We start from the raw sequence: 66,644 nt of genomic DNA on the forward strand, positions 1-66,644 counted from the left end.
GATAAGAGATGTGACTCAATTTGTCATTGATCTAAATGTTAAATCTGAGGTATAAATGAAAGTATGCATCTCTTTCATGTGCAGCATAAAGAATCTGCCCTCAAGAAGCCCCTCTCTTTCTGCAGTTTGGATTACATTTCCTTTGAGTGGAAATGCTGTGCATGCACTCCTCACTCTAAACATTTTTTCCACTGATGCAGAGAAACACTTTCTCATGCTGTGGCACTCCAGATTCCTCAGCCGTTCGGTGACTCTTGGCATTTGCTTATTATCAGAATATTCTTAATCATAGTGGAGACAGTGCCAGTGGAGAGAGCGAGCCGAGAGAGACACGTCAAAACATCTTCAACCGTAAAGGACCAGACAGCAAGCGTGATGGGCAAATTAGTCAGAGGCGCTGCCTAAATGGATGGTGAGGGCACAGGGGGAGAGATAGGGAGTATACGAGTGTGTGTGGAAATCAGCGAGGGAGCAGAAAACAGAAAGAGAGAAAGAGAGGAACCTTCTCCATTTCACCATTCAGCGGTGCCTCCTATTCCCGAAGCACTTCGCCAGATCACAACCCACTAACTGATAGAGAAATAAATTAAGGAAAGGCTGCTCAAATAGATACGATTCTGAAGGAGATTTAAGGAGTGGAACTGATTGTGCATGTCTGATTCCTGCGCTTCAGAGTCCTCACCCGGGGGGCTTGGCTTTCAAAGCTGAGTGACTTGCATGGAGAAACACTCCATTAACAAAGTTCAGCTCTCCTCTGAGCCCCCCCCCCATAAAAAAAAATCTTCCCCCTCTCCTATCCCCCCCTCTCCCACCACAGACGACCTCTCCCAGGCAGCAAAGCTTTTTGCTGAAACTGTTTCAGGGTGCAGTGCCTTCATAAACAGGAAGATTGTAGTATGTTTAGAGAGCAAACAGTTGACAGAAGGAGCTCCAGGCCCGGTTAGAGTATTAAGGGATAATTCTAATTAATACAACTTGGATCCTGTTTTTGTGGTTTCGGCTATCATTTCTATCAGTTAGGATAACATTGTACTCAACCAAAGAGTCTGCTGAGCTCACACCACATATTAACAGCGACATAAAATGAAGACAATGTGGCAAGACTAACAGATGATCAGAAACATGGCAACAAAACAATAAAACCAATGACTTTATATACATTTAAAAAAAAAAAAAAAAAACGCGTATGTTTTTATATTTGTGCATCTGTAACCAGTCACGAACACGTTTTTCCTCACCTGAAAATAAGTCAGATTCATTTAGAGACACGGGATTTGGGATAAAGTGAGAATCGGCACACAGTACCCATAGTTACAATGATGCATCACTTAAAAAAGCCATTCTATATCATGAGCAAGGAAATTAATGGGACACTCAAAACTGTCCCATCAAAGCTTTAACTTCCCGTCTTTAAATATGGTTGTATTTTACCTTAAATTATAATTTTTCATCTTTGTCTGCTTCTCTTGTTCCCAATAGAGGCATCCAAGCTTTGTTGTGCTTTTCTTTTTATCCTAATTAAAGGCCATTTGGGGACATTTCCTGTATACAATTATGTTGTTCGAATTGTTGTTGGAGTTCTGTGATTTGAGGATATGTCAATAAAACTAACATGTCTTAAGTAGTAAGTATTGTACAGTATCCAAAATTTGAACAAGAGTTTTGGTACGTTTTTCATAGTTTCTGATAAGTTCAGATATAATGTAATGCTATATATAATTTGTGAGCAGGTGCTTCCGCCTTTCAGTCCTAGCTTTGTATTTACAGATATCAGAGTGCCTGACTTTGGACTTTCTTCTTATTAACTGAAGACCAAAACTACGATTCCGTTATAACTTTATTCGTCCTGTAAATGTTTCTGCTACACAACTTGCTTTAGCCCTGTCAGACTTGTTGGTGCTAAACTATTCATGCATTCCTAAATCGTATTAAAGGGTTAACCTGAGCTCAGGCAGTTTAGAAAGACAGAGGGCCATTGAGCAGGCAGCATGGAGGAGCGCAGTAGCTCAGGTCCAGAGTCCCAGGATTAGAGTCATGGGACTAGTCAGAGGCAGGACCATTACCCCTCAGTGGAAAGCCTCAAACCCAGTGACTCCTTCTCACATCAGATGGAAAGGAATATACTCAGAAAGAGAATAAGTAGAGAGAGAGATGTAGGCGTAGATGGAGAGGAGTGGGTTATGTGTCCAAAAAGAGGCTCGCAGTAGTGCAGAGCAATTAGGCGCGGTGGGATGGGGAAGCTGTGTTTTTATGGTCGGAGAAGAGACTTGTGATCACTTTGAAGGAGGGTGTTTGTAATCTCTGTGAGGTGGTTACCACAGTAGAAATGATTGTGGTAATGGAGGTCAGCCTTTGAAAGAGGCGCTTTGATGCGCCATCACCACTGAACTTCATTTAACTTAGCCCATCTAATCATCTGACACCAGTACTCCAAAACCCATTCACAAATCCCTCTATTATGCTAGTGGGGCTGCTATCACCTGAATATGTTGCAACTTTATCACACAGCTCATGTCTACAACTGAGCTCTTGACCATTAACCCCATTAACTTGTCAAAATGCTGTTTGAAATATTTGACTTTTTTTTTCTCGATTTCTTTGCATGGGTAGAGAAGAGCAAGTAGTATAGAAGCTAGGTGAGTGTGGATAATTGAGCAGTCTGCAGGCGTGGAGCCCAGAGATAAGTGAAAGAGTCAGAAATTGAGTGTGATGCTGAGGCGAGGGCCTGGCCCTTTATTTGATGGAGAAAAGAAGAAACGGGGAAAAAGGGGAGAAGAGGATGTCTCTGAGGAGGAGAGATAGACAGCAGCAGAGCGAGGGACTCGGAGACAGACAAGGGGAAAGATATGGATGGCAGGCAGCAATTACTGAGACTGAGGCTCCATGCGAACGCAGCCAAATGTGTGTGTGACAGTATGCGAGGAAAAGAGAAGCACAGAGCGAGTAGAGGAGTGGAGGCGAGGAGGAGAAGGAGGAGGAGGGGGCAACAGAGGGAGGATTGAGATCTCTGCCTGCCTGGGCCCCTGCTGACTCTCATACAGGCAGATCACAGGCTCATCATGTCAGCTCTGTTTGTGGAAATCCTCCCTCATCAAATGACAAATTTGCTACACGTTTACCTTTATCAGATCTGAGAAGAGAGGCCGAGGAGACGAGCGAGGGAAAAGGGTGTGTGTGTGTGTGTGCCTGTGTGCGTGTGGGGGGCCTGTGTATGTGTGTGTGCGTAAGTGCCTCTTTCTGTCGCTGCTACCATCGAGGGGCCAATTACCTGCTCCTCCGAGAGCAACTCTGCCATCTCAGGCCTTTCATTCAGCCGCCCGTTTCTCCTCCTCCTCTCGCTCGTCCTCGGAAACATCTGTCTCTGAATATGCAATGAGTGTGTCAAAGAGAATACACCCACGATCTGCACAGAGCTAATATTTGCTAACATCAAACCTGTCTGTTCTGCCTCTAGTGCCGCGTTCGCTGCTGGAGCAGGATGCCTCCGGTGCTGCTGGGATCCTCTCCCCCTCCTGCTGTAAGATTACTGGCCTTGTTACTGACACCATGCCTCGCCGGCCTCCTCCCTCTCCTCCCTGCCTCTGCTTTACCCATCCTCTTCTTATCATCCTGCCCCTTCTCTTTTTTTTTCTCCCCTCCTCGATTAAGTCTTAATTAACTGGACTTGAGTCTCATCAGCCTTTTACAGCCCTCTTGAATAAACATCAGTATTGACCATAGTTTTACATGTCAGTCTGGGCTATCAGGATTTTTATGGATCATAGATAATGAATGCATTTAGCCCGTCGTTAACCTGTCTTTACCTGTTTGTCTTTTCAAGAAATGTTCAGATTCTTGTGCAGGAGAATCCGAACATCAATAAAGGGAGGATTTGATTATGCGTCGCTGTGTAGATTTTCTACTTTTGTGGGTTCATAGAAGTAATAGTTTAATCTTTACATGTTTTTGAGCACAGTAACCCTGTGGTTATTTAATTTGTTAGTTATTAAGGAGTGCTGAAATACACTTTCAGAATGATCTGTGGAGTCGATTTTGATTAATTAGTTGAACTGCTTAATTTTTGCTTTTAGCAAAGCAAGTTGTCACTTTGGTTCTTTTTAAAGCAAAGAGCTACGCTAAGAATAACATCTTCACTAGTTCACACTGCTGTTAAATACTTGCTGAAGTAAAGAATGAAACTATAGATTTGTCATTTCACGTCTCTTGTTAGATCACAAAGTTTGATGTGCTGTAGATGAATTAAAAGTTGCAGATTTGATGTCTCAAAACGAAAGTGCTTACCAAGTTTTTCCATTAATCATGAAACATGCAACATATATACATGTGCACTAAAACCTAAATGATAGATAAGACTGAATTCTTTCCACTCCTTCATTGTCTCAGCGTTCCTCAGTGCATCCAGCTTCCACCCTACTCCTCCTGCAATGCCCAGCTACGCCCAGCAGGAAAGACTTTACCATTAACTCCACCAAATGTTTGACTAATACTTTAACTGTTTTACACTATCAGCATCCCAGCCTCCATTATTAATCAGGACAACGTGCACAACTCACTTCATTCTAACTCCACAGTCAAACTTCTTTCATTGTTAAACTTGAATAATAGAGGACCAAAGTCTTCATTCAGTCTTTTTATTTTTCTGACACTTCAGGTAATTTATGCAGTTTTGTGCAGCTCCTGCTAAAGAAAAAGTCTTAAGTCAAAGTCTTAAACAACATTTTTTCATGTGCAATAGTACACCCCCATACCTGTAAATATTTAACATATGTAATGGTTCCTTTTTAATTAGACACTCAATATTATATAGGATGTGCCCCATATGCCAAAAGTCCACCCCAGACCATTATCTGCATGTTTTTCCTGTCCACTCTCTGCTCAATACTATCAATAAAACTAAGTGCTGTTGTGTGATGCTTCACATGCTGACATGTTCTTGGGCAACACACTGAATCCCAAGATGTTCCTAATGTCAGGCTGAGGGTGTGTTAATAGGTGAATAAGAAATAATATGAAGCCTTTTGTTTCACCAGTGCAGGTGATTAATAACTCCACTCTCTTTACTTGCTCCTCATCTTTAATAAAGGATTTGATTGGGTCTTCCAGCCTCTTTAAAATATGGATTTTCGATTATATAGTCTGACTGTCCAGGATCCCTCTAATGTTACTTTTTGAGATTTTTGGAAACCAGCACTTTAGCACATGAGAGAAAACAAGGAAAGAGGAGCTGTTTCAACAGGAGCCGCTCTCCTCTGTGTCTGCCTCTGCTGAGTGATGAAGATTAAAGAGAGACAGAGAGAGAGGGAGGGCAAGATTAAAAGGGGACCATAGCTTGAGTGCAAGAGAGAGAAAAAGAGAGAGAAAGGGTGAAAGAAGGGAGGGAGGAAGAGCGCACGGAAGATAGCAAGCTATAACAGAGTGAGGGAGGGAGAGCATTTGCATAATGTCCTCCACCACAGTAAGTCCCTGAGGCTAGCCATGCTGGATAACAGAGGACCAATACTCTTAATTCAATCTCTTTATTTTTCTAATACTTCAGAAATTAATAATTCGTCCCCATTCCACCTCCAGCCACCCCCTCTCGTCCACAAAAACCACCGTGAGCGTCAGGCTGAGCTGCCTAAGTTTGTAACTTTAACCCAAGAAATTGATGTGAGCAGGCCTTGAGGCAGACCTGCTAATGAATGGATAGAGAGAGAAAGAAGAAAGTTAAAAGATGGTCTTTTATAAAGTAATTTAAGAAAATCCTGTTAGCTGGATCAAGTACAAGAGTACAATTTCTTAAAATGGGAAAAAGAGGAGCTTTCGCGCCTCTCCCGCACACTTAATAACAAAATTAAGGAGGTAAAAAGATAAAGAGACAGAATCAATTAGGGCAGGCCTGGTAAACAGTGCTAAATGTACAGAGGGTGGGATGGTCCGTGGAGGTGGGATGATGGGTGTGATGCTTAGGTGCTAATAACCCTCAGGCTGCTTTATGCCACACCACCTCTGACATGTCCCGGATGAGAACTGGGCTGGGTGAGATGAGAGGGGGAGGACACAAATGCAGCTGCCCTCACTGCCATTTTAGATATGTTTTTTTATAAAGGGAAAGTATTCGAGCAGTGCATGATATCCCGAACAATTCATTTTGGTAGTTTCAAACAAAAACGTCTTTTTGCAAGAAAATTAAACGACCACAGTCTTTTTTTTTCTACTTAATTTCAGTTTCATTGGCTCCTCTGCTGTAGCTTTCCTTCCCCACCAAGTCAATAGGACACCCTTTTTTCTGTTTCCCGATGACACGATCATTCTCCTATGGCAGAGGCGTAGAGAGACACCCATCAAGTTGACAGCCTGTTAACCAGGCACTAAACACACTAGAGATAAGAGGAGATTATCAGACTGTTATTGTTCCAAAGGGGAGTCCTCTGTCACAGAGACCTGGCCAGGCTCAGTCAGTCAGGGAGCTGGGTTGATGGTACAGTGCCGGTGGTGATTATTTTTTGGGAAGAAGAGGATCCTTTGCCATTAGTTCCCTCTGTTGTAAGAAAACTGGAGTTTTTCCTCAGTGTGTCAAAATCAGATCAATCACACGAACAAAATTGTTTTGAAAATTATTCGTCACTTAACTAAAGTCATTGTTTATCGAGTATATGAACTCAGCATGGTTGTGTGCATGCTGAAAGTGGAAAGCAAGTGTAATGCAATATTTAAGCAATTAAATCATTTTCTGCTTTAATAACACCAAAAATACCTTTGTTTTTTATCAAGTTGCACTTTGTTATTCCTGTGCACCATTTTTAGCATTTATAGTTTTTCTCTTTGTAAGCTTGTACATCATGTGTGCTGATTATCATGAGTGGATTGGCTCACTTATTGTTAAAAAAACGTGTATCTTTTGTTAGTTATTATTGAATTACTCCTGGCGTCTGTGTATTTTTTCATTATGCAGAAAAAAAGGAAATTTCTCGTAGTATTGGAAACACTGTGAAGATATATATATATATATTTAGTTATGATGTGATTTTTTTCAATAACTGCATTATATATAATACTAATATATAAATGATAGCGGCACATAAATTTTAGGGAATTTATTGTTGAAAATGGCAAAGAATTAATTATAATGAAATTAAAAGTAACCAAATTAAATTTCCAGTGTGTTATCTTAGGGATCTTTATAATTTGTATCTTTACCTTTGCACAGAAATGTGACTCTTTTGACCTTTTATCCAGCGCTTCACTTGTGTTCCACTTCCTCAGTAGATAAAAGCAAGGATGAATGCTCTCTGTGGGCATACCAAACACTGAGCATTATTTGATTCACATTCCCCTGGGTGTTATGACTGGGAAATAATTGTACGTATTTGTATTTGTTTCTTTTAACTGTGGTGTGCTCTGGGAAATTCTTAATACCTTCTAGAGATTATACGGTAACTCCCAAACTCCCATGATTATAATTAAGCCTGACTTGGTTATAAAATGAGCAAATAGCAATTTAGTTTTGCATCGTGTGAGGGAGCATCTCTGTGTGTTCCCTGCGTCTCCGCACATCTTTACATTTCTAAATATACTTGTGATGGTGCTTGTGAGTTTGAATATATACATGCATTGTGCATGTATGTGTGTGTGTGTCAGGGGGAAGTGCTGCAGAGGAAATGCACATATTGAGAGTGTTTGTTTGGGCATGGAGACTGCTATCATCTTTCTTCTTGCAAAGAAAAAGAAGAAGACAAAAAAACCACACGCACAAACATTCTCCCATCCATTCTTTCTCTATCTCGCACTCACTCTCTTCAGCTCTCTCCCTCTCTCTTTCTGTATCACTTACAAAGGCAGCCGTTTCCTCCAAAATGAGGCCACGTACGGAAGGTATGCAAATGAAATCATTGCTCGTGGATTAGAATGGGACACCATATACCCTAAATCATGATTGTCAATCATGGCTGGGGATTAAGGGATATGGGCTCACAGACCTAAAAAAGCAACATTTCCCCCCTCAGGCAGATCCCCATTGTGAGAAGCTCTGAGGAGGAGAGGGCTCCACAGGGGAGGAGAGCAACACTGGAGCACTAGTGCCCCCTTCTGTCTCATGTTCACCGCACCGTTTCATCATCAAACACAGCCAGTCTCAACAGAAATAAGAGGCTGGCACACACAAGCCTATTCATTTACATTCGATGTAGCCGCGGGCAAAAACTTGATTAGACAAACGCACATGCTTTGGTGATGCAGTGTTTCATCTTCAGTGGAGGAGAGAGAGACCTCATTTGTTTCTCTGGCAAGTGTGCAGGCTTGGTTCAACATCAGTGGGTTAGGAGGGCCAAAGGCCTTACAAACGTAACAGATGTTTGTTTGCCCTGTGAGTGAATGTGTTTAACACCAAAGTCCCTTAAACATCACAATCAATTTGGTTTTTATACCGTGATTTTAAAATGCTTCTGCAGTATTTTTCTTAGTCCTGCATGCACCAACATGCCAATAATGGTGTACACAGTATGGAATTTAAGCATGTATTGTACACTATAATAGCAAGACTGGACCAGCTGCTATAATTCCTAATAATTACCCATAATGCACAGTAATATTAAATTATATATTATGACGTTAAATATATTTACATAAAATAATTAAGAGGAAATGTGCTTAATGCTGCTACAACTCGAGATTCCTCCTTCATATTTAGGAAGTAGTGCAGCTCCTCACACAGAGACATGTTTAGTGGATTGTGTGCGCAGACCCCGGAGCCCTCAGCTAGAGTGCCAGTCTGTTCCTGTGGAGCAGTCAACCAGACAAACCCAGCCAAGAGAGAGCAAGGCACAGGCACCGGGCCAGGAAATAGCACTGGAAGACACTCCACTACGGCAGAGAATTAATAGTGTTTTTAGGAGATGGGGAGGGTGGAGGAAGAAGGGTAAAAAAAAAAAAAAGCAGAACAAACAAACTACTTTATGACATCTTCAAGAAACTGGTTGTGTATGATTGCAAGAATCAAGGGATTATTAAACCCCACTAGATAATAGAAGCGAGCAAAGGAGGAGAGTTGGCACCGTTCACATCCTGCACAGTGCAGCCCTCAGCTGCCCAAGACTGAAGGTGGCGTGGCACCTGTGCCTTTTTGGCCCTGGCATCGTATGGGCAGGAGGTCAAGGCCAGGGCAACATCTGCATCGCATCAGAGGGCCTGGATGTGTGCCCACACCACCAACGTCTCTCACAGAGGAATTCTGAAGAATAGATTTGAAAAAGACCACAAAAGCCTTTCTTTGAATATCCACCATAGATGTATAAATATAAAGATTCCACTGTTTTAACAGCTTTTACTCCAAATCAGCTCACATGTAAACTAGTTAATCAGGACACAGTGATCCCATCTGTTGCGTGATGTCTAAACGTCGCTCATTGTTTGCTTCGAAAATGCTAAGAACGGAGGACATTTAATCAGACAAGATGTTCTCCATGAGGCCAAAACACTCATGGATCTAGTCACAATTACTGCCTAATTTTAACAGGGGGGATCCTTAATCCCAGACTGTCTTCCACAGCGAGTCCACCTGAGTCATCTTTTCACTGGTGGGTAAAATAAACCAGAAAAATTGATATGAGCCACAAGCACACTAAAGAGCAAATCATTATGCATCATTAGGTGAAGATTTAGTTTAAACGTGTTTAGCAGGAATTAAGCAAAGCTGTTGTTGACATGGATTGACTGCTGTAATGCTTTATTGTCAGGGCTCCAGGAGGCAGAGAGAGGGACGGCCTAGTTGGGGAAGCAGCAATGCGCCGAAAGCAAGGATTTATGGGATATTGGGAGAACTAGCCGGGTGAGTGGACAAATAAGAAGCTACGGTCGATGATTTGGCAGAGGAGACAAAGGAGGGAGGGAGATGCATAAAGAAAGCAAACAAATATGGGTGTTAGTGTCAAAGAGGATTCAGCTGTAGAATAAAATTAGAAGAATTGGTTAAAAATTGCATGCTTGAAATGTGCATGTAGAGAGGTACTACTGTACTACAGACAGAATATAATTTTCTCACCTTCAAGAGACTTGGATTTGTGTGGATTAAAACCCCTTAGATTACAAAACAACCATTTTCAACGAGAGCCTCTATCACTGACACCTGGCTAAACAAAGCTTGATCTAATAGCACGGTTTAAAGATTTTATTGCACAATGGAAAGGTCAAAACGATCGATATTGTAGGTATGTTGATGAAGATCACAGTCCCGGTATAAATTCAAAGCTAACTGCACACATCTTGGTATGGTTTCCTTGCATTGGAGCAGATATTCTGTTATCTGAATACAAAAGTGGCGGACGGCACTAAAACAGGAAACGGCTTTAACAGAAAGTAAAAATCAAAAGTAGAACGACACGTTCACGGTCAGTTCAACCAGTCTTTCTGCTGTCCTGACACCAGCGTATGTTTGTATGTGTTGGAGTCTTTATGTTTCTGAATGTGTATGCAAGAGCTGCTCAAACTGACGAGTAAGAGAGGACAGTCTTATCCAGCTCTCCAGTGTTGACAGTTTTACTAATCCCCTCCACCTGCTCAAACACCCACCCCAAAAAATACATCCCTCCCCCTTTTCCATGTGCCTGTGTTGGGAGTCCCTGGGGCCAGGCTGCGCCTCTGCCTTCGTCTCCACACCAGTTATCGTCTCTGGCCTGGCTCCGCTCCCCTAACCCCTTCCCGCGCCACACACATTAATCGGCGCAAAAACAAATAGTTTTCAAATGTTTGGAAAAGACCCACTGTTTGCATCAGGGCCTAACAAAATAATTTTTACAAGCTATCCAGTTGTGATTAGGGCTGAGAGAATTGAATTTATGTGGCATTGATAATATTAATATTAGCCTAATTAATTATGTTGTTTGAACTTGCACAGCACCGTGTGTACCCTCTACACAACACTAACCAGCCGGCGCTGGAACTGAGCTCTCAGCCATCTCTATCTCCCCAGCTCTCCCCCAGTCCATGACTACTGCACACAATTCATCAACTCGTAGATATCTAATCCCCTCTGGCTCTGCTCACTTCCTGAAGTCTAAGAAAGAACTTTACTCTGGTGGCAAGAATTCCTATGAATACTTGATGACTTCTATAGACAGACTGTTTCATCTCACTTTGAAAGTGACATTTGAAGAGAACTCAGCAAACTTTCTATTCACAGCTCCCCAATTTATGAAGGATATTCATAGACAGACAGTAATAAAATGCAACAGATTTTTATTGGGTCACTAATTAAGGTAAACAGCAGTACAATGAGAGCGACTTTGTATAAGAGACAGTTTTGGGCATTAGGTACACGACCCTTCGTCTTTCTCAGTGTAGAAGCTCCCTAATAAGCCCTGTGTGAAGAAGTCCCTTCTAGCTTGTTTCCTTAATCATTAGAGGTCAACACTGTAGTGTCTCCTGACCCAGAAACACTGCAGATCAGACTGACAATGTCTTTGGACCGCGTGCCCCACTGGATGAGTAAGTGTTGATCTGTGCAATTACAGTGACACATACTCAGTGACCCATCACACCAATCATCTAAGCCATAAAGAGACCACCCAAACCTACAGAGAGGTTCTCAGACCTGTTTACAGCTCGGATCACACTTCTCTGAGATGGCCTCTTGACCTGCAATTTGTGGTCAAGGGTCAAAGGTTATAGAGGTGGTCATGTGTCTCTCTTAGCCAGACAGAGCTCAGATCTCATGCTTAGTCAGGCTGTCTCTGTCTGGTTTCCTACAGTTCATTACAAGGGTAGCTGTCTGCAATGCACAGAGCGACTACAGCCTTGACTTTACAGCGTGATTGTTGACAGATTCCCTTTAAAGCAGCTTTTGGGTCCACTTCTGTGCACACGTGCAGCCACAGAATTTATATTTTTGGCACAATAAAAAAAAGTGTTTCTTTTTAGATAACCACAGAAATTAGTAATGTCCATTTACTTAGATTTCAGATATCTTTGCCATAAGGATTGGTGATAGATTAGTATTTAAAAACAATTGAAATGAAGTCAATAGACATTTAAATTTCTTCAGCTTGGAGAAATAAACAATGGAAAAAAAGGTAAAATGCACACATTCAAGGAGCACTGGCCCTTGTCTCCATGACGCACAAAGCGATCCCAGTACAGTCTGTATGCTAGGGCCAGACTGATGCATTCACTGAAGCAGTAATGGGTATCTTCAAGATGCATCATCTCATCAAAGCATAATTTACTGGACGGAGCTCAGGGAGGTGTTGAAACAGTCATTAACTGAAGTGTCTACCGAGTCGAGCTGAACGGTAATCCACTCTGAGCTGGACGAAGGCGTGCAGGAGGTTTCGGTCCAGATTGGTTAGCTGCTCACCCGAACAGACCTGCTTCAGGTTATCAGGGGCAACCACCAGGAGGTTACAAAGGGCATGGAGTGTGTCAAAGAGCTGCAGCACCAGAGGGACCTGAAAGACAGTGAAGCACAAAACTATTTACATAGTTTAGGTTTTTATGTTATTATTTAGATTAAATAAAAATGTCTAATATTTAGAGACTCTCTGTGAGAATTGCCCGTTTTTTCATATAATATAGTTAATTGTAAATAGATTTATTTAATTTATTTATTTGCTACATAACATGATACACAGGTCAAGTTTTTAAACCTCTACATCAGTGTTTTTCCCCTCCAACCTTAACCCTAGTCCCCTTATGTTTTTGTTTGAGGTAAACAAACTGCGAGCAATAGTCTACAAAAATGCCAGATTTAGTAAAAATGACACAAATTACTATAAAATGCATACATGCAAATTTATATTTATAAATGCATATTCTTTTTTTAGTCATCATAAGGTTAAAAAAAATAAAATTTTCTGAAAATGTTTTAATGGTTCATGCTTTACAGGGTTAAATAATTAAAATGAATTGTCTTGTGGACTTTTAACAGCTGTTCTGACAAAATAAGCAAATGTACACGTTAAACACTGAAAATGTACAATGCTGTTGGTCCATGTATATTTAGACTGAATGTTTAACAAAGGAAAATAAGCAATCAAATAATCAATGATGGAAATAATTCTTATTTGCCACCCTTCTTGTTTGTACTGAAAGATTAACAAAGGATGCCAGAGCCTTTATTTTGGATTGGCCTGACCAGTTTATTTAATAAAACATCCCAGGTAGAGCCTTTGTAGGCAAAGCCATGTTTGCCCTGTGACCAGTGCATTCTGGACCTATGCTCCACCCCCCACCCCACCCCACACTCACCCTGAAGTCCTTGGCGCATCGTCGGTATTCAGCCACGTCGCAGATGGCCAGCATCCCTCCCATTGAGCTGTAGCTGTATTGCTGTAGATGCTCATGGATGAGCCGGTGGAAACGAATGCCCAACTCCGTCAGCACTGTGTCCACATTTTTCCCATCCATGGACTTCCGCACGTGCTCCACCTGCCGACTGACGTAGGCACATACCTTGGAGCAGGCCTGTCAGGTGGGGGGTACACGCGGAGAAACACGGAAAACACGTTCAGTCCGACACACTATCTGTATTCAGTCAAAGAAAAACTAGGTGTGGATTTGATTTGCAAGTTTCCTTTGCTAATTTGTTTAGTTTTGAATGTGAGCTCCTTAAAGCAAGCTGAAGATTTTTCTCTCTTACTGTAGTGTACTGGATCATGACATTGTTTTCATCCTCAGGCCTGAAATCTGTCTTCTTCTGCTCTGTTGCCAAGATGTGCTTCATCTGGCCCACCATGCAGTTTAGTGTTCTGTGTGCAGCAGGGAAAAAAAACAAAAAACAAAACACCCATAAATGTCTTTTAAAACTACTTGCTATTTCATTACAGGTTTCCATCTGCACATACAAAGTATTAGAAATGCACTGACCTGTCGATTCCAGTGTCCAGTTTTACTTCCATCTGCTCTATCACCTCTTTTTTCTTGTGCAAACACTCTGCCAACTTTGGAGATGAGCTAAAAACAGATTAGGAAAGGTAAATTCGGAAAATCTTTTTACTAAGTGAATAAAAGTTTCATCATCTTTAACCCTTAACTGACCTTATCAGAGGCATGAGCTGGTCATTAAACTGTTTGTCAAACAAATGGAAGATAGAGTTCGCCTGCTGAACCACATCCAGGAAGTACAGGTTGGCATTCTTTGCATCAGGTGAGGGAATTGCTGTAGAAGAGAAAGAGAGAAAGCCAGAAAATAGGAAAAAAAGGTGGGTAAAAGCATGAATCAACATGATTCACAAAGAGCAGAAAACCACTACTGCCTGATGTCTACTTCTTGGCATTAGAGAAATATAATGCATGAAGCAGAAATTCTCAGTAACGCTCTATTTCAGTGTCAGACAGTGAGGAGAAAGTAATCAAACCACAGGGACATCAATGATCCATTTCCTTAATGCAGAATGTACCTAACGAATTGAGCACTGGGATGTACCAAATGCATGTTTAGTTCCACTGTAGCTGGCTGAAAATGATAAGCTGCTCCCTTATTATACAGTCCCATAGAAAATGTAAAGAAGTGCCAAAAGCGCAGCCTGCATGGCATCAAGGTAACTTGGATTTTTCACTTTTTCGTATGGAACAGACATTAATGGGCACATGTAACCAACCGCAGTAAGTGATGTCAGAGCAGGTGTTTTCCTCTAGGTGTCGAATCAAAAACTGAGGAGGATGTGGCGTGCCAGGTAACATACTTGATGGTTTCAACTCATGTGGAGCAAATAAGTCACAGGAGAATGATGATGGATCTTCCACATGCGGCTAACAAACTGGGATTTATTTTGCCTTTGATAAAATGATTTGTGTCTGTCACTATGTGTTAGTTCTGTAATAGACTGGTGACTTGTCCAGGGTGTAGCCTGACTCTCACCGAATGACAGCTGGGTTAGGCTCCACGTCAACACTGAATTCGATGTGTTTCCAGCTTCCTTTGTTAGTGTTTTGTTATAAATAAATGTAAGACAGAAATATTGTATTCATCTGGTTTTCCACACCTAATCTGCTCTGGTTCAACAGTTTGAGAACCACTGGACTAGACCATTATCAAAGTTTCACCGGGATGGCTGCTATTATTTAACAGTCTGCTGGCTGTTTGATTGAAAAGCTTTTCTTACAAGATGGCAAGGATGACCTGGATCATCCTTGCCAGTGTATTATAAGTTTTAGTTTTAGGACACAGCTATAGTGAACACTGCAGACAAACATTATGGTTTTAATGAGCTAAATTGGGTTTACCTGAGAGGCCAATCTCTAAGGCGTAATCAATGTGTTCTACACAAAGGTGGTCAACTAGTAGCAGGAAGATGGAGAAGGCATTCTTGGGCAGGTCAGACGGGTCTGAAAGCTGTGCAACATCAAAGAAAAATACGCATTTAAACTTTTTCAAAAAACACAAATGCAGTACAGTTAGGGCAGAAAAGCCTCACCCTGTGGCATCTCTCAAAGGCATGGCGTGTCTCCTGCAACAAATTGACAACCAGCTCCGGAGAGAGAAAAGTCTCTCCGTGGGTGTCAATGCTAGGGCCCAGTGGAAGATTGGTGCGTTGTCTGATCCGTTCCTTCAGATCTTGAATACTGTTACAAAAAACAAAACTTAAATTGTGTTTTTTTTATGTTTTTTTTTTTTTTTTTTACCAGTTAATCTTTTCTTTGTGTAAAATCAAACGTGCAAAAGTCTGACCTGCCAGCGCCCACTGGCCGTTTCTGGTGATTCTTGGAGTCGTAGTATCGCTGCAGAATCATGGCACCTCGAGTGCGAAGGTATTCTCTCTCCATGTCAATGTAACTTTCCAAGTACGAAGAAAAAATGCTCTTAATCAGCTTGGAGAGGAACGTATGCTTGTCTGAGCCCAGGTTGAACTCTGTGAGCTTTGTGGCTAATCCTGTGGTCCTTCAAAAGGGAAATAATCAGAGTCATAAACAAGAACAATGGTTTCTGGGTATCCATGAAGTGAACTGAATTAAAAGTCAGCAAGTTAATTACCTGGTGTAAAGGTCATAGAGATTCTTGAGGTATTGTTCTACATCTGAATGTCGAGTTTCGTCCAGTTTTTCTTTAACATGTGCCTGCAGACACAAAGCCAGTTAAATATAACCAAAGACAGAGTAACACATCAAACTTTTAATTTCAGTAGAAATACCTGTAACTTGTTCTCAAAGATGTTCTGGATGAGTTTGGCCATGACAGTCTCAGGACTACTGAAGACCTCGCCCACCTGCTTATTGACCCTCTGGCAGAGGACTGCCGTGTCCTCAAACACGTCATTCCTCATGTAGGCACCCTTACAAAGACAGATGACACCAGCAACATGTAAATGTCTGCAGATATTACTTGAAGCAATACTACCAAGTGTAAGAGGAACTTTACACACTCACCTCCTGACACTGCTTGATGTAGACGTCCACACAGTGTGCATAGCCCTTTAACGAAAAGACACATGCGTTACGTCACTGTGCAACAGTTCAAGGAAGTGCAAAAAATTTAAATCATACATGATTAATATGAACAGAATGGGAATCACAATTATTCTATTAATTTGACCAAAGATTAGGTCAAATGTGGACACCGAACCTATTTTCTAGGTTACCTTGAAATGTAATAGAACCGCTGCAACCTCTCGCATACGTCCAATCTCGCCCCTGCGCTGAGCTGCAGTGAACTCCTGGATTAACTGCCGCTCCAGGTCATGGTATTTACCTGGTTAGAAAACCAAACAAGCACCAATAAATTATTAGATTTTACATTATATTATTACAAAGGATTACCAGGATTTCTGATTTGACTGCTCATAAAATGTGACCTAATATTCATCTAAGTCACAGACACCAACAAACACAAGCTGACTAAATTAATGATACACAAACAGTTGTACTTCATGTAATTTAAAAAAAAAAAATCAACACAGTGCAGGCTGGAAAAAGGAATTAAACTCTTAAATTTAGTTATGCATCATAATGGCAAAAACCTTCATCAGATGAGGATGGTGTGCATCAGCATCAGCACACATCAGCACGCCCCAATTCGGAAGCCAAAAAAAGTTTACAGGTCACATCCTACATAAACATAAGTCAACTTTTACGTCCCATTTTCCTCAGTTTTCCCACACTCTGCAGTTTCATATAGAGACACCTTTATTGTGAAATTTCATTGTTTCCCCCTGGATTGGGAGACATCCAGGCCCTGAGATAGAAAAGCAACATAAAGTTCAAACAGAGTAAACTGATGATCTAAGGGTTGAGTGCTAATGTACTTTTCTCTTTGCACAGGATTTTGTGTTTATTATTCAAAAAAACAAAAACAAAAAAACAACTTCTTTCTCATTAGTCCAGGAAACACTGATCAACAAGTGTTCTGGAATACCCAAATGGACTTCAGTAACATTGACATATTGCACTAAGTTGTTTTTGGAAGACAGTGGTTTCATTTGTCCTTCCACCAGCACACTGTCATTTACTGTTTTTCTAAGATTGGAAATAAAGTTACAGAACAAACATTTTTGCAAAGTTTTTATATTTCTGCAGGTGTTTTCTGTAAGCCTTGTTTTGTTTTGTTTTTCATTCTTTATGTACACACAATTTTGCTCCTGGTCTGAACTCTGTAGTAGATTCACTACTCATGACAGTAGCATCGAGCCTGGACTGGTGACCACCCAGGTCTTCAGAAATACTTTTAAAGGCTTTTTAATGTTCGGACCCATGAAAGTTGTTGAGACTGAGGGATGGTTAAAACAAACTGTGTTTGTTTAACTTTAATCACGTTTTCTTCATTGGAGCAGTGACTCAAATTCAAACAAACCGAACACTTTTTTTCAGCCTGCACTGTGAGATTGCTTCAAGTGTTCAATAAAGGTGCCTTGGTTTTTGTAACTGTATCTCAGATGAAGATCAGATCATACATTATTAATAATTAATGAAGAAAACTTGGTCATTCCAAGTGGTTTATAATAGAAACACTAAATGCAGCCAACAGTGGATGACTGTCAAAAACGTACTTGCAATTTTTGCCTTGACATCTGCAAACCTGGCAGAGAAAAACAGTAAATCAATATCAATGACATTTTACTCTATATACTAGTAAAATAAAAAAGTAGAGGATTATATTTTTAGAAATCACATGATGCTGTAAAGATTTAGTGTTGCGATTATGCTGAGAGGAACAAAAGTAATGCTGTGTTCCTCTTGTATGTGACTGCTTTTGTCTAAAGCTGCCTTCAGGATGCCTGACTCACCTGTCGAATGGCAGCTCCTGGGCAATGAGATGCAGCTTCTGAATGATATCAGCAGCTTCCTTAATCTGAGGAACAGAGAAAAAGTGAGAGTGGGTATGTATGTGTGTGTATGTGTGTGTGAGAGAGAGATATCAGGTGATGGAAAAAGAGTGAGAGCACAGCGGGACCATGTGAGGTGGACATCCAGAGAAAAAGTGGGCAGGCCGCCGGCAGTGTCTCCCCTTGGGGGATCATCATCTTAAAGCAGCCCTCCTCCACCTTCCCGTGTTGAACAGGGAGCTGATAACAGACAGGCTGCGCTCACCTGGGCATCGGCAGCAGCAGCAGCAGCGGAAGTCCTGACTTAGCAGCACATCCAACTCTTTATTGGCATGCCTTTTCTGAATAGCCTGTAATCCCACAGGAGTTTAAATCGCCTTCAATAATCTGTCCGTCCAGGGATATCTGTCTAAAAAAAGGGGGCCCTGTCGAGAGCCGCCCCACACCCCCCTACACACCCCCCACCCCTCCTGACATACACGCTGGCTGAAAAAAAAGCCCCAGACCTACGAAAGGCCCGCCGTCCGCAACTCCTCTGTTCCCGCAGATGCCTGCCTCAGCTAACATCATTACTCTGCTCCCGTGAGGAGGATCCAGCCTTTCTGCTCGGCGAAGGTTTTCTAAGTATCTGTCCCCCAGCTAAGATTAGCTAAATCCCATGTAAGTAATGTAGCCGTCTCCCTGCAGTCAGGGTTTAGCAGCACTTGTCTCCACGCTGGCGGCCCAGCCCTCCCTTTCAGAAGGATTAGCAAAGCCATCCCCCTTCAGCTATTCACTTGCAGCTTTCCTCTTTTCCCCCTCATATGGAGGTATGCTCAGGAAAAAGGAATCTGGACAGATATTTCTGCATGCCTTTCCAGAAAACCCGCTCCATCTCCAGCTTTCGTCTCTGGGATTGACCCCCAGACACACTTCTCAGCATCCGCTAATGACATTCCTACTAACAAGAATAAATCTAAAGCATCTCAGTCTCTCTGCTGTCACTACAAAACTGCAAAATCAAACTTTTGGCCACTTGTCTAACATCGAAAAGGCCTCTGTGTAGACTGAAACTGGGTAAAAGTGTGCATATCTTTTCCCAGGATGTATGTCACCAGTGCCCTTGCGTGCACCACCTTGCTACAAGCTCTCTCCTGCTGTAACGTGACACAAAGCTGAGGGCCATCCAAATTCTCTCTCCCAGACAACCTACTGTAAGTGCAATTAGTTTTGACGTGAGCATGTTGACATCCATGCTAGTCAATCAGCCGGCTATTGTCAGACAGCAAATGACAGTTTATTAATCCAAATTAGTCGAGGGATCCAACTAAAGGGATAAACTTAACAAATTAATATGGATGGTTTACCTCGTAATCCTGTTCATTCTCACCTCCAGCAATATCACAGCAGGGGGCCCCCGACAATGGTCACGCATACACACCTCCACTGATGTGAAGGGAAAGAACATGTGCAGCATACTTACCTTCTCTGGGTTGTTAAATACATCGCTGCGTAGGTCTCCATCCAAGAACTCGTTGAAGTAGGTCATCAGACGCTGAGCTTCCACAGCTCTCTGGCGAGGCGTGTTCACCCCCTCCAGCTGGTCCCCCAGGTGACAAACCTTAGTGGCCACATAGCTGATGTGCTCGTCGAGCTCTTGGAAATGCTGAAAGGCCACCTGATATCATGCAAAACAAAGAGGATGTGAAATAAAAACACACAAAAAAAAAGTTTTTGGAATGACAGATAATATAATCGTTGACAGCTCAAGGGTTTTGCAGTGGGTGTGATTGGGCTCCGTTCACAACACACCTGGTTGCTTCTCTGCAAGTCTTGAACTTTGTGGGCAAATTCCTTGGCTTCACGATGACACTGATGCTCAAGCTTCTCCACCTTCCGCTGGATCTTCTCATCCAACTGCTTCAACTCCTCAATGTGGTTCTGAAACTCCTCCAACAGCCTTTAATGGGGGAAAGAATGCATGTGCAAATGCAAGTTTCCACTTGGTAGTTCTTCAAAAAATAACAGGTAAAAGATGCAGAAAATGCCCTTAGTTTAGAATAGTAATTTGGTACCAGAAGGTTAAATCTGTCCCACTGACCTCACAGTTACAGTTAATAGTTAAAGAATAGTGCCAGATGCTTAATTCCTGGGTCCCCAGGCTTAAGAAGCTCTGAAAACTAGCAGCTTCGTCAGCTGCATTTTAAGTGCCACCAGGACTGCAGAGCAAATGTTCTAAGTCAGCACCACATTTCACAGAGTAGGAAACATCCCAAAATGATGAGTGTATAATCTTCTGACTAATTCCCTCAGCACTGGCTATAGCTTAAAGACATCTCCCATCCTTTCCCAACAGACACTCATTCCCTGGCTGGTGACTCACAGTATGGTGGCCTCCACAGATATGTTGTCTCTGACTTGTAGCTAAGAGTATCCGAGGAGGTGGTGGCAACAGTTTGTGTAGTGAGAAGATAAGCAGGATGCATCTGTGGTACAGTTAAACTGTTGTGGCATTTCTGCTTACGAGATGCAGGCCTGTCCCCAAATATAAACATCATAACAAATATGGGGAAAAAAGATGCAAAAGACTTTAATATTTATTTCTTGTTTTTCCAACCCGAAACTCTAAATGAGTGGAGAGGAGATCCAGGTGAGCTTTGTGAAGCAAGGAAGGACAGCTTCTTTAGAAAGTCAGTCTGTTAACTGTTATAAAATAATACAATGACATAATGTAATTTAAACACTAAGATATATCGAATTATCTCTAAGTATTTTAACAGGAAGCTTACCCTAAATTATTATTAAAATATGTTTACTGAGAAAGAAGAAGAATGTTTATGTGTATTTAATGGCTACAGAGAGAAAACGGTCTTGATTACAGAGTCTAATTAACTGTTCAAAAAATGAGTGGCACTATGGTTAGAAAGACAGTATGCATGGTTAATGGAAAATCTTTATACAGCCAGGTGAGTCAAAAGGCTGTGTTTTCCCATTTGTAAAAGTTGAAATATTAATTCATGAATAAGGCATCCTTTTGAGAACATATTTATTATTATAATAACTAAAAATAATCAATTAAACTTTACTTCCTTTCCAATAAAGCTTAATGGATGGAAGGAGATCTTATACGCTATACAATCTAAAACTTTGAGCTAAAATGTGGTGCATGTAATTCTTATAAACTACGACCTTATATTAAGGATAAGAGAGAGATGCTCCTGCATATGTAATGACAAGTATCTAGAGTACCTTTTGGGGTCAAACGCCTCGGCTCCTCCTTTGGAGCCTCCCCCAGGAGTCCTCCATGCCAGCCTTTCAATGTACTCATCTGCATCAAAGGGCTCCTAAACGGGAGAAAAAGCAATGGAAGAAGCGTCAATTGGGCCAAAATAGGACAGTCGTCTACAAAAGGATGGTAAAAAATGACAAGATCGGGTAAATTGTAAAAGGTTACTAAAGTTACCTGTGCTGATTTTATTGCACAGAAACAGCCAACCACATTGCTATTTCCCTCGGATAAGCGAACTCATACAATTAAACAATACGTGTCCTCTTTTCTCTCACTTTTCTCTCACAACAACAAGAAACCAACGTTTCTCCTCAATGCTTGAGTTATTATTAATTCTTAATTACGCACTCAATTGATAAATACGGTCGGCACCGTTAGGGTACCGTTAATTGTAGTTAGCCCCTTAGCTAGCCTGACAGCTAACACAGCTACCCGTTGTCATTTTACCTCGAACAGATGAGCGGTCGTCGCCATGTTAAAGATTCAGCTGGCGGCGCGGTGAAATAAAACCTAGGAGATGGAACTCAAAGCCGGCAATAAAGCCGACTTCTGCATTGATTTGGTGGTTTCGTACAGTTTTGCCCTTTGTTGACAGCTAGCTGGTTGGTAATCCAGCTTCCTGTATGGGAGAGAAGGGTGGGGACAGCCGCTTGGAAGTGCGCAAGCGCATTTGTCAGCTGATTGGACGTAGTTGTCACATGAAACAACAAAAGCAGGAAGTAAGTAGCAAGCATCAGCGATGTTCATACAGCAAGGCAAAAAATGAATTTAACACATGCACAGGGAGATTTAAATGTGAGATTTTGACGCTTTTGGGTTCTTTTTTCCATAAAGTCGGGAGTTTACTGTAGCCGGAGAAATGACTGTACGTGGATTGTGGATTATTTCTCACGAGAATGGAGGAAATCTGTCAATACGCTTTTCTAGGTTTGTGACTTCTAATTATTGTCACATATATGCTAACATAACATATTTTTTTCGGATTGCTTGTAGATCGCTGTGTTTTGTCATGTCTTGTGTCTCCTTCATCAGGAGGTTTTCAACCGTGGAGCACCGTGCAAAGAGCCTGGCAGGTTCCTCATATGTAGCAGTCCCAGAGGAGAGTACTTTCCTGCAGCTCCTGCTCACTGAGCTGGGGCTTTCAGACTCAGGCAAGAATTATGTTGCCCTCAGAGATGACTGTCTTTACCGTCCACGGTCACCAGCCCTGGAGCTGCATGTGGATGGACCTGGAAAAGGAATACTTTGGCCTGTGTTGACTGTCTCGCAAGGGCCTCTCATTCTGGCTTGCCTGCCTTTAGTGGATGTCCCTCCTGATCCGCGGCCACCTCTGGCCAGTTTGCTGTCAGTCTCACAGGGTCTCACACTTCTGGCAGGCCTACAGACTTTTCTCCTCGGCTCAGGGAGTAAGCCTGATAGTGAAGGGCTTGGCTCTCGTCTGGCAATGTTGCCTTCGGTCCTCCTGCAGGTTTGTCCACTTGGCACACCCCTTGATGTCCCCCTACCTGGGACACCTGCTACACCCACAGCGCCCACTTCTGCTGGAACTCAGAAACAGCCAGCCTGGAAGACAGGACTACACCGAGGTCGAGCTGTGGTTAACGTTGGACTGATAGAAACTGTGCGGTCCATGCAGTATGGTAATCGAAGCAGACAGGACCTCTGGGATGTTTATGGCACTGTGACATGCAAAGTAAGTCCACAATGTAAATAAAAGTGATTAATGTTATAACTTCTGGAAATAATTTATTTAGGATTATTCTACATTTCTACCCTTCTTTCAACAGTGTGAAGTGGAGGGGGTGCTCCCAAATGTGACAGTGACTCTATCACTGCCACCAAATGGTTCTCCACTGCAGGACATCCTGGTCCATCCCTGTGTGACATCTCTGGATTCTAGTATCCTGACTGCCAGCAGTGTGGATAATTATGATGGCTCAGCTTTCTCCGGGCCATACAAGTTTCCCTTTTCCCCTCCTCTAGAGCCCTTCAGACTATGCAGCTATACTTCTGAGGTATGCATAGAAATTCCTTGCAGATATGTTTTCATTTTGTAAATTTCTGCTAAAGTCTTAATTTCTCACCAGGTTCCTGTTCCACCCATACTTGGTTCATACCAACTAAAGGAAGAGGAGAACCAGCTTCGCGTGTCAGTAACCCTCAAACTTCATGAGAGTATAAAGAACAGTTTTGAGTTCTGTAATGCTCACCTGCCATTCTTTAACAGGTAAACTGCACAAAGTTCAAAATCATTATTTCCTCGTGCATTTTTGTTTATAGAAAACTCTTCTAAATGTTTTTAAATCTAATTTAGGAGAGTTATAGTCTCTTGCCTGTGTGTGAGAGACTATTAAACAAACTGCATTGTAATTCATTGCACTGTGTTCTGTAACCAAGGTTACAAAAAAAAAAAAAAGGCTTCAACAGCAAGTCTCAGACTTGAAATTATTGTGCCTGCCAAGTTTTTGTGGAACTCTAATGTCTTTGATCCGATTTGATTGATTGTCTGCATACTGCCTCTGTGTGCACTGTGCAGGGATCAAATGGGTGTTGTAGATATGAAGTTGAGCTCTGGACAGTTGGATGTTTCAAAAGAGAAAAACCTGCTTGTCTGGATCCTGGGTAAGCGTTATGCTTCAGACTGTCCCTATAAGAAACAAAATCACTTTCACTGCATCTGCATACTTAAAAAGAAATGGATGACTATTTTATTCTCAATGATATGTAGGGCAAAAGTTCCCAAAGTCTCGTGAGGTTACGATGGAGGGTAAGATCAGCTTTTCTGGACCAACACCAGGACCTTCTGACCCACTCTGCACAAAACTTACTGCTTACGTCAAAGTAAGTTATTATGTTTTATAATTACCAGTAGCCAAGGATCGTCACACATACTTTACATTATGGTCTTCATGTACTACTCACATTAATGTGAGACGAGATAAAAAGATTTATTACTCATCATCCAGTGGCTTTTTTCTTCACAGTTGCATTTCAAAGTGCCTGACATGACGTTGTCTGGGTGTTATGTTGACCAGCATTCGGTGCAGGTTTATTCTTCTGCCAAGCCACGGATTGTAACATGTAAGCTTACAGTAAAATTTTTTTTGTCAAAATATTTGTTGCCTGTCTCTTGGGTGACCCTGACAACTGTGTCTGTCCTGTCCTCAGCCCGAGAACTTCAGTCCAAGGAGTACTACATATGGAATTCAACAGGTACAGCTCCAGTATCCTCTGGACAGATGATGATGTAGCATGGATTCACAAAGAGGGGCTTTGTGGACACTGCACTGTGTATTAATGAGACTGAAAATACTGTAATGCACACACAGTGACGTATGATCCTGGGTCCTGGGTCAGCTGAAAGTAAATAATTTTGACCCAGTTAAATTATTTTTGTGGTGCCCTGTTTTACAGGAGAATTATTATCTATTATCTACTCACATGTGCAAAGGTACTTCACAATATGCAAAATTCAACTGGATTATTGCTTTTAAAGAACTACCTGCACCTGCAGTTCAACTTCTTTTATCCCCCAGTCTTCAGTCTGCCTCAGATATATCCCATTGCAGACACAAGGGCCACCCCTTGCTCTGACAGTCGCACTTCAGTGACTCTCCATCAGCCGGATAATTAGCAGCTGGGGCCTTGTCATCAGCTGTTGTAGGCCTGGAGTAGAGGGGCGGCTGGACTGTGAAAGGGAAGCCTGATTCGGCCAGTGTCTTGGCGACAAAAGCTTCTCTTTTGAGCTGGCAGGAGTCCACACCCATACCAATCACTGGCCCCCACCTCTTTTGACCTCAGCTTTGCCCTGTCAACTAGTAGCTAGCTGAAACACACAAACTCTCCAGCCTGACTGTGATTGAGCGCTGACCCTCGGGCCCTTCGAGACTTGAAAGCTGTCGGTCTCATTCTGTGAGCAGGACCTGTCTAATTGGTGAAAAAGTCACAAGGATGGTAACTGTTGGGTTGCCTCTCGAGGTTGCAGAGGAGGTGTTTTAACTAATTTATTGTACAGCCTACAGTAAAGAATTTTGATCTTTTATTGATGTAACACAATCATCAGAGTAGCCCTCTATTTATGCTTCGATGCACAGATAAAACGGCTCAAATCTGCGTTTGCTTCCAAATGCTTCCCTCAGTTTATCAGCACATTACCTGAACTATGCATGTAACATTCTACTACACAAGCTCCACCTCTGTGCATTAAGTTGAATGAATAACTAGCCGATGAAGGGTTAAACCAGAGGAGATTGTGTCCCAACTATTCCGCAGCAGCCAGACTCCTCTGAGTGGCCTCATTGTCTGCCATTGGCCTCTTGTGCCCCTTGCTGGTCCAAATGCTACATTCTCACGTGGATTTCCACTCAGAAGGCTGACCATGACCAATCCTCTGTCAATTGGAACCAATTGCTCACACGGCATCCTTCACCTTCTTTTTATGTAGCAGTATGGAGTGGCAGACACCGAGACCTCTCGGCTCTCCCCCTCCACGATGATTTGGCTTTAAGGCCCAGTGTGTGTGGTTAGCGAACTGGAAAAGGAGAAGGTTTTTTTTTTTTTGAAGAGTTGGGCCACTCTAAATCTCCTCAGTGTCGCAATATGTGGTCAGTCTGGCTCCTCAAGTCTGCAGTTAGTGGCCTCTCACTGGCAGACTTTGCTTTGTTGATTGAATAGCTTGCTAAGTAGATGGACTCATTTAATGTGTTGCTCTGCTCCAGTGCCTTCTGTCCATACCTCTGGGCATTCAGCTGAATTGTTTCTCATTGTTCACTTATTTAATATGTGTTTACTCTTGCATACATGCATACAAGATTTACACTTTTGTCCTGTAATAATCAAAATAAAAATCATGTGGGCCAAACGCAGCATTTTGGATTGTTACAAATCATTTAAAACATCATGAAGTTTGGATACTAAAATGTTTTTGCACACCCACAAAAGAATTTGCAATTAAATGCCAAAAAATGTTTTCCACTTCTCTGTGGATGTTTGAATTACTGTGTGTCCCTCAGCCCAATAATGACACCCAGTGGCAGATTACAATAAAAGTCACATTAGCATGTATTTATGCCTTTAATACATTTAATAAAGTACATTTCTTCTGTTTAAATAGTTCTACTCCACCACTGCAAGATTATCACTGCTGATTAAATTCCTCCTGCTGTGTAGTGTTCATTTAACATGCTGTGCTTGAGGACCAAGCAATTGAAAGCTTCTGTTGCTCCAGGTGTTTGGTAGGAGTCCAGTTCCTCTCAGCCAGTCTAAGTCTGCTTAGAGTTGGCCTCAGAGAAGCCACTTCATAAATAATGGTAGAATTACCAGTTTCCTGTTTTCAGTCTGAGTGTGCAGTTGCTTTTAAATAACAGAATATATTTGCAGACTGAAAGTTTTGGGGGGGGTTGCGCTAATTTTTATCCCAAATGTCTAATAATGGACCAGAAGCCTCAAAGCAAGTTGATTTGAATCTCTTTGAGCTAAATAGTTCATTTTTGGATGTTTGTTGTCAGTATTGCAGGGAGGCTAAATGAGCGTCAATGTTTTTCTCACATCATCGCATTTCTTTCACCAATAGAGGGCGCCATAAACTCAGTCATGAAAGCCAGAACATGCAGTAGCTTCCAAACATCAAAACTTTCATCATATTGTTAATAAAAGTTGGTTCCAGAACACACATGGCAACTTTGTTATCATTTCTGAAAACTGAAATTTGGTATGATAGCTTAAAGATCCTGCTTCTTCTTCTTCTCCTGCCTATCTGACCGTTTCATCCTGTGACCTCTGTGCACTTCAGCTCTCTGCACCAGTTTCTCTTCAGTTGTCCACAGTTTTCTATTTTGTTTTGCTGTTTTCAAAAACATCTCCCATGTCCAGTTTGTTGTGTGGTTCTTTCCTTTAGTCTGTGCTACATCATGAACTCTGTCTTCTTTGACTGTATGGTCTAACTTGCGTTGTAGCTGTTTTTCTGGACAAGTTACACTTCAAAACCAAAGGAAGGGAGAGATATTGGCTCCAGAAGTCAGCCGGGGTTCCCATTTCTTGTGGTCTCATTCCAAAAGATGTCCCTCTCAGTGGGTCTTCTCACGAGTTTCAGCTTCTGGATGCCTTCTGCATTTGGATCTCCATCGAAAAGGACAAATAAAAGAAGGCAAGTTAGGTTGGAATACACCACATTCAAACAGAGTATGTATTAGATCAACAATTTCCAAGCCTACCGTTAAATGTGTAGACTGTATCTTATGTCTTCTCTGCTGCCTGACAATTTAGAGGTGAGCTTGAGAGGCAGCTCTCTGAACCTCCAGAAACCTGCCCTAGAAAGGGTTAAATAAACTGGATATTGAAATCAACTAAGGTCATTTACTCCAGCACTGTAGTGAATTATAATAATGAGTTATTTGTACTTTACTGAAATATTTCTAGTTTGTTCTGCTGCATACTTCTGCTTCACTGCCAGGAAAATTCCTATAATGTCTCTAATACTTATGTGGTATTAAATGCTCAGTATTTTCATATTGAGGTAAAGATATTTCTAATTAAAGGAACTGACCCATCAGTTTTTGTTGTAATTGGTGATTTGTAGGTGATGGAAGAGTGGATGCTGGGTTTAAAGCCAAACACTCTAAAAAAAAAAAGAGTCACACAATTGTGGAGTTTATGCTGTTATTTGTTTCTGCAAGTTTGCATCTCCTGGTGGGAGCTTTTCTGTTCTCTGTAGCCTGAAAATAGATCCCGTTGAGGGCCAGTCATGGCTGTAGACCACCCCACTTTCCACTCTACTGGCACTTTAATCAGATCCACTGGGAGACAAGAGGAAAGGCTAAGACTCACAGCTACCGCTCTCTCCCTGCTTTCCCATCCACCCCATTTTTCTCCCCTCTCCAACTCGCACTTAAGCACCGTTGCACACTGTTAGTAAAAATGTATGATTTGAATTATTGATGCTAAAGATGCACTTCACCTCTTCCATACTTTGTCAAGATGCTTTACCTAAATTACTTTGCTCGTGCCTTCTTGGCCGGTTGTAAAAAAACGGTGGACATCCCCATCTGTGAGGTCCCTGTCCTATAAAAAAACATCAAAATTCCTTATTGGAATTGTTTGACATAGCATGAAGGTGACAGTGGGTTAGCAGTGATATTTTTATTTTTTTTTATTTTTTTTTATTACAGTGGCAATTTGATTGGCAGTGCTTGTGGCCAATTTGAAGGGCCAGCAGTTGCAGTGCCTGAGGAGAGATAATGACGGGATGTCTGGGTAATAATCACAACCAGTCAGAAACAATAATGCAGAATGATGTCTCCCAGAGTCCCAGCGCAGATGTGAAATGTTTTAAAAATGAACCAGGCAGCACGACTAGTCTGTTTTAGTTAAATATATTAGGCAGCTAATTTTGCCAAGCTAACCCAAGGTCTTCTGGGTGGAGGAGAATGAATGATGCTTAAATTGTCACTTTATTTTGATGGAAAGTTCCTGAAAGCGTGGGTCTTACAGCACACAGACACAAAATCAGTATCACACAGTAACACATAGTGATGAGTAACAAAACAAATAAATCATAACTGGGAATGAAATTTGGTGCAGACTGACCTGAAAGCAAAGAAAGAGTTATTTCCTGCTTCAGTGGAGGAAAGGTTGTTCTTTTCTCTCCCACAGATCCTGGTGGCAGCTCCACAGCGTGTGGCAGAACAGGGACTGTCCATTGTGGTTTTGGCTTCTGAGTCTTTTCTTGCAAAATATTACATGGGCCCACTTTATGCAATCCTGGTCTGGAGTGTGTAGAGCCCATTGTCCTGCTGTCTGTCCAAGAAGCTGACACTTGCAAAATACTTCTTGGTCCAAGCTATATATGTAAAGTTTAATAGTTACAATATCTGTCTTAAAGTTGGCTGTTACTAATGACCTCAGTCACATGATGGCTCTGTGAGCGTAGATCCACTTGTGTTAATATTTCTGTTCCTTTTTGCCCTGTCCTATAAAAATGTCAGTAACTTCACTTTTAAAGGAGTCTTTTCAATTTGCATCATTTGCTTCAGCTGCTTCCAAGCAAACCCAGTGGTCTTCACATCTTCAGCGCCTTTCAAACTTATGATTTGTCCTGGAGCGTTGTTGTGTGGCGCCCAAGTAAAAATGCAATAACACTTTTGGAAGAAGTGGTTAAAAGAGTAGGTGTACACTCCATCCCAACCTGACTTTCACATTATAATGAGCTAGGTTTCTATGGCAACTCTCCCTACAGGTTACTTTGTAACTCATAAGTTAATGCTTGAAAGACTCTGTTATTTTCCTGCACCCCCTTTGCTATCTGAAAGCCCAGAGGGGAGCAGAGAGGGAGCCAGGTTTGTTGGGAAATTGTTTTCTGACTGAAAAATATGACTCCAGTAGAGCTCATAAAAGCACCGGGGTAGGAAAAAACTGTTACAGTCGTGGTTCTTATTACACTGCATACAGGAGTTGTTGTGCATTTTTTTCTGTGCTTGGTAATATTTGGTATTTTTTTAAAGACTGGTATTGTTTTTGTTATCATGCTAGCAGCATGGATCTAGGGATGGCAGTCCCAGTCTAACAGTGTGTTGGTATACTGCTTTCACCTGACTGAAATATTGTGTCAAACAACTACCCAGTGTGATTTTGCAAAGCCACTTGTGGTACCCAATTTCATGATTATAGCGCCACCTTGAGATGGATAGATGTTTAAATAAAAGGTATTGCTAAAATATCTTAGCAATCAATGACAGCAGGTGCCCGTGTCCAGTGGCTGCTAAACAAGCCCAAATCATCACCCCTCTACCACCGTGCTTGACAGCTGGTATGAGGTGTTTGAGCTGATATGCTGCGTTTCTTTTTTGCCACATGTGGCGCTGTCCATTATCACCGAACTCCTCCACTTTGGTCTGGTCTGTCCAAATTGTCCAGTTGTTCCAGAAGTCTTGTGGTTTGTTCAGATGTAACCTAAGCCATGTGACCAGGATTTCTCCTGGCAAACCTTCTAAACAAGCCATACTTGTTCATTGTTTTTCTAATTGTACTGCAATGAACCTTAATATTTAACATGCTAATCGAGGCCTGTAAACTCTTAGATGTAGCTCTTGTATCCTCGGACGATTGTCGAATTGTATTGATGCACACCTGAATGCTCCATACCAGCAAAACTGCCAAAACTTGTGCTTTGATAGAGGTGCTCACACTTGCTGATGATCAAACAACCAAGTGCATGTGAATAGCAGCACTGCTACTTACCCTCTTAATTTCTATAGAAGCATTACGGGTGTTTTCACAGGACAGCATATAGTCGTACTTTTTTAAACATGACTGTATGTATTTTACAAAATACTCTTTCTGCAGCTAGAGATTATAAAAGATCCCTCTGATTAATGTGTTTTATCAGTTTCTAGCTAGATACCAGTGACCATTATGAAAATACGATTTGAACATTGCCTTTTTTCCTTTTGCTTCTTCGACATCATTTATTTTAATATGTTAAAATGCCACCACAGTTGTTTAGCTGAAACCGTCATCTCAGCAAATGCTTCATTAGAGGTTTCGACTCACTGACTGTGCTCCAACATAACAGCACTGTAGTGTGACTCTTGGGATTGTCTGTTTTCCAGATAGTGCTACTGATGATCTCAGTAGCACTGTTTGGAAAAAAAATGTTTCTCACCATGTTATGAGATATTTAAAAAATCACAGTGACAAGATCATAGCATATGCTGTGTGGGAAACCATGTCCCCTGAGCTTTGACCATTGTTAGACATTTTCACCATTAATTGTGTGTATCTGTGAAAAAGGAAAAATTACAGTTGACTGTCAGTTTTCTGTGTATTGTGTATTTGTGTGTGAGAAAGCGAAGAACAGCACTGAAAAGCATCGTAATTCTCAAAGAGAAGAATCATCACTGCTGAATCAGAGCAACACACAGAATACTAATACTGAATGAATCACACCACTTAATTTTGCTAAAAATACTTGTCCATGAGCAGTTAATGGTCAAAGGGACAACAGTCTGCTTTAGTTCATTCTAATAGGCTTGTTTCCATCTTTATAGACTAGCTTGACTAATATTATATATTCAGTAAATAATTTGTAATGGCAGAGGAGATTCGGTTAAATAAAAAATGTTTTAATATTATTCTACTGATAATGTGATTCAGGGTGCTGAGTCCTTTAATGTTTTTACATTTATTTGTCTCAAATACTTAAATATACAGTCAGTTTGTCAGTTCTAAAATATTAGTCTAATATTAATACCAAAAATGTGTCCTCATGTCAGAGCTTTGCTTAGAAACAGTGGAGCCGTTGCTTTGCTCTTTGGGATGTGAAGCTTTTCCAGCAGCATTATCTGTATATAAATGTATATGAATGTTTTTCGGTAATTCAGGCAATAAAGTTCTAAAGCTAGAAGTTTTTACAAAATATTAGAAATACATACATGTGATCCTCAGTTAGATGAGGAATATGCAGCTTTTTGTGGGTTTTAAGCCTTTTATTACAAAATCAAAAGATCCTGTACATTAAGCATAGTATAATTGTCATTCTTCTATATAACGCTATTCAGTAAGATTTAAAATTATTACTCTTGTTGATACAGATCTAAATAAATATCATAAATATGTGTAAGATTGAGCCAAACTGGCCCTGCTGATAGTTATATTCACAGAATACAGTCTGCAGAGCATCTCAAGGGGGAGCCAGTCAGCTCTTGGTTTGGGTGCGTGCGAGGGATGGAGCGCGGGAAGTATTTCAAGAAAGTAAATAACACTTTCAGCTCAAGTTGCATGATCCATAAATGTTTTCAGTTTCCCCTGTTGTTGTGAAGTGATAGAAACAGTACGTCTCCAGAGTGAAGTCTGAAGTTCAAGACGTTACTGCCTCACTTCCTGATAGATGAGTCCACATGGACTGAGCGTCCCACAACACCTCCAGTGTGGGCTCTGGAGAAATTTGGGGTTTCCAGACTGGTTAACGGAGGTCACTATCAGAGCACGTCATGCCAAGGGAATGGAGACAGTGCCGTTTGCGCGACTGCGGCTTCGAGTGTGGGTGCTGGAGTCTGTGAGCTCCTCGCCGTGGTCCTCTGACTTTTTGTCTGCAATGGTGGCCAAGAAACGCAGAGTGACTGAATCCCATTCCTCTGGCAGCAGCATGAGCAGGAAACCCAGGCAGATGATGCAAGTGGCAGCCAGTCGCACCACACTGAAGATCACCTCATGTTTCAAAAGATCTACAGCTAGAGTGAGAGGGGAATAAATATGGGTGGGAACAAAAGAGGGAGCCAGAGAGCAGGATGGGGATAGAGAGTGTGAAGGATGGGGGAGAAACACAATCAAATCGAGATTAATTACATAAAGTAAGATAAACCACAGGACAGTGCGGCTGTAGGGGGATTAGTGTAACAAATGCAGCTTATAATCAGCACAAGCAATCCACTTTATCCTCTGTGTCTTTGCGGTCTGAAGCCCTGGGACAGGTTCCCGTAACCCACTGACCTTCATACAGACCGTTAAGGAAAAGAACTTGTCTGCAGGCATTTGTGTTGCCTTGGGAATCTGATCCTCCCTTAGCAGGAGGATGGTTGCAGGATCTGTCGAGGCACACTGATGATTGGGTTTCCAGGACAAAAGAGGCAGACTTGCTGTGTAATCTCTTTGCTACAGTGGCCCTAAATGCTGACCTCTCAATATAACGCCACAGTATGTGTGGCCGTTTACTCCATTTTTTACAATCATATTATTTTACATTGAAATGATCAGTGAATGACAGATAATAGAAACCTCACCTGCATTTCCCGGCACACTGAGCAGTGTCCCTATAGAGATCAGAATGGGGTAAGTCAGTACCACACCAACATGGACCAGGATGTTGAACACTACAAAAGAAACAGAAGACATTTAAGGTAAACATGAGGATGAGTGACAATTTTGAGGGCATTAGGTAAAATCTTGATAATCTTGGTTCTGCTGAAAAAATAAAGCACAAATATTTCAGACTGCTGATCACACAATAATTAATAATAAGACATTTTTTGTTATTGTTTGACATGTTATAGTTCAAACAATCTGGGAACCCATTAGCTTAGTTATCTGACCTAGCCACTGGGGATGGCGGGCAATATTTTGTAGCTTCTGGTCTTGCCAGGTTATCTGGAAAGTGGATAATGGAGGTCCATTTAACACTTCCTCCCACTCACCATTATCTATGAATGCACATATATTTCAAAAAGCTAATAAAAAGCTAAATTGTTGTCAGTCGATAGCTAAGGTTCCATTACTGGGGCTAAAAGCAGACAACAAACGGAAACCGGAAAATTTCCGATACTTAAAATAATGCCCTTTGCCTACAGATCCTACATCCATATTCAGACAATATAAACATCATATCCACCGAGTGACTGATGGTAACTATAAGAAATGAATCCTTAAAGTTATACTAAAAGCCTTAAAATGATCCAAAATGGTTTGTACATGTGGATGAAACCATCCGGTGTATATGCACTCTCACCCAGCCACAGTCCTGCCAGTCCACACATGTATCCCCACGGCAGTGAGGAGAGTGAGCCCCAGTGCTCTACCCTGGTGAAATACAGGATGAGGGGCACACAGGAGATGAAGATGAGGTTGAAAAAGCCCATGGTGGAAAGAAAATGAGCCACTTCTCCAAGGTTGGCGCTGCCTAGGAACATCTTGAACAGCACCTGGATGGTGAGGAAACAAAGCTAGAGTTGACATGATGCAATCAAAAATCAAGTATAGCTCAGACTGGAACGGGCTTATAAGGAAGTCTGACCTTATAAAGAGCTGAAGTTGAGGCTGAGCCCACAGCCAATGCCACACCCACAAAGGAATCACCATGGAAACCGTCAGCATAAGCCATCATGACAATACCTGTGATGGCCATTATGGCAGCCACAATCTGCACATAAAGACATAGATGACACATTTTGAAGTAGTAAAAGCTTGTGTTAAACTGGTAATAAACAATCTCCTTCTTGTTTTCATACAGACCCGAACACCCATGAACCGGTCCTTGAGGACAATCCATGAGAGGAGAAAAACAAAGGCCTTGTGGCAACAGTAGAGGGCAGAGACATCAGTGGCGGTCAGTTTCTTCAAGGCTAAGAGGTACAGGTAGTTGGTCAGTGTCCACAGGATTGAGAAGGGTGCTGTCCTCTTTACAAAAAGCTTAAGAGTCATTCCATCCTCCCCAAAGAGCTTGCTGCACTCCCTGTTAGAGAAAATCACCAGTAAAGTCTTCTGAATGGAAATGCTTCATTGTTTGGAAGACTGTGTTTATAGAATGAACATGATGGTTGTTTGGCTCTCACAGGCTTGAGGGTGGTTTAATACTGGTTCCAACTCACCAACAAACAAAGCCTCCTGGGGCTGCTATTGAAGCTCTTGAGGTAAAATGATAATAGATAGGAACGTCCTTAGATATCACATTCAGCTAACTGTGTTTTTAAGTCTTTTTAAAGGAGGTTTACCTGAATTTCTGGATGGGGGTCTGCTTCTCCCGTGTGGTGACTACATGTCCCGAGTAGTAGATGGGGAAGATGAGGATGTTCCAGTTGCTGCTGAACCAGGAGATGAAGAAGGGACAGGAGAATGACTGGAAGGTCAGCTTCACCACCTGAGTGGTACCCACCCAGGAGGAGGAAACACACAGCACCATCAGCAAACCACCCAGCACCTTCAGAGCCGTGTTGGTGCACGTATGGAAGGACTGGCTCTCCATACTGGTTTCACTTCCTGGTGTCTCTGCGTGAGACTCCGAGCCATCCTCTCCTGATGAGAGTCAAGAAGGGAGGAGAAAAATGAAAGGAAATCCACAGCTAGCATCAGATTTCATCTGAATAATTTTGATTAGTATAATGTCACAGAGTTTAATCTTAGCAACTTTTGTATTTTTTGCACCACTATATATAGACTTCAGTGCTGCCTGCATTGTGGCTTCCTGACTGGGTTCCAGCACATGGGCTTCATTGATCAGTTGCCCTTAGTGATCACTACCTCAGTTTGCCTTTCTTGCTGTGGTGGCACAATTGAGGCTCCCTTTAAAATGCATTGGGTTAGCATGGTGCCTGCTGTGCATGCCATAAATAGCTTGGTTGCCTCATGATGCAGCATGTACTGTACTCCCTTTGCAGCCAGATGTGCACAGAAACCGGATGCCGAGAGAGCAAAAGTAAACCTAACCACATGACAGTCAACATGAAAGTCAGGCCAACCTTGGTGCTCATGGGACACTGTTCATGTGTCACTGCTATGAAAAGGAATTTACTGGAACTTTACTGGAACATCCAAATTGCAAAGGTTAAATGATACGTATGGCCCAGTGCCTTTATGGATGATCAGAGAAAGCAAAGTGGGATGTGTGCGAGCTCAGATCCGTTCTTTACCTCTCAACAGTGTGATCAATTTACACCAGGGCAGGAATAAAAGATGACATGTGCTGGCTGTTTGCTGCCTGTGCTGTTTGCTAGATCAGCACCTAAAGCTCTGCCATTTCCACCACAGACACCAGAGCCCTGCAGACACACTAGAACTTGTAGCAGTAGTAGCTCTCCTCTACACAACATCTCAGGGGTGCTCATTATTGCATGCGATAGTCTTCTGTTTGTTATCTGCAAAGAGACCTCAGCAGGATGTCAAGCAATGGGAGCACAAGTCTGTGACGTGTACTGGAAGTGGATTGTACCAACAAGTGCAGTAAATAATCCTTTCTTACATCCAAAGAAGCTGTAACACAGTGTGTGGAGTGCAAACTCTTTGATCAAACAGCCATTTTCTTAGTAGGACAGCTGGTAGAAGTTTAGTTTTTGTAAAGTTCCTTATGTGATCAGATGCCAGTATGTGTTTTAAAATCGATTCCTTCTTTTTACAGGACGCAAACAGAGGAATACGTCACCAAACTTTGAAAGTAAGTTGCTGAGTAACTTCATAAAACAATCCAAAGTCTTGCCAAACGTAGTATATATCCTTTATAAGTGCATGAGATCATCGCTGGCACTCAGTGGCTGAAAAACTGCCCAAGAGATTATAAAATTGCAGATTGGAAACAGTCATTACTGGCAGCCGTCTTCAATGAGTTCAAGGATAGAAGTAAAAAATAAGAACATAAAAATGCTCCTTTGCAATTAAAAGTCCTGCATTTAAGATCGTGTCAGTGTATTATCCTCTAAATGTACTTAGCATCACATGAAAGGAAGCACTCTGAAGAAAATTGGTTTCCTGAAACTGAGTATCAGTATCAACTTTTGCATTAGTGATACATTTTGTAGACAGTTTTAACTGAACTTTATATGCATTATACTTTGTTTTCCTTTAAAGATTTCAGTTCACTGCAGAAAAACATGATAAATGGGGTGAGAAAGAAGAAAAAAACATGTTTTTCAATACTCAGTACACTAAAACACAAAGCAATGATTTTAAGTAAAATGTAACTATAATAAATAAAAGAAAAATATATGCCAGTCAAATTTCATTTGACCTGGTTCCATTAAATTTAACATTTCAAATTGTAAAATTTACACGTAATCAAAATATTAAAGTCAGCATTAGGGAACAAATATTTTTTTGAGTTGTTTCTAGGCAGGCTAGTTGTGCTTTAGGGTACAGGTAATGGGGAATTTAACAAATATATATTTTTTACAGTAATACAGTTTTATTCCAGCCTGGGCCTCAAAAAATTATTTAGATGAAACCAAATGAGTATTTTAAAAGAAAAAAAAAAGCATTCCTCATTATAGACAAATAACTTGTTTTTCATCTGCAAAGCACCAGTGAGCTTTCTGGTTAATGTATTGGTGTAAAAAAACAAACGAAAAAACTGTGGAATGAGGCATATTATACATTTAGCATAAAATGGAAACACCCGAGTAAAGTAGCTCCAATAAAGCTCACGTAAATGTATTTTCCAACACTGCATTGCTGCAGCACTGACCGTCTGTCCACAGTGCAGAGTGGAAAATTCCCTCTTCAGTGACCACTTACACTTTGAAGGCTTTTACGAGCCTTCAAAGTGCAAAAGAAAAATATTATTTAGCACCCAAATATTCAAAAGTAATAATGAGTTCAACTTGTACACCCCCACCACAAAAATTGCTCATGGGAGAACCCCACTTCAGGGGATGTGTTAAAGTTAAAAAGCTCACCATCGATACAGTTTAGTGTCTGCAGGATCATCGAGGGATTTCATTTAATTGCATTCTGTCACAGCAAGGGTTCTTAATCAAACTAATGAACCTGGTGGTTGCTAAGTGGAAAAAACTGAGATCTGATATTTCTGCAATAGAGAAGCAGCTCTTTTATTTATTTTTATTTATTTATTTTTTTTACTTTAGGTCTGTTTTTCTTCATCCACACAGCAGGATGGTTTGTGTTTCACAGCACCGACAAAACCTAAAGCTTTTAGTGTCGGATGCAAGCTTTTCTGTCCTGAGGTAAAAGCCACAACAGGCTCATCTGATGCCAAGACGCAGTAATATTATAACTCTACTATTCCCCTGTCTCATAAAAGTTGCTCCCATTGCCAAAATTCTATTCTCATAGCAGACAGTATTATTGCTGACAAATATTGGTGGTAAAATTTTGCAAAGGAAACAATAATCTCTGCTAAACGCTGGCTGGCAACACAGTACTGCAGGAGTGAAGGTAAATTCAGTCCAATTCAGGGTAAGTTTTATGAAAAGCTAAAATTTAAGGTTAGTAGTGTTAATTATTCATGATGAATAATTAGTTACTTAGCGCTGGGGTGGGTTTTTTTTAAAATGAGTGATGATCAGTTTTGGTGTTTTGGTAGGTAAAATGTGATTGGATAAAAGAATGAATACATGCACAAAGATTAAAATCTACAAGTCAGGATAAAATGAACAGTGTGTTAAATGTAACCCAAGAAAAGCAAATTTCCTCATGTCAAAGAAGCATCCACTGCAGTGATACTCGGGATAAAAAAGTGTAATATTTTGAGGTTTTTTATAGTTTTATAAGTTAAACGCACAGTAGCTTATATCAGTTCAGACATAGAGTCAGAGTATTTGGAAGTGCTAGAACACTTCATTGCAGAAAACCCAGTGCTGCATAGCATCAGTCACCACTGGCACCCATTTATCCATTCATCGTGACGCAGTATGCTTCTCGAACCTCACTTTTCAATCCATTTTCTCCTTTATCGCCACCACTGATGTTGCTTGGCAGTGATTGATGGAGGCCCGTTGAATCCAATAAGAGGCTCATAGTCTTGTCTGCAGTTTTTAGCCAGCTTAGCACAGGTCAAAACGCATTAAGTCTTTATCTAAATTAGGCCTGAAGATGAGACATGGATATCATGATGCTGATGAAAAGTTGATTAGTGGCATCACAGTAATCTCTGTTAACAGAGTTAAAGGTGGGGGGCTAAAATGTTTAATCAGATGAGAGGGAACAACAACAGGCCCGCTACCATGCTTTACACACTCCATTACCATTACACTGCTACCAAGAGGCTGAAATATTAGAAAATGTGTTTTTACAGTATTCAAATTCAAACAGTTTTTAGATTCAAAGGCTGCTCTCATGTAAATGCAGCACAGATATAATTTGGAAACGTCCATATTTATTAAAATCTCAATATTTCCTATGAAGACGCATAGACTCTACATGGCACTTTGGTGTATTTGATGCCTTGTAGGAAACAAAATGTCACTTGTGACCCTGAAAATAAAAGTTAAGCACTTTGTCTTATCTTATTTTGCTATTTACACACACAACGCATACAGTATACTCCAATACAGTATAAATGGCATCTTATGTCTCTTTGGATCTTTTAGTTTACCTTCAGAGTTAGGGCAGGTCAGGACCTGAGTGCTGTATGAGCTGAGAGGAGCCACTCGGGCTGAGTGCTTCTTCATCCTCCACTGGGGGCACCACACACTGTCCCCCCCTGGAAGTAGTGTGTATGTGAGTTTAGAAGTGTTGCTTGGCTGCTGCTGCAAGCTCAGCAGCTCCTTCAGCTCGCTCCGTGCATCCTCAGACTCCCGACTCCTCCGCTTCTTCTTCACACTCTTGACTGCCTCCTCCTCCTCCTCCTCTTCCTAGGTCTCTGTCAACTCTTCAGTCTCCTTCCAGCACTCCAAGTCCTGACTCTCTGTTCCTCTCTAGCCCAGCACGTCTGTATACTGCCACAGCTCAGTGGCGATAGCTTAGTGGAAGTGTAGCGAAGTGGAGACCCTACAGTTGCTCTATCATGCCGTGATCCAGCTCTGCCAGTGTCTCCAAGGGAGACTGAGCTTCAAGTGTGTGTGGCATGGCGCAATCACTCCCCTCATCTCTTTCTATCCTCCCCCTCCTCTTTTCGTGTCTGTCTCGCTCACTTTTCCCTCCTCTTCCTTTGCTCCGCAAATCAGCAGCTTTGTTTAGAAGGTAACCAAGCAGCTCAGGCTAATTTATGCTGTGCTAGCTGTGCCCCCTCTTTTCCTCCTCCCCTCGCTTTTCTACCTGACCAGGCTCTCCTCTCTTCTTCCATCCCTCTTTTTCTTTAATCTCCCTCCCTGTACAAACTCTTGTCCTCTGTCTTGCAATGCCTCTCTTTCCTTGGCACCTCTCCTGCTCTTGACTCCCCCTTGAGAGTCAGATTATTAGTAGAGCTCTCTCCGTCTTGTTGCCTCAAACCCTGCAACATTAATCAATTGAGCGACGATATGAAAAAGGCAAAAACCATGTGCATACTACACAAGAATACATGACAATCCCAGAGATTTAAATCCTGTTGTGCACAGAGGTCATTTTAGTTCTCACAGAGGGAAAATAGGCCTTTTTACCAACGTAATTCACACTCCACTACTAAATGTTTGCACTTTATTATTGCATGGTACTCATGCGTTATTTCCATATTCAACACACACACTTCATAAAATAGAGAATATGCAAAACACGTTCAAACCTTGAGAAAAAGAAACAACTACTTTCAAATCTTTCAGTTTATTTACGTTTTTATCATTTACTTGTTTGCTTATTTATTTGTTTATTACAGTGGTGTACTGTCAAACTGAATTGCCCATTGCATGATACATAAAGTTCTCTGAATCTGAGTTATTTAAAGCAGAATACATTACGAGTTAGTAAAACAATCGTTTACAGTGTTCTGTATCTGTTTCCTTAAATGAAGAATCACACCGGTTATCTGTTGCTGACTTGGAAGGAAGTCAAGAGCTCCCCTGTTAGTCTGATAATTTCATGCACCTAAGAACTCAGGTTAAGCAAAGCAGAGGTACTTGCCCTCTGTATCGTTCCATTGTACCAAATTTACTTGAAGGCAGAAGGTAAGAAAAGACTCTACATAACACATAGATCACCAAGATACAGTGGGCCGGAGAGGTCAATAGCATTACAACGTAAGAAAAGACCAGCAACTACAGAAGCTCTACAAAAACACAGCAGAAATAGAAAAAAAAAAACCCTCACGAATCACAACAGAAGTGTGTTTTGTGTATTATATGAATCACATTGTTAAAACACACATTACTGTTTCCTTTTTCTCCCTTACAACACAGATGAATCCACAGCGTCTTTTAAGTGCGTCTCAGTGCGATCCTTCCCGTGTTTTGGTTTCTGTCACTTCCAAAGCTTCTAAGTTTGTATTATGTTTGACCTCTCAGGGCCACCATACCACCTTAACAAATGTCCATTTATGATAAATCATAATAAATGGTTCTGTAAAAAAATAAATAAATCCATAATCACTGTAAGCGCTTTTGATAAGAATTTCTTTATTTATGTAGAAATTTCTGTGCAGGATGTTAGCTGTTTATTTATTTATTATATGCTGGTACTTTAACGAAGAATTTTAATATTTTATCCGTCACTGCTGCACAGTCAAGGGAAACCCTCATCAGCAGCTATGTTGATGATCGGAATAGAGTTTGTGAGTCAGGCTCAGGATTATAGTCAATCAGGAGTTTCCATTTCAAGGAAAGCCATGCAGCTATCCAATCTGATGCTGTGGTTTATCTACCTGAAGATTTAATGGACCTAAATATCACTCTGGCCTCTACATCAACAACATATCAATGCCAAAGTATATGCGGTCAGACACATGAGGCGATGCAGCCAGTAACATAACATTACTATGAAATCTTACAGTAAAATCTGAATTGGAGAAGCAAGAACAGGAGCAATGTGACCTGAGAAACAGGAAACAGGGGAAACACTCAGTACAGTAACTGCAATGTGATTTTTGCCTAAGTTGGCTGGCTGTGAATACTGAAAGCTATTTGCAGCATGTCTGCTCCAGGATTTCTGTTAATGTCTGCCTCCCGTTTCAAATGCTGATCAGCCAAAGATCTGGCAAAGCTACAAAGGGCATAACAGATCAGAGTATTTGTTGTGCATTCTTCAGGCTGTGAGAGAACAGAAAACAGCACAGTTATTGTTTGGCTGTTTGTTGCAAGTGAAAAAGAGACACTGAAAATTTGGGGCCACGTTCCAGTAACATTATGGTAATTCATCTGTTAGAGTTCAACACTTTGAAAAAAGCACTTCTCTGCTGTCATTTTTTAGGATGATGCCGTGACGCAGGCACATTTATTCCCTGGGGTCACCCAGTTAAAGAATGAGTGTAACAAGAATACTAATGCTTTAAATTATGCAACCAGAATCAGCATTGTTTTAATATGTTTGCACATTTAATGTGTGACAAGCAGGACTGAATAGCGTAATCCAGGGACAAGCTGGAGGGTTAAATGTAAAAATAGACCTGCTGATGAGAGGAGCCAACACCTAGACACCGAGGGGACAGAAGAGCGACCCAGTCAGCAAATCCTGGGATTCGAATCAGTATCGGATTAAGAGAAATACCTGGAGAGCGGTCACTATAGGAGGCCACAGTTCAATCTCAAATATTGGACTAACAACTCTAAGTTTTAAGAAGATTATGGATGCTTTCTTTTTTGTTACATCTGTAACTGATAAGAGGAAAGTTACTGATCATTTTACTGAGCATTTTATTCTACAATTCAAGCAAACCACACATGAACTTCAATCATTCAATAACCCTCTAACTAAGAAAGAAAGAAAGAAAGACAGAAAAAATACTACTAATAATCCCTTTTTAGAGTAGCTAATAAAATGGAAAGTGTGTCTATATAACAAAATGGTCTGCAAGCATAACTGATCAAAGCACAATATACCACAGCATCCTCCCTCTTTACCTCCATAGCAACACCGAGTCTCCTGTGCACACTGACGCACTCGACCCATTCAGGCTCTTTTGTCATTCAGATTAACTAATGCTCGACAGTTTGCAGTAGACGGGTCTTTGTCTTTAGCACCTCTCTGTTACTCATCACATCTCAACAAGGTCCGGGAGCAAAGACGACGAGCACAGGGTGCTAATTTTAGCTGAAAAACCTCTGAACAAATTTCAGGTGTGTATCCAGACACGGTACCTCACCAACTCAACCCAAGGTACTGAGAACATTTGAAGATGAGGACATCTAGTGGTAAATATGATTGGCTGCATTACAGGTGGGACAGGAACACTGGAAAAAAACCTCTTAAAGAGACAATTTTCTCCACGCTTTAAAGGGTTGAGTCACTCACATTTCTGCACTATACAGTCAAAGTTATGGTGATTTTTAAAATTGAAACAATAACAAAGTACATTTTAAAATACTAACATCAGTGTGTGTTAAACTAGGCCCAGTTACCATTCACAATTAATAGGATTTGTCCTTCTGAGCCAACTGAACAAAGCAAGGATATGGCTATTACTGTGGGTTTGTTTGTTTGTTTGTTTGTTTTGCTTTGTTTTATTATATTTTGTTGTTTTCACTGCCTTAAATATTGAAAACCTACACGAGTGTTAATGTTCTTCTATTTTAAGTAAATCGAGCTTGTTTGTAATGAACTGTGTCACCCCCACAAAACAGACAGCCAGACCCATGCTGCTTTCTTCTCTTGTTTGTGTTCTATCACTAAATCCAATAAACAAGTAAAATGCACAGACATCCCATACCTGTGGTGTATGGCCATTTGACTGTGGAAACTGTGGATACGCCTGATTAATAACAGCACAGATCCTGACTTTACTAAGTAGATCAGTTTGGGAATTTAATAACACTTTGTCAGTGTAATAAAATATGGCTTGGTCATTATTTCTGGGGTTTGTTTTGTTGGTCCAGTTCACAAACAAATAATCCCAATGACTTTCTAAAAATGCTGGAAACATTTTTACAGCTGGTATCTTATTACTTTTATTAAATGTGAAAGGTTTATTGACGTTATTAGATTTAAAGACCACAAGAGGGCAATGTTTGGCTGCAGCTCATACCTCAGCGTAGCAGCAATGCACGCACACACACATACTCCCTTCCCATATTATGTAATGTTACTTTGCATGACAGCAGTTGGCTGTAATTTATATGCTCCTTTATTTCTTACTGATCACTCAAAGGGCTTTTACACTGCAGCCATTAACCCACTCACACAGTGACAGATGCATCCAGAGCAGCTGGGGTTCAAGTGTCTTTGTGGGCGATAATCTCTGCGATTGCCCCAAGATACTTGCAAAACAAAGTTCCTAACCATAAATTGCTGAGGTGAGCTAAAAAAAATCTCTTTTTTTTTTTTCAATTTTATCACCTGACATGGGCTGCAATACTACAACACCAAGTGTACAGTCGCACAAGAATAGGTCAGCACTTCTGTAACTCTCATGGAGAAATATTGCACCCATTACTCCCAGGTTAGTTCTGTGCTTTCGCAGGAGCATTGAGGACTAACAGCACTCCAGGAGTCATTCAGGCAAAGCTCATATCCCATTCGTTGGCCTGGCTATAAATAGCACAGAGTGAGCAGGCATGGGAACGGGACGGTCCAAAATAAGTATGTGCACATACAGAATGTTTGAGGAAGAAAAGGGATATTCATCTAGTGTGAACGCTGTCTGGTTTTAAAACACACACACACACAGGCATGTATAGATTCACAATCATCATCTGTCTTTTTTCCCTATGTTTCTAGACTTTGTCTGTGGACAGAAGTAGACATAAAAAAAACACTGCTCTGTGATAAATGGTTGCCTTTCCTGCCCTTCCTCTATACAATTTCCTTCTGAGTGCTCAGGTGTGCCCCTGCTTCACTGTGACGCCTGCAGTGAAAAGGATATAGGTCCAGTACTGAGTGGGACTTCAACTACAAGTACCTGCAATTTCTCTTGCACCGTACCTATTTACCCAGCGGGGAGCGCACACGCACTACACACTTTTTCTAAATTACCACCTCAAAAAAGACACCCAGCAAATTACAGTAATGTTTTCCAGGAGGTGCTGAGGAAGCATTTGCCTCACACACCATTGTTCTGTTAGAATTTAATCGATTCCATTACAGCTTCTCTCTGGAGCAGGCGTTCATAGCTGTGCATCCATGTAAGTAGCGGATCAAGAAATATTGCACCTTGCTTGTTTGGAAAAGCATTTACTTTTTCCCTCTCACATTCTGTCACCGCATGCAGCCATTGTGTCATGACTGTACCGTATGCATTAGAGTCCGGACCCTGTCTCCAATGTGGTCCACAATTCCCCTCAGAGGCATCTTCTAATTCACCACAGATGGCAAGTGGCAATACGAACAAACTGGCAACAAGATCTTACTAAATATATCATTATGCCATAGGCTTGGCAGGACAAGCCTTCTGTTCTATTTAGGTGCTCCTTTGTCTTATCCTTTATGGAGAATGATACTCACCAGCTTGAGGGACATGTGATTCAAAGTGTAAACAAACCACAGTACTTGAGTGCAATGCTTTCAGGCAGCAAGACGCAGCAAAGAAAGACACTTTGCGAAGAATTAGCAGGATGATGATGTGAAAATAAAATTTAGTCAGATTAGCAACTGCGTGTTTAAGAGCTGTAAACAGGAAAAACATTGACAAGCTGCACTGGAGAGCAGCTTCTATGGACTCATTCATTTGATGGATGGATGGAAAAAAAACAGGGGAAACAGATCTATCTAAAAAAACGGGAAATATCTTTCAGGTCAAAAAACCCTTCTGACTGATGCACTTTTATAACCTTGGTACGGCTCTTGCAATCCACACCTGCTCCCTATATTTCAAATAATATCACAGACAGCACCCCATCTTTCATTTTCACAAGTACAGAATATAATAGACAATAAAATAACAGGCTCAAGCCTGCAAAAACTGGAAACCAGAGCTTCACCAGATACTGATCTTCATTGTTTAATTTGATGATTATTTTTTTTTCTTTCTTTTTTTTTGCAGAAATAGATGAAGAATAATTTAGCCTGTGTTGTCAGAAAATAATGAAAATGCCTACTGTTCTTCATGTTGGCATTTTTACTTAAAAATAGCTAAAACGATCCTTCAATAATCAGAAAAAAACTCTTTTTACTGGCCAATCAGTAATCAACAACAGCACCTTATCATCTCATCCTTCTGCGATATTGATGTATCAGAACATTTGCACCATTTAAAAACTAGAAGTAAATATCAATGATGCCAGTGCTACTTCAAGCTTCTAAAATACTAAAATACTTTACTTTTTTACTTTATTTATTAGAGCCAGTCATTCAGTACTGGTTACACAACTCTGGTGCTGTCTCAGAGGCCTTTGAGCTGTTCAATCTGTTTTCAATTGAAAGTTTGAACTACTCCTGATTAATCAGGTGTTCTTTCAATAGATTAATCCAGACAAGTAGATACATTCTCAAGTAAAATGTGTGATTGCGTTCATGGTTAATCTACCGCAACTGACACCCCTGATAAACAGGAGGCGGTTAATGAAAGACAGGCTCATTTCGCTTTTTCTTTCCGCAGCTTCTATCTAAAAAGCCATTGAGATGCTCTGAGCTGATCTGAAAGGGCCTCAGCTGGAACTGTTCTTGATTGAATGAGACCCTATCAGCATGGCGGTATTTCCTTTGAGATTTCAAATAGATTTGTCACCGTATATCACAGAGCAGGGAAGCCATAACATTGAGAGCACATCGTTTTCCTGCATGTGTATTTAAGTCAGGAATTTATGTTTGAACTTTTATGTAGCAGCCAGAGGGAGATGTTAGGGAGCCGCTCTTGCGTGCCCAATTTAATTGAGGTTAAGGGTCTCAGCATCTGAATGTCAAGACACTCACATATACAGGCCTGATGACCAGCTGCATTTTGGTGAATTTATTCAACGGGAAAAAATCCCTTTAAAAGTTAAACGACATAATATCGTAGTGTTTAGGGCAATTATGCAACACAAAGGTGAATCTGTGCCTGCTCCGGTGCTTTAGGCCTTGTCAAATCCTCCTCCTCTCACCTCACTTCATTACTATAGAGCCATTTATGATAGCACTGATTGGCTTTTCAAAGAGCTTAGTGCTTTTCTCCCCACTTTTCTCTCTCATAATCCCGCTGCCAATGGCAACACTCGAACAAAACCGGAGGGCAAGTTTTCTAAAGATCATCCCTGAACAAAGTGCACCATCAGCTCTCTTCTCCAATCACAGCCATTGTCTCAATGTCAGCAAATTCAGAGCAATGCCTGACACAAATCAAAACCTCTTTGACAAGAAGAAAATTATAGAGAAGCTTAGCTAACACATACACGCACTGCTGTATTTGAAGCATGCCAGGAGATAGCTGGTAATATTCCCATCCATCACAGGAGAAGCTGTGGGATTTTGAATAAACAATTGATTGGGAGTGACTGTTCACAGACTTCGCCAATGTGGGGAATGTGAGTGCTCGATAGCTGGCAACATTAGAGTACAGTTCAAGCAGTCACTTAACTGCATGGCTCTTTGCTGTGTAACTGCATTGTTAACTGCGCTAGATTTGGTTTGTATGCCTCTCTCTGCCCCCTTACCCCCACCTCCCCCTCTCTAACACAGTGCCTAAGAGATGGAAGGGCCAGCTCATCACCCACCCTCCAGCTGACAGTGGTAGAGATGGACACTCTGCTGCTCCTTAACAGCCATAATTAAAATCCAGTTTTCATTAACCAATTTTGCACAAGGCCTAATTAGAATTAAAAAGATTTGGCAATTGTACACTGTTTCTTCCAAACACCGAATTACAAGCATTTTTGCTTTTGGCAGCTATAACATGCTTTGATAGGCAGCACCGTTTTCCCACAGTCTTTAATTTACGCAGTATCACACTTGCCTAATAAATGCGTGAACCTGTCACATCAACAAATGACCACATCAGACTACTTTCTTTTTCTTTTCTTTTTTTTTTTTTTTTTTGGCATCTTTTCACTCACTTCTATGACTGGAGTATCCCGGGTTGTAGCCGTAGTAGCCGGTGATCCTCAGAATCCGGTCCTCAATGTCGTGCAGTCCGTTGGCTGTCACTTTGGGGCTGCTGTCCGTGAAGACAACGCAGCTGCCACCGGTCGGCGTCGACTTGCCCGGCAAGTGTGTGCTCTTCAGGGGCTCCAGCCGAATACAAGGCTGGTCTCCACTCTCTAAAACACTCTCGGTGCTCATCATTGTAGGTCTGAGCGGGAGGAGATGAGATGAGACCGGGGACGAGCCTTGATAACCATGCGAGAGACCTCCGGGGCTGCATCAACAATTAGCAGCAAGAGGAAGGCATCCAGACCCACATCCACATTCCTTCAGTGATGCTCTCGGACGCAGAGCAAGGTTATCAAACTCAAGCAGCCTCGCAGCCGTGAAACACCAGGGGGCGTGTCACTACTATCACATGCGTTTTTATGCGTGTTCAATAAAATAAGAGACGGCAAACTTGGCTGCGATCAGCGAAGAGGAGCAGAAGAGTCCGCTTATAGCAGTATCTATAAAATAAAATAAAAAAGCAAGGTGGTTAAAATAATCACTAAAATGAGTTTTCCGTAATTAGTTACTCTAATGCGTTTTTTATTTCATGATATCTCTATAATATTCCATATTGCATCGGTCATTTCAGTTTAATGAAACAGCTAAATTGTATTTTTCCACTATTTTTGGGTAGTGGATCTTTTGACTTCAAATTGCACCTTGGTATCGCTGTTATATTTCAGTTGATGGCTGGCATCCGCTTTTGTTTCCTTCTCTTCTCCTTTGTCTCTTTAGTGAGTTCTACTGAAGAAAGAGGGGAATTCTTTTTTTAGGAATATTTTATTTATATATTAATTTTTCCCAAAATCAATCGGTCTACAGCTGGGTGCCGGGGGACACATCAGACAGAAACTGATTAAATAAATCTTAACTTCTCGTTTAACCCAACACAAAAATATCTTTTAAAAGACCACAAGCAGTTTATTTTTGACGCTCTATTTTCAGCACGTATTCACTGCCTCCTCTGGCTCTCTGTTATTTGTGGACTAATCCTGGACCTCTCACTGACTTTTCTGTTTGTTGTTAATAAAACATGCGTGTGTGTTTGGCACAGGTTTGTCTGACTCTCTGGTTCACAGCTATGGGCCCTTGAATGTGTGTTATTTTTCTTATTGTCAACCTTTGTGTAAAATGTTTTTCTTTCAGTATAAAAGCTTGCAGATTATGAAGTTTGTGCACACTGCTGCTCACCATAGCAAGTCAAGTTTTTTTCTTACAATTTTCAAGCACTTATTATGAATTTTATTCTAAGGTAAACCCCCAGAACAATCTCTTTTTCTCAGCTGGCCACAGGTTCTTGTGCTGGCTCAGGAAAGCTCCACTTGACTGGATCCCCCAGCTTGCAGATACTTGGAGAAAAAAAAAAAACATTCAGAAAACTGGGCTCCAAATCCAGTAACACAAGATGCAGTATTTCAGTGTCTCTGCGATACGCCTCTTTTCCAAGTCCTCCCCTCTCTGTGTGAAATCGATTCCCAGTGTGTGGAGAATTTGTGCCCCTGTTGTTATTGTTGTGCAGACACATGCTGGGGTTTATGATGCCCTTGGACGGCAGAAGTGCTTCCTCCCCCTGTCTTACTTACTAAACCAATCTCCACCTCATGTTCTTTTGTTTCAGTTTGTTTGCACTCCAAAGCACTTATCTCACACATTCAGTTCATGGACAGCTTTGTGGCTACAACAATGAAATGCCAATGCCCAGAAACTTTCTCCTCGCCTTTTTGTGAGAATTGCTAATGTATTATTGGACACTTTCTTACAAGTCTGTGAAGCTCAGTCCAAAAAAAGTTAAAAAAAAGTTTTCTTCATGTGTCTACTTTTGTTACATTACTGTATAGTTTATGCAATACTATATCTAAACCGCTACAGTAGCAAATTTTGCATTGGTTTGTGCCCTTTCATGTCTGAGGTGCTTGTCAGAGTTACTATTTTCTGTCAGCTGTTAATGCATGAAGAAGAGTTCAGCTCAGGGGGAAAATTGCTCTCTGACAGCAGCGGGCTTATTAAAAGTCTTTGCAGCTATAACCCACATTAAGAAAGCAGTTTATGCATGAACTGTTACAATGCAAGGCCTGGCATTTTGGATTTTAAATGCTCGTGCTCTGTGTTGTATGAAAGTGTCATCGCAAAGTGATCTCTAAAGAAATCATTCCATCCTTGAAGCAATATCTTAAAAGCTATTATGAAAAGATGATCCTCGGATCGACTTTAATAGGATTTCTAATTGTCCCCCAGCAATGAGGCTGACCTCAATCTCAGACAACATGATTATCATTCAGAGCATCTCCCTGATGTGAATCCTCAGTGCATGATAAATTACTGTCTCACCTTCCTTTCTTTCCATCTCTAGTGCAGGAGAGTAAGTGAGAGGGCCCGAGTCTAAAACTCAGATTGTCTTATTAATCAAATCTTCAAATGTTTCTCACTTTTTGGTGTGCCGGAGAGTTTTTCATCTGTTAATATACAACAACAGCATGTACAACCGGTGTGTGCAAAGAGCACGGGTCTGATATTTGATGCTTAGAGCTGAGAACATCAATCAAATGACAGTTTAGCCATAATAGCACTCTAATGACTCCCTGACTCTTCTCCTCTGTGCTTGTGGTAGGCAGTCTACCACACAATATAATCCTTTACCTAAGTGGAATAAAAGGACACACCGAGGAGACAATATGTCCCATGTGACTTCATCCCAGACCAACCCCATCACACCAGCACCTCCCACAGAGGCTCAGCAAGTCACCTTAGAGATCAGTGACTGACTCCCCAGGCACCTGCTGTATAAATATTCAATGCACACTAAAGATAAACCCGGCTCGTGCACGGAGAAAGAAAAAGAGGGCCGTTCAACTGAAGAGGAAGGTTGTAATTTCAATATAGTGAGTCCAGCTGTGATTGGAAGGCATGTTGGCCTGCAAAGGTCAGATTTAAAAGCTTGGTAAACGTTCAATAACTTTGTGATAATGCGTGGTTTCAATTGGAGAGAAAATGGAATTTAAATACAGCGAGAAATGAATATTCATACCAGAGCCAATTTTTCAGATTGAAAAATCACATATTCAGACATTGAGATAGTTCTCTTCCAACTAGAGAAACTATTCTGTTGCACAACAACAGTGCTTAAGATGAAATATCGTCATGTCCTTTGAAGCCTCACATGACCTTTCTTTGTTGTCTCCATGCAAAGAAAAACACTTGCGTCTCACAGAGCACTCTCCGGCCTATAGGATTTCCTCTTCCACCTCCTCTGTCTTCAGCCACAAAAGTTGATTTGTGTCGAGAGGACAATTGGCAAGAGAGAGTCTGCTTGCTCTCACTTAACGATGCCAGTCAGTGTATAAACAAAGTATGCAACGACGCTGCATTTTTAAAAATAAAGGATCCACAGAGCCTATCCTCTCCCTCGTGCTAATCCACTCCAAGACACTGTCAACATGCTTTTAGTGGAAAAGGGCATCTTGTCACACATTTCACTCATTTTTGAATAATCAGAAGTCAATGCATTGTTATACAACCATCTATTTTCTTCCTAGAAACCAGGACCTTAATTCTGTAGGGCAACAGTACAAACCACCAAACCACCATAACGTCCCACATTGTTATAAATGATGCACCAAATTAGCAAAACACAGCGTTTCCATTTTTTAAAACTTTGGATCAGTCATACAGCAGGCTGTTATCTATGCTCACTTAACTCTCAGTGGATATGGCCTTTCAAACTCAACATTGCAATCATTCAAACACAATGCTTTTCTGTCATTTTATCTGTGACAAATCACCTCGATGGCAGAAATTTAGTCAGCATTACAACCAGAATTAGTAAAAGCTATAAAACATCACACTGGCGCCTCTGCAGAATTATTTACACGAAGGAAAAAACAACATAAATCAAAATGCTCCAGAGAGCAAAAAATAATACGTTAGTGCTAACTCCAGTTCACACATTGCTTTGTCTCTCGCTATACATCAGACTTTAGTAGATGCAAAAAAGGTATGTTCACCCTGCAGGCAGCTCCCTCTGGTGTTGAAAACAGGACCAGTGTGACAATTTAACTGTGACAAGACAGAGTGTAATTAGTGCCTCAAGTCACTGTCTGTCACATCGACTCAGTATAACGTCTAAAATATGACGTTTTCATCAACATTTGTCTTGTTATCCGCATCACTGAAGGTCACTGTCTCCATATGTGGCTATGACTTGTAAAACATGTACACATGATTTATTGTTGCCTGACAGAGGACGCTGGAAGTGCGTCACTGAAAGAGTCAGCAAAATGGATATCACAATACGTCTTTAAGCATGTGGACTCGTACACGAGAAAGCACTTAACCCTTGACCTTTGTCCTGTTGTTAAAGGACGATCAATAAACCAATCCAATCAAGGTTGAATTTTGCAGTGAACATTTGCATGTCATTAGAAGAAGCTGTCAATAAGAGGAATTTTTGCATTTGTTCATTAGATTCTCTTTAGGTGTACTGCATGTATTTAATGTATAACAAGATATATTGTTAAATGAAGAAACATGTTTACTTGTATTTACAAGGCTGGGTTGGAAATATACTACATTTTAATATCAAAATGATAAATATATTAAAAAAATGTCCTTTAAGAATTGGATGAAATGGCTTCTTTCCATTAAGCCACACCATTTGTCAAGTTAAGAAGCTGACTGGACCATTCTTTAAATCTTGATAAAGCTCATCTTTGAAATATATTAAAAGCTTAGAACTATGCAGCACATTAGGTTACAGCTCTATAGCCGAGGTAAAATATCACAATAGTGTCACACCCACAATTTCTCATTCACATCTATGCATCCTTTATATTACGTCATACATTTAATCATGTAATTGTAGAGCAGCTCTTGGAGGCAGCCGCTGTAGATTTATGGCCTCTGGTGGTAACAAAGTTAAATCCCTCAGTGTAGCTTTTCTGCATGCTCCGTCCCTTTGCACTGCAGGCAGGATGATGGATTAGGCCTCCGGTGTGAGGAGGGGGCTGAGGAGCAAAGGCTGGACGACAACAGCAGGGATGGGGACATTTAGCATGATTGACCAGGCGGGATTGTGAGTAATGGTCACGCTGATATTAGCTTAGGGGTCTGCCTCACTGCACATGCTCTGAATTTTGATGATTTCAGGGTGTTTATTACAGCAGATGCTGTTCAACAGATTGCAGATTTGCAGATCTCTATTTCAACAGCTCCACGGGGGTTTTGATGGAGACACATCTGTACAGGAAAATGCTGTTTTCAGTTTTAATAGAAAATTCTGTAATGCACATACAAATTGACAGTTGAAAATGAGTCAGGCTGCATACACTACAGGACCAGGGTTATGTTAAATTCCTGGGGCACACAAAGGGCCCAGGAGGTTCTGCCACAGCCATTTCATTCAAAAGTGTGAATGAGAGTTTCACCGAGGTGCTCCACAAGGTCAACTAACTTAGCAACTGCTGCACGCTACAACAGATGTCACCTTGCCAGTGCATCTGACTTTTTTGTTTTGCAGTATGTACATTTTCATATGGATTAAAAAAAGTTCACTCAAGAGCCTTTGAAGAATATCCAGGTCTTTCAGTTTTAGAAAGTTTTCAGCCCCAGAAGCACAAAGTTAGATAAGCTGCAACTCGACAGCCAGTCGATGAGGACTTAAGCTTCAATCTATTGAAGCAGAGCTCGATGAACTCTTGGTCAGACTTGTTTTTCTGTGGTTAACCTCCATTTTCAGCACTACATAAGCTCAGTTCTTGTTGACTATCGACAGGTTTGTCTCTCTCCTGCTCCATAGGCAGATTTTTGGTCGCACTGAACTCTGAGCTCATTAATTACATCAAGTATCAGACAAGATGGTCAATTCTCAGAGTGAAACAGGTTGAACCCTGATCCAACAAAAGCACAAGAGGTAAATAAAGATATGGTGCATGAAGCTCTCGTTGTTTTCCTTTGGCAGGTATGAAGAGCGAAATGGTGGAGAGTGTGGCTCAAATCCTCCTCTCCAAGCAGCCTTAGGGAGGATGAAGCTGTAGCTCCTACAGTGTATTCATTGTCATATATTAAAATGTGGTTATTTATGGTTTCTCGCCAATACACAGAATAAAAAGTGTCACTGGGAAGTGCTAGTCAGCAAACACCACCTAAATAATGCATTAAGACAGCCTTTTTCAGAATATAACCAAAAGTACACAGCTTAAATTAAGGGTGATAAAAGAGCTGATGAAGATATATTTTTTCTCTTTCTGCAGAGTGACAGAAATATCGCAGTTCATGCTCATTTAATAGGGTCTCACATTCAGAATCCATTTTTTTCATCAACATAGCTGATTCAGCTGCCCTGTGCTAACTTATATTGTTAAGGGAACAATGGGAACAATGCTACCTGCACTTAGTTTTTTGGTTTTTTATGTACAAATGTAAGAGCAGGCTCATAATTCATCTCCAGTTCTAAGCTTAGTTCATACAATGTTCGCCTTTAATTTACGCAGGGGCATATTAATGTCTTACAAGTAGCTTATTTTTTGGTTAGAAGGGAGCTAAAGATGCACATCTGCACTGTATTGCCAATGCTGTGGGCCCCTTAAATATTGATCATCCCCTCTGACCCTATGCACCCTTGAGCATCATCCCCCATAAGAGCCCTTATCCCTCAAAGACCCACATTGATTAAACCATTTAGGCCATCAAGCTGTGTAGGTGCAGGGTCACACTCTGTCTCACGGCCACTGTCTCAGCAAGGGGAGTCTACAGGGAATTGATGCTCACTGATAACTAAGTCCCCGAGGAGTTTTCTGAAACAGGAAATGCTCCCAAATGATGCCTCATGTTGATGAAACTCTTGATAAATGACTTGTTTTGGTTATACGCTATGCTATTTCATCAACACTACGATGCACACTTGGGATTCAGTATGTAAACTCACACTGAAGCTCTTTCTCTGGGTGACTAGTGTGCAAATTGGAAAGTTACTGTTGATTTCGGTGGGGAAAATAATGAGAAAAAAATCCTTCTTAACTGTCCTCTTATGAAGAGCTACAGTGAAATGCATGACGAAAGGAAACAAAATCACAGCAGCACTCGTTTCCTGTTTGCTTCACATTTATCCTTACAAGTCAAAAAGAGTGAGCATGTGGAGTGTAATCGATCTAGGATCCCAAATTTTAAGCAGGTCCATAGTTTTAAGTGGATCTGAAGCCATTAGCATGTTTCGCATCATGCAAACTTTAATAGACTATATTTTGTGTAAGTCTTTTTCTTTCTTTTTACAGCACCTGAATCTCAAGCATATTAAATAGTATGAGATGATACAGACATGCTATGACTTTAAGTTTTAGTGCTTACCTTTAACTGCAGATTAAGCTGCAGGTCTGTGTGCCAAAGATATTTACTAAATATGTACAGATGTATTTGTTTTGATCTTATTACGTCTGCCTTAAAACTAACTACAATCACCTTAACTGATGAATCTAGTATAAGTCTATTCACATATATTGTATTAAAAAAAAATCCCCAAACTATTGAACTATTGAAAACTCCGTCTGTCTAATACGTCTCTTGGTTGTGAGTGTGATATTGGTGCTATAGATATCCAAACAGCCTCATATACAAATATGCAGTTTACAACCATTTTACTGCTGTTACTAGAGTGCCACCCTCTGGTCATCCTGCCAACATCACATCTGTGATGAGACATGAGAGAGGTTTTTTCAGATGCTGAAAAGCACTCAGTTGTGTCTATTTAGGCTTTGATGTGATTTTGCATCTATTATGGATAGAGCATGAGGCTGTAGCAGTGCTACAAACAGCACATTGCGCACAGACCATCAAAAAGATATCACTTGCATGATAATCCTTCAAGTAAGTCAATGAAAAAATGTATGTTTTACTTCTTGAATTAATCTTTATAGAATCCCGTACAGCCACCAGAAGGATGTAAGAACTGTTTTGTTGTCCACAATCAAAAGCAACGGCTACTAATGAGGAGGTCCCGCTGCCATGCTGTCTTTTACACATATTAAATTTTAGTCGTTTTCACTTCTGTTACATTTTCCAAGATGACACTCTGATTTTCATATGAAAAGGGAGGACTGCAAACAGAGGAACCACGCCGAGTACTAAATTATCTTGTCTCTCTCTCGCCATTTATGTATAGTATTGCTATTATTTATGAACATCTTTTGTTTGGAATCTAAAAAGGGGGAGAAAAGTACTTCAAAAGCATAAGCGCCTTGTTACGAACACTTTCGCTCGATACACACTGTTTTTCTGAGACTGTGTTTTTCTCTACAAACTCCCAGTATTACAAGCATTATTCATTCATGGCTGTAAGCATCTCAGAGTCTAAAGATGCGTGTTGTAGTCTGGTGTACAAACAGTAAACTTCCTAATACTGTCATATCGTTCCACTTCAAAAAAAACTTTCTGCATTTTGCTCATTTATACATAACTGTATTGATTAACTCTTTGATATGAGCATAATTCCTTGTGAGTGGCCTAATGAGACAGTTTCATTACAGTGAACCCTGCAGCAAGCTGCAGCTGTTAGACCCTTGAGCTAGCCACTAATTCATTCTTTCTGCACCGGGGGTGCTGTCATAGCTAAACTTGCACTCTCCTGTAAAATGTCCAAAATGCTGGATTTTAAACAAATCAATCAGTTTTGTGTATTATCATTAATATGCCCGATTCTCACATTTTTAACAAGGTGTTCGTATCTCCAGTGTCAGGCTAGGCTGCAGACAAAGATGTGTCTCTGATCAACTCTCCTTCTAACTCGATCCACATGATTAGATCATTGCAGCACAGCAGATATTCTCATGACAGAAATAAAACTTTCATCTTCGCTGTTGCAGACAAGTCAAGTCCAAGTGAGGCTCGACATTCTTCTGAAACAACTTAATACAGAATAGCAGACTCACTGCTTAATAAGCTGTCTGTTTACACTTCCTTTGGTGCATTCAGATTAAAACCTTCCTTTTCAAAAAATATCAACTGCAATAATTATTAACAGCTAAAAAAGATGGTTCACAAAAAGTCACATACACAAAAAAAAAACATGGTAAAGAATCAGATTTAAGGTAAACGTTCTGGTGTTCAGGTAGTCTTTATGTTCTTGCATCACACATTCAGAAGGCTCACTTCCTTTCCTGACTGGTCCATCTGATTACAATCCAGTTTGAGGCCTATGACCTTTTCCAAGGGCAGATAAACCTTTATCTGACTTGTAAATCCAGGAGTCTCATGACTTTGGCATCCAAAGGAGGAATCCTGCTTCTAAGTTTTCAACTGTGGATTGACAGAAATTCCTTAGCACGCTAAACGTTATCAACTTGGCACCTCACGAAGCATCTAATTTAGCGAATGAGTCAGGTTACTCCAACTGCACAGCAAGACAGTGTTTCCCAAGGTTTTCTGGGAACTGAGATTAGGAGTAATTTCAGATGTTATAGCGATTGCCTGGTTTCCCTGAGCTGAACTGTGTCCAAACGTCACTTTATAGAGAGACGAAGTTTGTCTATAAATCATGCCACATGGAACTTACTGAGCAGTTCAATATGATCACTATTGCTTGTGACAGACTAGTGCAATTAGATGTAATAGTCAGTCTATGTATGGTCAAGCAAGTGACCCAGAATACTATAGTTTAATAGCTGGGGTTCTCTGGGAGTGTTATTATCCATGATAGCACAATTTCTGGTCATTTGAGTGTGATGCATTAAAACTGCCATGTACAGTATGTTCTTGTCATGACACTGTTCAGCCTCAGGACCTAACTTTTGGTATAGGCACTGAAAATAGAAGTCTCTCTCATCAGAGAAAAGATGGTACAAGATCAGCTATATCGCACGTATTTAATTTTAGATTTTTATACCTTTTTGCAGCAAAGCTTATGAACTGCTGAACCTTGAAGTGTCCCTGATGATTCACTTTGAATTATGCTAATAACTTCTGATACATGATTCCTTGGGTTTGTGTGTGTGTCTGTACCTTTCTTCCTGTCTTGAGAAAAACACTTTACCAATCTGATAAGGGCTTTTTAAGCTTTCATGTCTTCACAGTTGCTGCCTTTCTTTGAAGCGATTGGCTTTGCGGTACTTCTAAGATCACACACTTTTTCATTCTTCAGACAGATGCATGTTACACGATAAAGAGAATTGCCAATATGTCGCTGAAGCGTTATAAGAAAGATTTCTTTTAATAAAAGCATGTACTTTGACTTTAAAGTTTCTGTTGCAATAAAACATCTGGGGGGTTTTGTGTGTGGGGTTTCTTTTTTATTATTATTCTTGTGAAATCCAGTAAACAGCTGCAGTGTGCATAGTATGTTTCCCATTTTGTTTGCCATTAAAGGTAAATACAAAAGAAACACATGCTGTTATGATGGCTGATTTAAAACTGACAACAGAATAAGGATGAAATTGCATAACTTCGAGTCCTTCATCAGCCAGTTCATGGGAAAGGCCTCTTTTATTTTTTGTTTGTTGCTTTGAGGTTTATCACTTGTTTCACATTTCTCAAGCAGCCTGCATGCATAACATCATCTCAGATACCAGATGCTTTGGACTGGACACTGCCTGTAATACTTTATTTGACTGCATCCTTGAAACAACTTGCTCTTATCTCTTCCCCTGCTTCACTTCCCTCAGCTTCCATCTCATTTCCACCAAAGGGAATAAATATGCTGCATATAAGGTGCCATTTGCGCCCCTCTCAGATTGAGTATGTGGGCAATTTCTCAGAAATATAGTGGAGACTGCCTCCACTGTGCCACTCCATTCAGAAATCCAATTTATTCATTTCAGCTTCATGCAATAGGACTCTCTTACACAAGCTATTGGATGTAAAACACAGCAGTACGCCCGGGATCCTATATTTCATGATAACTTATTTCCCATGCAGATGTCTCCCAGCTGTTCAACATCTGCAGATTTGTGTTTCCTGCCCAGAGTAATAAGGTCTGTCCATTCATGAGCACATTTCCCAAGCCTGTGTGCTCAGCCTGTTCCTGTTGCTTCTACGCTCTTTGCCATGTCTGTGAGGCCTGTAATCTGATCCTGGAAGCAACAGGGTGCACAGGTCAGATCCTTTAGCACGCCAGCCACAATGCCACAAGGCACCCTGTCTAATAGTTACAAGCCATGCCTGAACCCAGCAGTGGCAAAGCAAATCTTCTCATCGCTGCAGACAGGAGATGAAGAGCGGTGTGCAGGCTCTTTAAATTAAGCTGGCATTTCCTTCAGTGACTTCTTCACGTTGATAAGAGCCTTCCCAGGAGGCATGGGGGGCTAAAGGCAGTGGGCGGGGTGGCATAACGTGAGTGTGTAAATCCCACTTTACAGTTTATCTGTTATGTGGAAGACTAGGGCTGTCCCTCGGGACGGTGAGGCCTTTGCCCCCTCTAACCGTGCCCCTCCTTCAAACCCAGGGAGCTTCTGGGTATCTCTGCAACCAAAGTGGACAAAGTCACGCCAGAAAGAACCAAGATTCCTTCTGGTTACAGTGTGGGAATATGTCCTCTCAGGAGGAAGTAGGAATAATAAGAAGAGGAGGAAAACCACAGCGAGGAGGTCAAGAGGGAGGGTGGGGAACTACATGCAACTGCACCATCAAAAGCAGCAGATGTGGAGCTTCTCTTCGCTCACTTCTACTTGTTAAGAAAAAAGAAGAAGCCCTTTTTGGTCTGAATACTACTGAATGCCAGATGATGGCCCATTTAGCCCCCTTTTGTACTGGTTCCTCAGGCTATCTCGCATATGCCTATCTAGATGTTATGACCACAGGGTCGCAGTTTCCCATTAATCACCAGCACCCATTTGTAGTGTGATTAATCTCTTTATTTGTGGTGTTCTGGATCTGCAGGTGCCTGTGGTTTGGTGTTTCTTTACAGCCAGGTGTAGCATAGTGTGAATGGAGACACCCCAATGCTTCATAGAGGAACATTAGAGCAGATTTGTTGAGTTGCAAGATGTGTCAGGATGACAGATGAGTTCAGTACTAAAGTGTTTCCTCTTGTATATTGAGAGAATAGCATGGTTAGCGTGTAAACAATAGACTACGATCTTCTTTGATCACCAGCACAAAGACACTTGATGACTGACCACCGGAGCGACCCTGCTGATATGAAAGTGTTGCGTACAAGCCTGGCCTCCAAACCCCCATCGACACCAGTTTGTCATCTGCGTGCGTGCCTCCGTTTAATCCCGGGTCATTCAGCTCTACTTAAACACAGAGGCACAGAGTATAAACACAGGCTTATTAACACCGCCAGAGTCAGTAATCTTACTTGAAAACTTTCGACCGTGACTCACGCTTTTACCCTGACATGTGCTTTGCTCATTACAGCATGATGTATCACAGGGATTTTTATAGTCAATATTTGCCTGGATCTGTTTGGTTTCATTGTTTAATCTGCATCAACATTTTGACACCGTGATGGAGCTGTTATCAAAAAAATCCGAAACGTGTTTTTCGAAAAAAAGAGCATTGGTGAAGAGACGGCTGTAGCGTATTTACATACTGTTTAAAAGGAATGTAACCAAGATTTGCTCTGTGCACAGATGTTCATGAGGGTTTTTTGATATGTCCTGATGTTCTGCCTCAAATGCTTTTATCCTAAAATGTCCTTGTAGAGTTTTTCTCACATTTATGCCATGAGTATCGAGCAGCTATCAGTCTTTTTAATTCCACAAATTCTCCAGTGTTGTCGACATTTCATTATGCAGTATCAACAAAAAATGCACACATGGAAAATCAGTGGAACTTTTTTTAAATAACTTGTTTATTAACACATTCTTTTTACTGAAGAAGGTATTCATTTATCTCCAGAAGGATTAGTCTCTTGCTGGCTCCCTCCTCTTAAACTGCAAGGTCATGGAAGGAGCAGCCTCGTCGGAATCCCGGTATCTCGCACATTTCAAACATTTTAGCATTTAGATTTTTGCTAAATTGGGTGCTCTAATCTAAATGCTTTAGTTGAAGGATGATCTTTCTAACCACTGAGCCATCCTGCAGGCTTGGCCACCTAAACAGTCTCATACCAAAAACCTTATCTCAGCTGATGGCAAGGCAACATGGACATTTAGCAGACAACTATAAGCCTTGTATCTTGTCCTTTTGCTCTCCCGCCTCAGGATAGTCAGTTAGTCTCATCTCCACTGGGAGTAACTGTTCCTCCTCCTGCTGATCTGTTTACAAACCACAGCCAAACACCCAGCGATTGGCCAACTGTTTGTGTTACGCTGCAAGCCGCAGTATTCACGTCATTACTGAGCCAAAGAAGCCAAGGCGCCAGGCTCTGGGGAAGCCATAGGGCCCATGGGAGTTGCAGGTGCACTACACAGAGCCAGAGAGGATATTTGTAAAAGTAGAAGTTCCAGAAGGTTCCAGATGAGAAGAGGGGGAGTGGTCTAGTGGGTCCCATCTGATATCAATGATTCTTCTTCCTGGCAGAAGCCAGGGGTCACGCCCTATATCAACATTGGGAACAAAATAGTAAAGCCCAGTCCACCTTGAAAAAGCATGCTGGTTGTCCATCTTACGTAGGAATCGTCAGAGCATGACGCTTTTATCAAATTTTCTTGTTTGCCTTTTTCCATGAGAAAGTTGGGAGCTCTTGGACTCGCTCCATGTGCTCACAGCTCTGTACCTAAAGTCAGTGCCTCCCACAAAAAGGACTCCCTCGTCATGTGACTGGGCTCAAGGACAGCTGCCCTTCCCATGGTGCTCATGTTCCTCCCCCATCCCTTGGGGGGGGGGGGAGAAGGCCCAGGTTCGACTGTATGAAGGAGGGAAACAAATACAGAATCTGTGTGACACCAAAAAAGAGAGACATCTGCTTCTCATCTCTATGGGAAATTTCCCGCGATCCTGGAGATCGGGATGGAGTCCCCCAGTCAGAGTACACTGGCTCCTCTAAGGCTCACAGCTTGTGTGCAGACTCCCCAAGGCATTGTTGGCTTTAATCCAGAGTAATCCATTTGAGTGAGTGACCCTGTCTTCCCCCAACAAACCACAGATACACATAAACAGCGTAAGTTATTATTGCTTCCTCATACAAGTTTTATTTAGTGAGGAAATGCTAATATCCAGGTAGCAAAACTAGCATGAACACGGGCTCACTGTGGTGTCTAGGCCTCAACATCCTGCACTCATTCCTCTCATTACCATGATGCCTGGGGGTGCGACTCTGTTTATTTTCACCTGATTAGCGCTGCACATTTTCACTCGTTCCCGAATCGGGGTGTGGGGGCTCAGTTAGTGTTCTGTGTTCATTCAACACCATTTCTTTCCACGGTGGTTCAAAGCTTATCACAACACCTACTAACTCTTTCACATCTGCCCCTGCACATGGAGACAGGACGCATGGTCTGAACTTTGTTGGGCTTACTGCTGGGATCGGGTCTGATTTCAATTTTAATCACTTTTCAAGCAGATCATGCAGTAGTTAAAAAAACAAAAACATTTTCCTTTGGTAGCAGTTTTTTTATAGTCTATAAACACATTTAATATATCGGGGATGTCACAGCCTTACAGACAGTATGTCTGTGTTCTGTTCTTCATCAGAGATGGATACTGAAAGGACCTCACGGTTTGTTTCTAAAGAAAAAACTTGCAAGTTCTGCAACAGATCCTTCAGCTAAGCGCTGTGGATTACTAAAATCTCTGCAAATGTGTTACAGGAATTTAAATGTGTTGTGGTGCAATGTAGAACTTGAGGCATATGTGTGGCTTAGCTGATGCTTTTTCCTCTGTGATAGAAACTAAATGAGAAACTGCAGAGCATGAAAAGAATTACATCTAACCTCCTTTCTCACAACCCCAGCCTCACCGTCCTGGAAATTGTGTGTTTATTTGATTATTTTCCTTTTCAGGGCAATGGAAAATTACACTTCAGCTACTGAAAATGTTTCCTTAAAATAGAGAAACATGCCTGAACGCTTTCTTTTTTTCAGTCCAGAGGCCCGTTAAGTTGACTAATGTGAGAATATCAACGAAAAATCGTTGGTCAAGCTTCTCTACGTTTGTTCTAACTTAAGTTAATAAAGTGCGCGATCATCCTAGACCCAGTTTCGCTGGCTGTTTTATCCACCCTGGTGGTCCTCATTTATCTGTCCCCTCAGGGCAGAGCGCCATCTGAGATTGGCTGTCTCCACCATCTTCCTGACGGCAACACTTTAAGACCAGACACTTAATAGCAGCAGTAAAACAATAAACATACACATTGTCCTAAGTAATTGAAACTTTTGTCCCAGAAAGTATACAGCGGGCATATTTTTTGAAACAAAGTGGATCATTTGACGATAATTTACTGCGCTGCTGCCAAATTCCCATCAGCTGGATGTATATTTACTATTTCAAGTTATTAACTTTCCCCAGCTCTTTGACCTCCACCCACTCTCTCACTGCTCTGCTCCAGTTTCCTTGTTTCTTGTTCTACAAGCTATAGCTATTTGAGTAAATGTATTTTTCTACACATAAATAAATCTCAGCGCACAATTTTATTTGGCTACAGTTTATATAAACAGTTGTGCACAGATGAACTTCACCTAACGCTTGCGCAGGTCACGGCGCGCTTCTGTACTTTTCAAACTTTAAAGGTCTGTCATGTCTGCTTCTAAAGGCTCGGCTTTTAAAAATGAGTCTCCGTGGGTTCATTAACTGAGAGGAAAGCGTCGTTCCAGCTTTCCTACATCGTTCCTGATATTCTGCATATCAGGTGTTGTCCAGTGATAATTATCCACCTCCACTATGCTTCCAGTCTTTGCTTTTGGGGGATTTTTATCTTATCACACAGACATAACAGTGGTATTGATTACATGTATGCTTCTAATTAACAAAGCAAATAAGTCTGTCTCCCATTTAATGATCAGACATCACTCAGCATGGAGACCAATCATCATTAAAGATGTGTTTTCCCTTAAGACTGCGCAGAAAAAGCATCAGAGGTTGTGCTGACTGTTTTCTATTTCACAGTGTCAGAGATGAAGTCACTTCTGTCTGTTTTCATAATTAACTCATTAACCATGAGCTAGGATGATCACACAGAGCACATGCAGGAGACAGAGTGATAAATATCAGTAACAAACTCATTTGTGTATCCTGTGAAGGGATACAGACTAAACCCTATAATAAACTCTGTCCCTGATCCCCGAGCTGCCTGTGCTGGTTTATACTGTTACTAGTTGACATCAATGAAGCAGAAAGAGAAGCACTGAGTCTGTTTTAAAGTCAGCTGTTGTTGATGACCACCGTCGAAGAGCTTATTTTAGCTTATTAAAAGATTAATTCCTAAACTACTTGCAGAAATGTTATACAGCTACCATCAGTTTACTAAGGTTTGCTTTATTAATGTGGCTGATGTGAGTGTGTGTTTTGTCAGCAAACCTTTTAAAACTTTTACACATAACCCCCAAGGTTTTTTAAAAAAACATGCAGTAACCTGAAAAAATAAACGGCAGCCCTTGAATGTGATTTCAGTCCAGTAAATCTCGCTGTCTTATTGAATTTGTGTTTGCTTAAGTGTCTTTAACCCCCTTTACTTAAGTGCTCACTCTTCTAGGAATACCTCTATTCTCCCTGCCAGTCAATTCAGATTCAACATTCACTATTCAAAGGTATACTCCATTAGTCTCCCTTATCTCTTTTACTAACATGTCAGATAGCTGAAAATATCGTGGAAGCTCGCAAGAAAGCGTGTTTACAGAATAACTCGAGGCTTGCAGCAGCACACCTGCTGGAGCTTGAAGAAATGAACATTTGATTTACATTAAACATAATTTTGTACTTATTATTTGAGGAGAGTGTTTTAACATAAGGGAGATGTTAAAAGCATCTCATTTATCTGTTTAATGACACAGCCTGAACCGCCACCAACAACGTCGGCCCATGAAGATGTGAATGCGCTCCACATGTGGGACCTCTTAATGGAGTTTAGAGTACGACTGCGAGCCTGAATTATAACCTGCTCTCTGACTGCGGGACCACTTCCGCACAGTTTGCACTGTGTGTTCCTCATTTATAATGCTTACAGCTTTTACAACTGGCAATGACAGAAGCCGAGATAACTCAATCGCAGTGTTGTTTTTTTTCTTTCTGTATTACACAAGGCCCTTTTCGCCTCCAGCTTCTGGAGGTGATGAAATTTTATCCTAGACAAACACTTGGCTCTCCTTTCAGAGCGCTGCTGTGGCTGTGCGCCTGTCTCTCTGTGGAAGTTGTTGAATATGAGCTAGTCTTTATATTATATGTAAAAACAATGATTATAATAATAAATTAATGAATTATAAGGGTTTTTTTCCCCATCTGCAGTAACCTATACTGTATCTGGCAGCACAGCTCTGCTCTAGAACCTCCCTTAAAACAGGCATACATAGAAAGCCCATAGACTGTATTAAGATGATGGAAATTGCCATTGTGAAATCACCTCTTGGTGATGTAAAAAATGCATTTTAGCATGGTGATATTTTTATTTTTATTTTTATTTTTTGAGCCAGTAGTGACCATAATAGGACAAGATGGTAACATGTCAATTTATCAGTAAACAACAGAAAACCTGTTTAGCAAAATGCATCCTAAAAGTTTAAGGGTGTAGTACACAAACACAGATTACCATTTAGTGCTAAGTAACTGACTAATAAAATATTAGAATTTCTCTCACCAAAACCTCACTGACATGGTATATTGGTCCAATTCAGCAAGTTAAAGTAGCAGAAATGAAGCCTATCAGGCAGTCGTAGCTACTTTTTGCACACCTGTCAGTCTTAGAGATTATATAACTAACTTGAAGCCTCAACAAAATCTAAATGGGTGCCTTTTAATCCTCAAGTGGAAATAGCTATTCAGGCCAGAATCACTTTTTATGCCAGGCTGCAAACATGATCATTTTGCAGCTGAAGTTGGATATTTGGTGGGTGTCGAAGTGGTGAATGGACTGGTATTTAGTATTTTTCCACTTTAAATGAGCACTCTTTACTGCAAACCATTCACACATGCACTTTTTCCTCCTATACCTTAGCTTTTCTATACCTTGCCTAACATTTGTGCATAGATTCACACTCTGATGGACGCAACAGGGACAACTTGGGGTTCAGTATCTTGTTCATACTGGGCAGCCAGGGAATCAATCTGCCAACCTTCCACTTGGCAGACAACCCACTCTACCCTCTGATGGTAATGCAGTGACTAGCCCCCAGTGATGCAGTGGCTAGCACTGTTGCTTAACAGCAAGAAGTTAAGAAGAGTGAGTGTGTGTGTGGGTTTGCTTCTGGAATTCCAGCTTCCTCCCAAAGACATGCATGGGGTTAGGTTAATTGGTGATTTTAAACTGGCCATATGTGTGAATGATGGTCTGTCTCTATATGTTAGCCCTGCGACAGATTGGCGACCTGTCTGGAGTCTACCCTACCTCTTGCTCTGTGATAGTGGAGATAGACTCCAGCCCTCCCTGTGACCCTGAATCAGATAAGCAGAAGAGGATGGATGATGTCTGGGAATACTGACTGGTTTTTGAATCCATCCTCAAGTGGCCAGTGGAGGAACTGCAATTTTTAGCATTTATGTGTTGGATTCATTTTTTCAAGCATGGACATTGCTTCTTCAGAGAGCTGGAGGCAGGAAGGGTACCAGCAAAACCTCGTGTACCATCATCACTGACAATGGACATGGACTGATTAAGTCAGACACGATATAAAAAGAAGGACTTTATTGTTGGTGAGTTGTAAACTAGCTGTGAAAGACAGACTAAAGCCTTGTGTGAGATTTGCCATTTGGATGCTTTGTAACACATCGGCTGAGCCATCAGCTGATTTCTATTGGCAGTGACATCAGCTGGGATT

General features: G+C 41.2%; 3 protein-coding genes and 1 long non-coding RNA gene across 6 annotated transcripts; 1 reads left to right on the forward strand and 3 right to left on the reverse strand.

The window, feature by feature from the left end:
• Positions 1-11,194: 11,194 nt before the first annotated feature.
• exoc5 (exocyst complex component 5) lies at positions 11,195-22,131 on the reverse strand. The gene is made up of 18 exons (XM_031759641.2): positions 21,943-22,131; positions 21,456-21,550; positions 20,019-20,166; positions 19,690-19,884; positions 18,189-18,253; positions 17,952-17,980; positions 16,548-16,657; positions 16,336-16,380; positions 16,101-16,241; positions 15,944-16,026; positions 15,641-15,850; positions 15,387-15,534; positions 15,196-15,304; positions 14,008-14,128; positions 13,837-13,923; positions 13,610-13,718; positions 13,219-13,434; positions 11,195-12,419 (listed from the first exon to the last, which is right to left on the reverse strand). Exons 1-18 carry the CDS (start codon positions 21,967-21,969, stop codon positions 12,231-12,233), a joined length of 2,127 nt encoding a protein of 708 aa, XP_031615501.1. The 5' UTR covers positions 21,970-22,131; the 3' UTR covers positions 11,195-12,230.
• On the forward strand, positions 22,100-26,361 carry ap5m1 (adaptor related protein complex 5 subunit mu 1). Its single transcript, XM_031759643.2, has 9 exons — positions 22,100-22,214; positions 22,330-22,422; positions 22,528-23,188; positions 23,283-23,510; positions 23,583-23,722; positions 24,032-24,117; positions 24,224-24,336; positions 24,480-24,576; positions 24,664-26,361. Exons 2-9 carry the CDS (start codon positions 22,355-22,357, stop codon positions 24,744-24,746), a joined length of 1,476 nt encoding a protein of 491 aa, XP_031615503.2. The 5' UTR covers positions 22,100-22,214; positions 22,330-22,354; the 3' UTR covers positions 24,747-26,361.
• Positions 26,249-29,660, reverse strand: LOC120434816. The gene is made up of 3 exons (XR_005609380.1): positions 29,080-29,660; positions 27,708-27,803; positions 26,249-27,612 (listed from the first exon to the last, which is right to left on the reverse strand). It is a non-coding gene; the product is annotated as an uncharacterized LOC120434816 (long non-coding RNA).
• Positions 29,661-31,785: 2,125 nt separating this feature from the next.
• On the reverse strand, positions 31,786-48,143 carry slc35f4 (solute carrier family 35 member F4). 3 transcript variants are annotated; one of them, XM_039603122.1, is made up of 7 exons: positions 47,736-48,143; positions 34,974-35,274; positions 34,495-34,714; positions 34,277-34,402; positions 33,992-34,184; positions 33,270-33,359; positions 31,786-32,720 (listed from the first exon to the last, which is right to left on the reverse strand). In XM_039603122.1, exons 1-7 carry the CDS (start codon positions 47,962-47,964, stop codon positions 32,479-32,481), a joined length of 1,401 nt encoding a protein of 466 aa, XP_039459056.1. In that variant the 5' UTR covers positions 47,965-48,143; the 3' UTR covers positions 31,786-32,478. The 3 variants fall into 3 exon arrangements, with proteins under 3 accessions (XP_039459056.1, XP_039459057.1, XP_039459058.1); XM_039603123.1 differs by lacking the exon at positions 47,736-48,143 and adding an exon at positions 39,302-39,514; XM_039603124.1 differs by lacking the exon at positions 47,736-48,143 and having other exon boundaries at positions 34,974-35,063; positions 35,180-35,264.
• Positions 48,144-66,644: the final 18,501 nt, after the last annotated feature.

Source organism: Oreochromis aureus, linkage group 19 (genome assembly GCF_013358895.1).
Source record: "Oreochromis aureus strain Israel breed Guangdong linkage group 19, ZZ_aureus, whole genome shotgun sequence".
NCBI classification, from domain to species: Eukaryota; Metazoa; Chordata; class Actinopteri; order Cichliformes; family Cichlidae; genus Oreochromis; species Oreochromis aureus.

Bases quoted from the DNA above. Each gene is read 5' to 3' on its own strand.
- exoc5 (XM_031759641.2), bottom strand. From the start codon at position 21,969: ATGGCGACGACCGCTCATCTGTTCGAG. The intron at 14,129-15,195 runs GTAAACCCAATT...TCTCTTCTACAG, and splicing joins CTTAGAGATTGGCCTCTCAG to CAATTCCCTCACCTGATGCA. The intron at 13,719-13,836 runs GTCAGTGCATTT...TGCTGCACACAG, and splicing joins CTGGACACTGGAATCGACAG to AACACTAAACTGCATGGTGG.
- ap5m1 (XM_031759643.2), top strand. From the start codon at position 22,355: ATGACTGTACGTGGATTGTGGATTATTTCTCACGAGAATGGAGGAAAT. The intron at 23,511-23,582 runs GTATGCATAGAA...ATTTCTCACCAG, and splicing joins TATGCAGCTATACTTCTGAG to GTTCCTGTTCCACCCATACT. The intron at 24,118-24,223 runs GTAAGCGTTATG...AATGATATGTAG, and splicing joins CCTGCTTGTCTGGATCCTGG to GGCAAAAGTTCCCAAAGTCT.
- slc35f4 (XM_039603122.1), bottom strand. From the start codon at position 47,964: ATGATGAGCACCGAGAGTGTTTTAGAGAGTGGAGACCAGCCTTGTATT. The intron at 34,185-34,276 runs GTCAGACTTCCT...CTCACCATCCAG, and splicing joins CAACTTCAGCTCTTTATAAG to GTGCTGTTCAAGATGTTCCT. The intron at 32,721-33,269 runs GTGAGGTTTCTA...CTCTCACTCTAG, and splicing joins CAGTGTGCCGGGAAATGCAG to CTGTAGATCTTTTGAAACAT.